Below are 72,089 nucleotides of genomic sequence, written 5' to 3' on the forward strand. Positions count from 1 at the left end.
CCAATCCTCCATTAATTGTAAATAAAATAAATATGTCACCGCAGTATACGAGACAGCTCACCAGGGCAATTGGTCAAGTGCTGCAAACTTTCTTTAAATATATGATTTTATTTGTAACGCATAGATATATAATTTATTTTACAGGACCAGAAAGGTCAGAAGTCTTGTCATTCTTCCACACCTTTTCAGGTTGCGACACTGTTTCTTTTCTGTATGGACAGGGAAAAAAGCGTATTTCAAGCTTGGAGCGCATATCCTGCCGTAACGGAGGGGTTTAAATACGGCAAACAAGGCAATATTGAGCAGGCATTGCCAATATTGATAAAAATTGTTATTGTCTTGTATGGCAAGTAAGAGTCTTACAATAGTAAGTATGGACAGATTTGAATTACGAGGTGTGAATTGGCCCCTAGACGTTATTTTAACAAAATGCATAGTATTTTGTTACTGATTTTACGAGTACATCAGGTACAAGTACGAGTGCAAAAGAGTGCCGAAAAGTACTTTTTACAAAAAAAAATCTTCAGTTAGAGAATCTGCATCCAATGGAAGATGCCCTACCCACGTAAACATATTTCTCCGTGCAGTTTACCAAGGAGGCTATGTTTGGGGACAGATTATAGCCCCTCAGCAACAGCTTCCATGTCCTGCTGACTGGAGCTGGTCCAAACAAAATGGTTATTGGGAGCCCATATGTACAAGCCTACCTGCGGCGGCTGCTGCTTGTTTAGAGCTTATTCGTTGCCGCTGCAAAACAAAATGGGCAGGGAGGTGCAACTGCGTTAAGAAAAAACTAAAATGCACGGACCCATGGGCATGTAGTGGCAATTGCGAACAATATATATCTTACTCGTATTTTAACCCGCATTTTAATCAAACATCTGCTTTGTTAATTTTATCACATTTATAATAACTCTATTGGCGAAAGTTTTCCCAACATCTATATTTATACGTTTAATTTATATTTGTATATATATCACGTCCAGAAGTAATTTTCTACAACCAGAAGAATAACAACTTATCAGAAACCATCGAAACATACTTAAAAATCCTAAACGCTGCATACCGCTCTTACAATGCAGGTACGCCGCGCGACACAAAACTTTTTTTTTATCAGAGTTATGAAAAAAAAATGTTTAACAAGTTTACTATTCTATATAGTAGGATAACTGGGCTATTCACAGGTATTTTTTTTCTAGAGCAAATCCTCATAGTTTTAATTTTGTAGAGGATTTTCGAAATAAAAAGTGAAAAGATTTTTTTGGAATTTTTAATTTCTCGATTTTTTTGTATGGAAGAGTGAAAATTTAGTCACAGAAATGAATTCTTCATCCTCGAATTACACGAAAAAGACACCAAACTTGATATAGTTGCTAGATGTATGCAGATATATAGCTTAGAGTGAGGCGCGCCGGAGCCACATTTGCCCCCCCTCCCCTGCCCACCTGCTGGGTGGAACCTCTTGGCAACCGGGCTTAATCGGCTCAGATCACCCCCAGAAACACCTGTTCCAAGCGGTTTGCTTTGTCTCCAAAATGCAAGGTCCCCTTAGAAAACAGGACCTTAGAACTTCTGCTATGCCTGCGGCCGGCAAACAAACGATCTTTTTATTGCATTGCTTTTACACTTCTACTACATTTGATACTTGATAAACATAAATAACAATTACATTAAATAAATATAGACCTATCTAAAAGAAGACTACCCTCTAACCCTAGGTCCCGCACTGTATCGCGATAGCAAGTCTTTGCGCTAGAAAGCTGCCAGCGAGAGGGTGTCCTGTTGCCTTAATAGTAATTATCTAGTAAATTAATTAGGTATGTACCTATTGTATGTTGATATTCTCAAACTTAATCGCAAAGAGAAATTTAAATAAGTAACAGAGAATTGCAAGTACTGTCAGCATTAGTAGCGAATTTAACAACAAGCCAAATGTGTCTGCCATCCCGGATATAGATAAATCTCAAATATTCGCGTTCAAAAGTATATCTTTTACAGTTCTACATATAGAGACGTCACTTTTTCTTAAGCTGTTACAGAATACTTTATACTTTATAATACCTTTGACGCTGTTTAGACGACAACGGTTTCACTTACTTGAATTTTTAGTCGCTATTGGCGACATGTTCACGAAAGTTTAATATCGACCTTTGACGCTTTGTTAAATCCGCTACATTTCATGCTGACTGTACAACAGCCGCGGCCTTTCGATTTTACTCATTGTAAAATACATGATAACAATACCATCGCATTGTACACACAACTTAAGGAATTAGGACGGTGAGCTTCAGATCAGAACTATGTCGGAACGTAGTATGAACTTTTTGCCAGACTTTCTACGAAGTATTCTTGTTTTTATTAATTCCTATCGTGTTATTCTGCTGAAGGCGGCCGAGTTTACTTTCTAGAGTGTATTAGCACCTTCATCGCAATGTTTATAATGGATCTTATCAATCGATAGATTCTTTTCATTAATACATTGCCCTTGATACTTATACAGCTTATGTTAAAGGTAGTTTCCATAATAATTGTTTCTCGTTACTATAATTTTTACTCCGTTTTAGATTACTTAACATAGTTATATTAAATGCATTGTATTGTTCCCAGGCGTTGACTCGGCAGCATGAAGGGCGGAGCGCTGCGGCTGCCGCAGCTGGTGCTGTTAGCCCTGCAGGTTTCCTTCGTGCTTAGTGAGTACCGATTATATTTACAAAATACTTCCGTAAACACAAGCAGGCGTTGGTCACTCCGCGATTTCGTCGCTTTGCTACAGGTAGCTAAAAGTACATCCGTTCGACCCCAATTTTGGGGTTTGCCATAAGCCGCGCGTGGCGCTGTCGCCACCTAGCGGCCATATCTGTGCTGATCGTAACAGACGCGTTTTGTTAGAGAGTGAGTCTTCTGTACCTTATTATTTATTCTGTGACACAAGTTCAATTATTATTGGCAAAATGTGATGGGGTAAATAAGTAACACTTGGTGTAATTAACGAGAATAACTGTTACTAAAGAAGGTAACACAATCATATAAGGTTGAGCATATCCAACCCTAGGTGCACACTCGACACTGCTACTTTAAGGCGATTGTTTTTAGTTAAATCATGATAAGTTCCATATAAGCGTTACTTATACAGTCTTAGTTCACCATTGTAGATAGTTTTTGTTGTTATCGTCGTCTTTCTTTTATCTAGTTTTACTCGCTACGCTGATTAACTTTATCCCTCTCCCCTTTAAAGACATTCGTTTTCTTTTTATCTACTTAAATGTATTAGATTTCTGTATGTACGTAGAATTGCCTGACATACTGGTGGTAAGTAACCAGAATTTGGTTAAATCAGTGCGGATATGATGGTCGTTCTTGTCTACGTGACAGCGTGATAAAACGGTGTCCGTCACTTTCTATCCCATGATGTTAAAAAGTGACAGTTGTTTTATCACGTGGATAAAGATGGATAAAGCCATCCATAATACGCCGGCAGATTATTATATCGTTAGTATTTGGTTTTCGAAGTGTGAACTTGGGATTTTTAATTGCATTACACATTATACATCAAAGGCATCACAGGAAAGTTTCATTTTGGTAATGAAAAATTTGGATTCTTATACTGTTCATAGCCTATCGCCAATAAACAATGGATGACAGTGACGCACTTTGTGTAACATTTTAGAATCATTTGTAATACTCACTTTACAATAAACTAGGTACAATAAATTATAATATTTGTAAGTATGTATATATTCACAAAATATGAAAAATTCAAAATTAGGCAAGTGGACCTTTCGCAATTTTGGAAACTTTCCTGTAATTATGGTACAACTAAATCCTTATTATGTATTTCTTATCCGTCGAAGGTTTTTAGGCTAATTGATAATAATCGTTTGTTAACAGGCCGAATCGCGTTCGAGAAACTTACGGACGTTGACTTCACGGGCACGGCGTATTACACGGTGCGCAACCTGTCCCTGTACGAGTGCCAAGGCTGGTGTCGCGAGGAGCCCGACTGTCTCGCCGCTTCCTTCAGGTCAGTACCTACTATCGCTAACGCCTATAGATAACACTAGCGACCCGCCCTCACAAGTTACACAAAACCAGGCGTGACTCCGCGATTTCGTCGCTTTGCAACAGGTAGCTACAAGTACATCTGTTCCACACCAATTTTGGTGGCTACCCATTAGCCGCACGTGGCGCTGTCGCCGCCTAGCGGCCATATCTATTCTGTCCTGATCGTAACATAGGTACATACAAATAGACACGGCGGGGATTATGTTTTATAGGCTACATTCCTACTAGTCAAATCAGCTTCTTTTTTAGAACTGTCAAAACGATTTTCTAATATGGAATTTATATGAAAACTAATGTAGTGACGTCACGGTAAACTCACCTACTTTTTATATTTCAATCCGATTTATTAAATACAAATTGTGTTTGAAAATAGCTGCTATCTATGTTTTTCTAATAATTATCTGATGCTCTATTTCGTGCACGGTTTGAAATAATTTATTTTAAGTACAGGAAACATCCCTATTTAAGGTATAGTGATTGTACACGATGTTCACTGACAATTTGTAAACTTGATTAACTAAAAAGACATACTTAAGTCTTTATTATAGTTCAGAATATAGCCAGTAACAGAAGTGACTAGGCATAGTAGCGGCAACAACAACGGCTTCGGACTTTTTTGCTAATTGTATTGTACTGCAAGTTCATGGGACACGGTGGAAAACAATCGAAATGGATGTTCCGCATTCGATAAAAGGAAAAGCCGTCAGTCGCGTTCTTTTGCTTATGATAGGAGGTAAAAAAACAGACTTTACGACTATATGCTTATCGTATAACTAAGAAGCAAAGAGTATTCAAGTAAATAAAAAAAGGTTGAATATTTTCATATTTCTCAGTAAGAGCCATGGTAAGAGCAGCTAGAGTCAGACCAAAATAACTCCGCAGCGATTTTTATAGCACCTAGACGTGCAATGGATACACGTCATATTCTCATAGAAGTATGACGTTTAAGATTGCAAGCATACTTATTGCAAGCAAAAGTGATCTCAAAACCTGTCTGAAAATTCACCCTGAAAAATCGACTTTAGCCCGTGTCTAATTTACTAGCATGTTACAATCTTCATTTCACTTTGTGTAACCGTGCCAGATGCACTATTTACGAGTAGATTTTCATTTAGCTCTTAATGTAAATTAACCATCATTTCAGGAATTTAATCGAATCTTACCGTTAAATGCGCTTATTCTGAGCTCGCATGCCGATTGCTACAAAATACTAATTCTATTAAACCTCCCATCGACCGTGACCTTATTAAAACAAGTATGCAAGTAAATTTCAATTACTTAAAACATAATTTAATATATGTGACTTTCTAACATATACAAAGTATAACATATATACCTACAGTTTTTTTATCTCCCAGTGAGTTAATTTAAAATGTTGATGCAATTAATAAAAAACAATCTTAATACTGCCGCCATCGGCTTAGAGAGTAAAGCAATATTAAACGGTTCTTAATTTATCGATCGTCATTATTATGATGTTTATAATTGTTACTTTCATTTTGTTTTAAAGATTTGACGTTATGATATTCAATTAAATAATTGAACCATCAGCATCAGAACGTCGAACTCTTGATCTGACCCAGTGAGACTAATCTTTAATCGAACAAAACGCATCACATCTGATCAAAGCCATGACTCGTCATTCCTTAACTGCCGATCACGAAAATGTATAAACTGACGTGTCAGTGATTCGGACACGACCCTAACCCAAATGTCTCAGATAACAGATCGGACGAACATGAATGTTCACTAATTCACTGAGCTTCGGTAACAGTAAGCTCAGATCTAAAACCAAGCAATCCTAGATAACTATAATAATCGCATTTGACGACTAAAGCAGTATAACAGCATTTATTTATCTCAAGGTAACTTGGTTGCATTTCTGATAAATGAACGGAGAAATCATAATCAACAACGAAAATAATGCACTCGCTACTACTACTTAAGTGAAGTCTATACTTAAGTTTATATTAATAAGTGCACGTTTCTCATGTAGGTAAGTGAATTGCTGTTATACTTTTTGAGAAAATAAAATATTTTTAAAACCGAATAAACGTTTGAGCCACAGAAGTTATGTTTGCGCTGTGTATGTACAAAATTACTTTTAAATTAATTTTGGCACTTCCAACTGTCAGTCCCACTCGAACTTGATATTTTGGCTTAAGTATCGCTCATTTTAATTATGTTAAGTGGTATGTATCTAGAATTGATAAAAATACGTATAAACATATGAGTCAATTAGTTGCGGTCATTGGTTGGTCACAGCTAAGGTCGGAGCTCGGAATGTGTGTCACTCTGCCGCACGTCCTCCGCGGTTCAGGCATTCCAATGACACGCTCTTGGCTAATAACAATGTGCCTCGAGAACCGTTGGCAACAAACCGTGTAAAAGCGGAAACCAACCTCGCCGCGCTCCAAATTGGATAACAGTAAAAGTGATCGCATACGTTTTCAATAGATTATTGCAGCTCTCTTCAGTTTCCATTACTATAAAACCTATTATTATCCAATGTAATGATAACCGCATAAGGCACTACTTATTAGTTATTGTAATCATTTACGGACGGACGGAGTTGCTGAGCGCTTGGTTGATATGGCACTGTTCTTGGTAACTCTTTGAATACCGTTTTTAACATATTGGTAATAAGTTTAACATTAATCATATTTTTTTACCAAAATCAATAAGTATAAACAATATGCATACAGTAACTTGCGGTGAACAGTTTCCTTTTTTGAAATCGGTTAAAAAATAAATTGCATTAGTCTTAATTAATTAACGCGAACCGTGTAACAGTATAACAGCGCTCGTTAGATTACTCGAAATCCATTTAAACCAGATCGATTGAAAATCAATTCGGTATCCTATTAACTGTGTGAAATTTCTCGAGCTAATATATTTATCATTGTTACTAGCTGCCTACCCAAAGAAAAGCCCTAAAGAAACACTGAGAATAAAATTGGGTTACCAGCAACCGTTGTACATTTATGTCTATGTGAAAATTACAGTTTCTTAACAAACAATATGATGCTTATATAAGTAACATATATGATACAAAATACAAGCTCTGAAGTATCGAAAAGTACAGGTATAACCTTTTCAGATGGGGGTGGGCCTGTAGCGATAAATGTATTGTTCCTGCTACGTTTGTATACCTGAGACAACATTTTTATTGGGATCATGACCTCGTATCTCGACTGATCATCTGATGCTGTCAGGAAACAGATTATATCTTTTCTTTATGACCGCTGTTCCTAACTGTTGCAAATGTTTCGTCGTAGTCTCTAAAGATAGCATTAGCCTTCACTGTGGAATCCTACTAATTGATATTTTTTGACGATTATGGAATTGTGATTGTTGACGTCTAAGAATACTAATATTAAACCTATTAAACCGTCCAAAAGCATTTCGGGTCGAGTTCTCTTTTTGCATTGTAGGCGCTAAGTGTTTTTTTAGAATAACTAATTAAAGACTAAGTAATGACTTGAATAATCTAGCATTACAATGAAAGGTGTTACTCCTTGTTGGCGGCATAACGTGTAGGTATGAAACAACTTAGTAAGTGAGGTTGTACAGTATACGACTCCGTCGCGACTTGTTTGAGACAATTTCACCATAATCATAAAAGATAGGTACATACAATGTAATGAGATCAGTATTAAAGTTAATGAATAATAAGTTTATATTTTTACAAGCTTCCTGTCTACGACTTTTTGCACATCTCAATATTTTTCATACCTATTACCTGTACTGGTGATGTGAATAATCCCAAAACATGCCTAGCAACAGAGATGCAGTATAATTTTAGCCACCGTGTATATATGCTACGAATGACAATACAATAATTTGGTACCAGTGTGCTGATCTGATGATGGATCCAGAACACAGATAAGTGGAAGTGGCGAACTCTTCGGTTGCTACAATTAAACCCTTCGAGATCGGGCTCATATATATGATTAAAATTAATATTTTAGCTGAATCTTATTGAAACTAAGTAAGTAAAGAGACGCTACGCGAAAATTTTGGATAACAAGGCGAGGTGGATTGGCAGCTATCATAGTTAATAGATAAGGATGACAAATGTTTACAAAGCTGGAGGCTCTTAACAAGAAATCGAGTGTAATAAACGAATCGGCAGCCACCGCGGGGCCGCCCGCGGCGTTATCGGCTGCGGATCAATATTCAACTCACCGTCCACTGCACTTTACGAGTATTATAATTCAGTCCATTTACTATAGCGGTAATCCAGAGCTGCTAAGCGAGATGCACAGGAAGCCTGCAGTCCGCAAACAGTACCAAGCAAAATATACATAGGTATATCGTCGTTCCACGCTATTAGACATCATTTTAAAGTAGGTGTTCCTAAATGCAGTATTATCTACCCAGTTTTTTGAGTTGGCCTGGCCAAAAATTTATTGGATGGCAAATATACACGATGTAACATGAGGAAACCGAATAATTTTAACAGCGTATTCCTGATCATATTTAGAGACAAAAATGTCCTATAAACTTTATTGAAATTCACCTAGTTTCAGAGATAATATTAATAAAAAAAAAACAAGTTTTTGTTGTTACATAGTATAAAAGGCCCTATTGATGGTGATGTTGCTGCAATGGGACGTAGTCTAAATATCCTTATCGATAGATGTCTAAAAGTGACAAGTAACCAGTGCAAGTAACACTTTGCAAAAAGTAGGTTTTACGAAAAAAATATGTAAAAATCAATTTTAAGTGACAAGTTTACCAATAACATTCATTTTTTATGTACAAATACATTCAAAAAATTGAAAAAAAAACAAAACAAAATAAATTTTTTTTTGGCGAAATTGACGTAACTCATATTACATTTATTCCTTCTTTTGACCTCAGAAATGCGTGGTTAAAATTATTCGGTTTTCTCATGTTACACCGTGTATTTAGAATGCTTAATAAACTGGCGCTTTTAGCCTTGTAGTATTTTTACTAGGTACCTACAATTCCAAAAAAACCTAAACATGACAAATTAGTACGACGATAGCTTTTAATAAATAAATTCCGTAAATCATCATCATGCTTGACTTGTTGCTGAGAGTAGGCCTGCTAAAATATTCTTATAAGTATTGGGCAGCTCGCTTAAGTAATTACTCACAGATATCATTCTTAATGAATAGTGTTTGAAGGAAACGGATACGCACCATTTACCGTTGAAGTGTTTGGCTCCATTGAAATCAAAAGTATAAATAAGTGATCTACCAGGAACCCAAGTACGTCCCTAGAATACATCCAAATATAACAAAAACATAGACATATTTATGAATTACATTATTGAGGAGTAAATTATATTTGACACAAAAATTACATTTAAGAGCAATACAATTCGAATGAGATAGCGTATTGGGATAAAGTCATCACGGGCAAGGCAATCGAAATTGGACGCGTCATCCATCATTAACTAACCATATATCAAACCTGCGCGCCAACCATTCTTACGAGTATAGTATTAATGCAAGACAGTTGGGTGCTTATTGCATCTTCCCTATCATTATTATTTTACCTGCAGCAAAACATGGCATGTAAGATTTATTACGGTTGTTGTGAAATGTGAAATCAAAGAAACTCAACGTTTCTAGTGTTCCTACATCATTACTCATTAGTTGATGCATGTACCTATTTACATACATACTTATCGCCTCACCACAAATTTGCCAATACAAATAAGGGAGTGAACATTTTTGTAGCTATAGCGCTATTATTATTATTCTTGTGTGTTCCCATTTATCCACGCCCCACGTGACCCCATAGGTAGAGTGAGACCAAGAAAAGTCTGCAGAGATTTTGAACGCACACGCAGTGCCAGTGTTATTTAAATACGCCATAATTTTTATAGAAGTTTGACGTTCAAAATACTTAACACCTGCACTGCGTGTGCTGTCAAAAACTTTGCAGACTTTTCTTGGTCTAACCCTACCTATGGCGGCGGTCACGTGGGGCATAAATGGAAATAGAAGTTAGCCCGAGACAAGTAATTATTTACGTTTAGAACATTTTTTTCCGGGAAGCCAAAGTAGCCGGTTCAAGATATGCTTAGAGCCGTATAGTTTTTCAAGGCATATTATTCGCTTTATTAACTCACATTATAGACTGGTCTAACGCGAATTATATTCAAAGAAAATCAAATAATGTTCAAATAAATAATGTTTGTTTAAAATAGCTTTAGTTTTCTCGTAGTTACTTAAACATGGAGAGTTAAACGTGGGTTAAAAGTGCGGTCTAGCGGTAGGGCTAATTAAAAGTACGGTAGTGGCAGGTAGGTATTTGCCTCTATAGGTACTTAGGAATATGCGATGCTAATCAAATGTTTCATCGCTCTGATCAGGTCCTGTGAAGCTAAATTAAATACAAATTGTCGAGACAAACGGTAAACCGCTCCGTTATCCGACAGCAACTGTGTAACGCGCTGCGTACCATTTTAATGTCGTTTAATTCCTAAGAAACATGCAGTCGCTACGCCGTTGCTGACTACGTCGCGTCGGTTGTCGCCGATATTGCTAGTTATATTTTATCCTTGATCGCAGACTGTCCGAAGAGAACACTGCAAAGCCTGTTTTAGACTTAGAGCAAAGTGACCTATAGGGGGATTACTAGTTATGTACAAGTATTAGGGAGTATAGGTACCTCTGGTACCTACAGGCCGTACAGGGCAAAGAATTTACAGTACAAAATGCTGAGGTAGATCACTTGGATACCTTAAATATAATTCATACCAAAAACAGATACTTAATTTCTCATTCAACACGCCATTTGGGTTAACGCCGTTAATATTATTCAGGTAACGCAGAAAATATTATTCAGGCAGTGTTGACAACCCTCACTTTGATATAACTTTGCATTTAGATGTAAGTGTCCGTATGCAGAGCTATTGATTTGCGAAGTTGCGGTTATTCGATCGAGTTTCGCTCCACTGTGAGTCCGGTAGCAGGCACTTCCCGGGGCAACGCTCGGCGGTCCATTCCCGGCATTCGTCAGCCTGCGCCACGTGTCCTAGCTAAATTCCGCGGAACACAATTTCATGTGCACTCATCCTTCGTAAGTAAGAGTATCCTCATATGAAAAGCAATCATCACATGATCACTTCCTACAGCTGGTCGAGAGGGTTTTTTGAATTATATTGTACGGTTTTCCACTTTTTTCAGATGTTTGTTGTGCAAGAAAATATCTGTACCTTATTAAAGGGTAATAATAACTCAGAGCTTAAAGATGGTCAATATATGCTAGAACAGATGCTTACATCAATAATAATACTCTCCTGTATCTGTGTTTCTTCATCCCATACTTGCATACGTTTGGCTTTACATTATTAATACGGCGAAAAACTTTCATGTCTATACAATATAACTATGTATGCTATCATGCCGATCATGTATGCAAATCCTAAAACGGCAAGAAATAAAGTGGAACGAAGTGAAATTGTTAATATATGCCAAATTGTCGCTATTATATTCTATAAATTCTAGGACATGTGACTAAGATTCTCTTCCTTGGAAATCTTACCGGTTGGCAAATATAATAAAGCTATTTATATTCCGAATACAAATTGATGACACGCTTTTACGACTGTTCGCGCAAAAATTTAGAACTGTATGTATAATTGAACTGAAATTAAATAAGACAAACAAACAAATGAAAAATTTCCATTCGATTTAATTCTTAGATGTAGGTAACTTTTAAGGATTTTATTTGTTAAAAAACTTTTGGGTTTATTATGAGTAGTTAACCTTATATTAGGCGTGAATTATGTTATTGTTGATATAGTCTATTTGTTACAATAATATGATTATGTTTGTTTCAGCTTCGTTCTAAACCCCCTGACGCCTGTACAAGAGACTCGTTGCTTGCTGCAGAATGACACTCAAGCAAATAACCCAATGGCCACTCCGCAGGTTTGTTACCATTACATTTTGATCCTTCAAAAAGCGACCATAACTAATTTTAAATTGACTTAGATTGAAAAGGATTTGGGTTGGATTGAATATTCGAATCAAATTGTCAACAGTTTTTTATTTACCTAATTACATAGGATCATTAGAAAAAAACATGACAAAATAACAAAACCGTAAATCAATTCAAATATTTATACTAAAAACACATGTTCTGAATATGTAATTGGCTAAGCTTGATATATATGAATTGCTTACAAATAAGTTATAGCATTATCCGTTGTGAAGAGGTCACCATTAAGCGAATGCTCCGTTACAAATACTGTAGTATTATACCGGTGACTATATTAGACTAAAGCGAACTAACCCAACAAACTCGTCGTTTCGTATAAGGCATTGAGGAAGAATTTACAAATGAGACGCTTTCTGAGGCCACCGGTATGGTAAACAACGAGCGAGTTAAAATATTGTTGGTGTACTTATCGGTACCGTGGTCCGTTTCTATTACACGGGCACGGTATATCTACCGCCTATTTATAGCCGAGCACAGAACTAGTTAGTACCTAGTCATTGCGCATTTACATACGCTAGACTAAAGCTTATATTAAACTTTGCACAACATAATACGTAGCTGAATAAATAATGATATTAGTGATATTAGTGAGAACTGAAACTATCCAACTTTTGCTAACATCTAATTCACTTTTATTGTTAGTCAGGTAGTACCGTTGGTATTATACGCAATAATATTGAATGTGCTCTGTTACGGGGTTAGATATGCATTGATAAAGGGCTAGGTAATAGTCAAATAAATCTTTAGTTAGATAGTAACCGGAATTCCAGGCGCTGCCAATTAGCCCGGCGATGCTGCGATCGGATTAACAATTCAGATTAAATCGGTCAGCCAGCCTTAGGAAAATCTAAGCTCGGTAGCATTGTAACGGTTCAAGCAATACCCGAGAAAGTTTAAACGTTTTCAGGACTAATGAACAGACCTAAGTAAGTACTTATTAATAAAATGCGGTAAGCGATGATGCGGCGCGCTTCGTTTGATATCGAGATTCTCTTTATTGAGCTCAGTGAACATAAAGTTTATGTGATACTTGCAATGTGCAATCATAGTTATCCTCATTTACTTTTTAACGAAATGTAATATAATTTAGTATTACAAATTAAATAAATATACTTACTCCACAAACTATTTAAAGTAATTAACATATTTCTGATAGCGTTCGGTGAACACGTACTACATGGTGAAGCTGCAAGTCCGAACAGAGAGCGTGTGCCTGCGCCCCTGGGCCTTCGAACGAGTGCCGGGCAAGTCGCTGCGGGGTCTCGACAACACTATCATCTACACCTCCACCAAGGAGGCCTGCCTCGCGGCTTGTCTCAACGAGGTACTGTATCATTTACTGTAAAGTTCATTTTGCTTCCTTTACTGGCGCCATCAGCGTCTTTGTAACTCCGCAATGCAATTTTAACGCTTATCTATTCAATTTATATTTTATGGTTTCGCCCTACTTGCTGTTCAAGATATAGACAAAGTACACTCAATATATATTGTATCCAGGCGAGTTATGGGGGTTGTGGTTTGCGATTGCTTCTAGCTATTTCGCGGAGATATCTATGTGCCACAACAAGTATGTATATACAAGTGCACCCGTGTGTGTGTGTACCGAGCAAAATTAACTACTGTTTTTAAATATGTATTACATACTATTTTTTATGGCTACGGTTATGTCTAAAGTATTCTAACTAACGCCACGCCTGTCGTCACCATAAAGGATAATATCATAATGACGGGGACCTAACTATCTAAGGATCAGAGTAATTTTCTTCCCACGCTGTATCCCTTATCCGTAGCTGATGTGGGCAGGGGTTCAATTCAGAGCCACGTTCGCTACGGTGATGATATGGCATTGTCTTTTAACATTATGTGTATGTATTAAGGATTTAAATGTAACTGGCTAAATTGTATCAGAAACGGTTCCCGTGCCGATCGGCGGAGTACGAGTACGGAAGCATGCGGTGTGCTCTGAGCGACTCGGACCGACGCACAGCACAGCACTTCGTTCAGTTAGTCGACACCCCTGGGACGGATTATTTTGAGGTAACTAATTAATACTTATAATACATAATATTTTTATTTCATTAATTAAAGTAGCCGTCTTTTGGTTACCTATATATATATATACTTGTACCTATGTATTCTTTTATTTTACCGTGTAATCATTTTATAATGTCACTGTATGAAATACCGAAGTAGCAACGAAAGACTTATGAGAAGATTGCTTATCAGCAAATTCAACTGAAAATACAACAAATCGGTCTTGGTACACTCCGTCTTAATTTCATTTACTTGACTTTAATAGACAATTGAAAACAGTGCAGCAAAAGTATTTCTATGTAACAAATCGCTGTGTAAATAAGCTCTGTGGGTTATTCGAAGTACTCTTATTGTACGCAATTTGTATGATTGCACGTTGTGTATGTGTGGCGTGTTCGTGCAGAACCTGTGCCTGAAGGCGTCGCAGGCGTGCAAGGGACAGCGGGTGTTCACCGCGCCGCGCGTGGGCGTGGCCGAGGACAAGGTGGCGCAGTATGCCGGCCTGCACTATTACACTGACAAGGAATTGCAGGTAACAATGCCTAGATAGGTACCATTCTAACTATAGAATTCACATTTTCAATCACGACCTGGCCGCGAGCTGAGTTTTTGCATGACCGAGAAGCAGTTTAAACTTTTAAAGCTAAATTGCTGTGTGCGATTCTTTCACTTGCACTCGAGTTTAATGCTCGAGATGCACTCGGCAATCCAGTCACGATCGTGTTTGTGATAGTTGATTACGTTCTTAGTTCTAAAAAATGTCTTGGAATGAAATAATAAAGTTTATTTGTGCTTTTAATATGATATATGTAGTATTTCGTACTAAGTCTGTATACCTATACCTATTTGTCAAGTTTCATTGCGCTAGAAATAAAATTACACTTTTAAGCCAAGAATTGCATTTTAGTAATCTGGCTCTCGTTAATTAAGAGTGCTATTACATTTCGGGGTTGAGCGAGTTTAGGTATTTTACGCGCTGCGGCAGGCCGTGCGAGCTCAGTATTCCGATCCCTTCTACCACACTCGCACTACAATGATGGATTAAACATTCTTGATCCTTCGCGAAGCATATTGAAATCAACCATAACAACACTAACTGTACTTAACTTATAAAGTCCTAAAACTGTTATTTGGTAAGTACGAAAATACTAAATGCAGTGCAAATGTACATAGGGGCTGTTCATAAATTACGTCATCTATTTTTGACCCCCCCATCCCTCAAATCATCCAAAAATCATGCTTCGGATGACTCTGTTTCCTCCTACGTCATGCTACCATCATCCGATGTCCAGACCCCCCCCCCTCCTCCCATTTGAAACGACGTAATTTATGAATGGCCCCATACTCGTACTTATGAACGTATATTACTCGAAAGAAATTATAGGTACTCGCTTATTTACAAGAAACAAGTTACAAGAAACTGAAGATACACAGGGTCTGATGATGGAGCTGGAAGGTGGCCACGGGTACCAGTCTATCATGTAACTAAACCACTTCGTGTTTGGGCTCGTTTGATTCGTCTCAACAAGATCTTTGACACTGAAGATACACAGGGTCTGATGATGGAGCTGGAAGGAGGCCACGGGTACCAGTCTCTCATGTAACTAAACAATTTCGTGTTTGGGCTCGTTTGATTCGTCTCAACAAGATCTTTGACACAAGACAGTACTCAGGGTCTGATGATGGAGCTGGAAGGTGGTCACCATTACCAATCAACCATACAACTAAACCACATCGTGTTTAGGCTCGTTGTATTCATCTCAACAAGATCTTTGACACTAGGTGATACTCAGAGTCTGATGATGGAGCTGGAAGTTGGTTACCGGTACCAATCAACCATGCAACTAAACCACTTCATGTTTAGGCTCGTTTGACTAGTCCCAACAAGATCTTTGACACTAGGTGATACTCAGAGTCTGATGATGGAGCTGGAAGGTGGTCACCGGTACCAATCAACCATGCAACTAAACCACTTCGTGTTTAGGCTCGTTTGATTCGTCTCAACAAGATCTTTGACACTAGGTGATAAACCAAACACGAAGCCCAAACACGAAGCCCAAACACGAAGCCCAAACACGAAGTGGTTCAGTTATGTGATAGACTGGTACCCGTCGCCACCTTCGAGCTCCATCATCAGACCCTGAGTACTATCTTGTGTCAAAGATCTTGTTGCGACGAATCAAACGAGCCCAAACACGAAGTGGTTCAGTTACATGGTAGACCGGTACCCGTGGCCACAGTCCAGCTCCATCATCAGACCCTGAGTACTATCTTGTGTCAAAGATCTTGTTGAGACGAATAAAACGAGCCTAAACACGAAGTGGTTTAGTTGCATGGTTGATTGGTACCGGTGACCACCTTCCAGCTCCATCATCAGACCCTGAGTACTATCTTGTGTCAAAGATCTTGTTGAGACGAATCAAACGAGCCCAAACACGAAATGGTTTAGTTGCATGGTTGATTAGTACCGGTGACCACATTCCGGCTCCATCATCAGACCCTGAGTACGTAACGTACGTAGCGTACGTAATAAAACGAGCCTAAACACGAAGTGGTTTAGTTGCATGGTTGATTGGTACCGGTGACCACCTTCCAGCTCCATCATCAGACCCTGAGTACTATCTTGTGTCAAAGATCTTGTTGAGACGAATAAAACGAGCCTAAACACGAAGTGGTTTAGTTGCATGGTTGATTGGTACTGGTGACCACCTTCCGGCTCCATCATCAGACCCTGAGTACTATCTTAAGTCAAAGATCTTGTTGAGCCGAATCAAACGAGCCCAAACACGAAGTGTTTTAGTTGCATGGTTGATTGGTACTGGTGACCACCTTCCGGCTCTATCATCAGACCCTGAGTACTATCTTAAGTCAAAGATCTTGTTGAGCCGAATCAAACGAGCCCAAACACGAAGTGTTTTAGTTGCATGGTTGATTGGTACCGGTGACCACCTTCCGGCTCCATCATCAGACCCTGAGTACTATCTTGTGTCAAAGATCTTGTTGAGACGAATCAAACGAGCCCAAACACGAAGTAGTTTAGTTGCATGGTTGCTTGGTACTGGTGACCACCTTCCGGCTCCATCATCAGACCCTGAGTACTATCTTAAGTCAAAGATCTTGTTGAGCCGAATCAAACGTGCCCAAACACGAAGTGGTTTAGTTGCATGGTTGATTGGTACCGGTGACCACCTTCCGGCTCCATCATCAGACCCTGAGTACAGTCTTGTGTCAAAGATCTTGTTGAGATGAATAAAACGAGCCTAAACACAAAGTGGTTTAGTTGCATGGTTGATTGGTACCGGTGACCACCTTCCGGCTCCATCATCAGACCCCGAGTACTATCTTGAGTCAAATAAATACATATAGAATGTCAGGTCGTTTCAAATATTTTTAATACTGTCCGGTAGTTTATTAAACTGTACCATTATAAATTATAATACTATAAAAACAGTGCTAGGATCAAAGTCTCTCGTTGCGGTTTACACGCACACAGTATAGCGTTTTACACGGCGCCCGCCGCACACAATGATAAAAAACCTCGTCGTCGCCGTTGAAAATGTGCGGAGCCGACCGACACACGTCCTACCTGTACAAGCTCTGCCGCGGCACTGAGCTGGCGAGCGCGCGTCATCGGTAATATAGAGTAGTTTTCAAAAAATTGCCAAAAAATTATAGTAGAATTTCATAAACACTAATGTATACCAATAGTATAAGCAAACGTTGCAGATTGCTTGAGTATGAAAATGACTTCGATTTTAGTAGATTTTCGTAGAAATTGACACTTGTTTCGGAGAGAAAATTGAGTTCGTTTTACTTTGATTTTCTCTTTCTCAAAGGTATGTAGGAAAAATATCGTTTGATATGCCTAAAGTACAGGGTATTAGTAATACAAAATAGCCAGGTTTAGCAGAGTAAACTTCTCAACATTTCCAAATAAGAGCTTGCCGTTCAGTGCTACACGGGGTTTTTCGGAAACGACCATCAGAAAAAAATTCATTACTAATTTAATAAGTCCTTTTTCTAATATTTACAACGATATTTAAAAAGATAAGAAGACGCTTTTACTGGAACACGTACTCATTGTTTCTAATAATGAGCACAAAGTGCTGAATTTCGTCGACTAGTATCATCAATTTTGCATTTTTTCGACTTTTCTTGTAAGAGCGCTCTTAAATAACAATCAAAGCAATATAAATGTCAGACCCTAATATTATTCTGCGCAAGAACACGGGATGTTTTAGGCAAAGGAAGCAGAAGGCCGTGTGACACGCCGATCATGAGTGTGAGACACACATATATGGCTCCCCTATAAAATTACTTTAGATGCAATTATTAGAATCCGTGAGTTTAGTGTTTCAACAATACAACAAAACAATAAGTGTTTCAAGGCTCTTTTGTGCTTAGGTTACGTCGGAGGCCGCGTGCCGGCTGGCGTGCGACATCGAGTCGGAGTTTCTGTGCCGCTCGTTCCTGTACCTGGGCGCGCCGCACTCGGCCGCCTACAACTGCCGCCTGTACCACCTGGACCACCACACGCTGCCCGACGGCCCCTCAGCTTACCTAAACGCCGAGCGACCACTCATTGACGACGGCGAGCCCATCGGGAAATACTTCGAAAACTTCTGTGAAAGTAAGTCTTAGTATTTAACTTAATTTCTATGACCGTGATTATTAGTTTAGACAGTTTACTTACTACAACATTGAAACGACGCAAAAAATTGTTTAGATTATAAGTATATTTTCTTTAAATATTTACGGTTTGACCGATTTGGGAAATTATTTTTATCTTTGTTTGAAAGGGCGTAGAAAGGTCCCACTATCAACGGGTCAAAATTTGATTATTGGATCCCGGAGAAATCAAGGGATCTTTGATACTTTTTACCATTTGATAGTCGAACTGTTTTGTTTGTTAGGTAAGTAGGTAAGAGGGCTAATAAATAGCGACGAAATAATAAGATGGTTATAAAACAAAATGTTAGCGAAGTAATAGAGACAACGGCTGAGAAGTGTCCACCTTGCTAATGATGTGTCTCGTTACCAGACCACAATTTACTCATGCGACCAGTTCTTAAATCACACGTTATAGACCGTAGTCCGAACACGTTCACCTCACACCGCTAACTGCAAACTGAAAATGCAAAAATACTATTGGATTCTCGTCATTACAATTTAAAATTCTAATGGACGCATGGAAGAGGTATTGTGCTGTCCGCATAATCGTCATAAAGATATCAAACACTTCCTTGAAAGACTGAATAATATAATAGACGCCTACTAAAGTGCTAATGCGGATACCATTAGTATTTTTTACAAGCTGGTCCCGGATGACATATTAGCGAGGCGCGAAAGTAATTTGTATGTCACGATATCTTTCTGGCTTGCTGTACGGACTCGTGATTGAACTACTCCTATTAGGCAGTTAACTCTGTATGGCTAGATGGCTACCGACGCTTCATATGAAATGCAGTTTAAAAGATCGTGAGAAACAGATATAACTAGTTGGAGAGAGCATCACGTACGTTTACGTCATTTCAACGATGCTACTTAGGTACATTCCTGTAATAGGGCACGGAATGGGTAGTTTTAAGAACTGGCCGACTAGAGGCTTTGAAGTAAGTGAAAGAAGGAATACCAGCTCTTACTTAATGGGAAATAAAATTGTGTCGAGTGGCCGTGAAGGCATTAGTTGTGAGTGGAATGCTACTCTCGTGTGGCAGTGCACAGAAGCCAGATAACGTGCGCTGTCGTGCAGTTTTTGTCGCCGATGCAAAATTCTAGGTAATAGGCTACGCTTTAAATATTTAAGTATAAATAAAACGATTCCAAAATACATATTTTATGCGTTCGATATAATGAATGTTGTCAAAGCAAATACCACAAAATATGATATAGCGCCGTACCTACAGCTCCATCTACTTCTGCCGTAAAACTCAGGGGCACGATTTTTTTCCTCTCTACTACAGTCGGCACCTCTTTAATGTTTATAAGTAAACCACGTGCTCTAAGCAAATTTTATAGCATTCCTAAAAGACTTACTTGATTTTATTTTATGCTCAGCTAAGCATGATTTCTAAGGTAAAATGCCACGTATTGAATAACAAAGTCATGTAGATGTTTACATTATTAAGGGCAATTCAATTTACAATCCCTTTTATACATATGTATATAAATTTATAAATTGCACCTAATTCGCAGCGCTGAGAATTGTAAAAGAAGTCGGTTTTACGGTTCCTTATTTTAATGTGGATTCCGTTACTAACTGTACCAAGATGGTACATTGTGTTATGGAATCAGGATCAAGGAATACTAATTGCACTGACAAATATACCTAACTACCCTTTTGTGACCAGAAATGAAATAAATCAACTTATTTACGGGATGTAATGTATCAGGTAAAAGGTTTTTTGAAATAACGTAGATATATCTACTCATTTGATGTTGTTTACAATGCGCTTTAAAGTAAACATGCAAGAGGTGTGCTACGAACCTACTATATATGTACCGGCGGGTCCGGCCTTAATAAACGCGTAATGATTGATGAATGTTGTTCTTGCTCATCAAATTGTTGATGGAACCGGCAAAAACCAATTTATTTTTGACTTCTGCAGGTTAATAATACGATACTTTTTCATCATACAGTATTTATTAGTGAATACAAATACAAACGAATCAAAATGACTTAGTCATAATCATAATGCATAATATTCACCATGATTAAGTTAAAAGCCAATTACTTGCTAGTTAAAACAATATGCGATATAAATCTTGATAATTATTATGCCATTAGCGCACGGTATTCTCAACGGAAGTTAATTGTTAGAGGTTCTTCTGTGGTGCGAACATGAATAAAGTCTCCGGCGCACTGTCGAGTCGTGAGAAATGCTTACAATACATCGCAGTTTTTACGCTCTTATAATCATCAGATTAAATATTGAAACGGAATTGTGTGAGCTAGACAGCCGCACCGATTTAGGCCGTGCAGTTAGCTGAGCTAGGTAAGAAACCCGATATTGAAAGTGTCATCCAACTGTTCATATTCTTACGAACTTAGCTATAATAATGGAAGGAAGTGGTAGTAAATAGCGGAGCCTAAGCTAAGATCCGTAATATTCATAAAAGTTTTTTACCATACCTATAGGTACACAAAATATTATGTAGATACGTTCCCCTATATTCAAACGTACCCAATAAATACTATGTTTTGTCGTCGTATTCTTTTAAATAGCTAGATTAGTCAGGCCGCAATTGATTGCCGCCTGCCAGTATTGTCGAGCAGTTTTTGTCAAAGTGGACACTTGAATATTCTCACGATGCCAGGGCCTGGGTCAATGGCAGTGATGGCAGATACCGCGGCTGTTCGCGAGCCGGGCCGCGGTTAACTCTCGCCTGTGGAATATCTAACGCTACGATCGATTTGTACGGGTTTAAGGCTATTATACTACTCCAAGTCGATGAAATTGAGCTATGTGCCTAAGTTGCCGTAACACTTGTTGTGCGTTAAAATAACAATAAACATTTTTTTTTATAAGTTAACTGAGAAGGTATGAATTAGACAAAAAGTAATGAGCAAGCATAAAAGTTAATACCTATACTCATTTGAGTTACATACTTATTTGTTTAGTTTTTTTTTATAGATGAAAGTTACTTAGTATTAATAATAGGTTTATCTTTTCTACCGCTATGCGATTTCAAAATCAACGCTGTGTATCGGTGCAATGCGAAAGTCTTAACCTAGTAAAATCAGTAATTATGTGTCGGGGCCGTCCATTTATGCCCATAGCCTGTAAGATTTGTGTGAGCGTTATTTTTTATCTTCATGTGTCAAAAAGGACCTACCATGCATTTCACGAAAGCTGGCTCGGATTTTCTATGAAAACGTTGATAGTTTAGTACAAATCTCGCGCCAGCTATTATTTATTCACTTTATTACTATTAGATTGGTTTACTAACAATGTTTTCCTGCACCGAAAGGGGATGAGTAAATAGGAGAAGATATTTATTATATAAGCTCCAAGAAATGAAATATGAACGAGCCGGATGCTCGACTCAGCGAATTTTTTGATGATGAATCATCAGAAAAGAAGAAACGAGAAGTTACAGCAGGTGCGGTCACATGTTGATTTTCTTTTCTTTTCTGATGTTTACTTCGTTTCGCTTTTACCCACGCTACGTTCGTTAGAGATGCGTATGCGAGCTAATTAACGCCGTCCGTGACTGGAGACTTCTAGTTCTGCCCGTAATAGCATAATTTACATGCGAAGTAAGACTGGCAGTACACGGTACGGTTTAAATTTTGTTTACATGTCTAATATTTCATAGTTTTTTGTATATTGTCATAAGGTATTATAAATTTCATACGTAGGTCGTTATGAATGTCAGAGCATAATTCTTAATTCATAGTGTCGCGACACAATGGATCAAAGTATGTAATTAAGGAGTAGAAAATTATAGAGGTGGTCATTCAGGACGTTTAATAACATATTTATCGCTGAATAGAACAATAGAAATATGCTGAATAAATAAAATAAGTACCTACTGTAGCAAACGGTTTATTAAATTGACAATTGACACAATGATAACCGTTTCATTGTAGACAAATGGTAAAGGTATTACACACATATTTATTTTGAAAAGCATTACAATACTCAAGTTACAAAGGCATCCACTTATGTACATGAAAAGATAAAAATAGTATAACTTATGTAAATCTTAGATCATGGGCTAGATTTCAGCGATATTGTTTTGATATAATTTGATCCATAAGTCTTATTATTTAGAATGTTGACTCTTAAAAAAATAACTCGGTGGCAATGTGTATTCGTCAGCGAGCGCTAAAAGCTATTATAACGCAGAAGGGCAATATACTGTTTCATAATTTATGTACAGTCAGCTACATAAATAGTTGCGCCCCCTGGATGCATCAACTTCTCTGTTTTATATGCAGAGAGGTAATTTATGCCCCCCCCCCACATCTAGCGTCTTTCGAGCGTCGGCGTCTGGTCAGCGCTATGGAAAATGACGTCGCTGCGCAGTTGCGTCGACGTTGCGTCGAGCAGCGGCCATAGAGTTATAGACGGCGACGCTCGAAAGACGCTAGATGTGGGGGGTCCCTATATCTGCAGCTGATAGTACCTACTGTTGAACCCATCATTTCTTTATTTCAAAATAGAGAAATTGTCCGACATCTCCGGTTAATGCTTTCAAATAGTACGTTAGGCGAGCGGTAAGCACACAACGAGCTACCTACCCCATTACGAGAACCGCAGTTATGGCATTAATATTGCCATCCATCCTCCAGCCTACTTCATTATAACGCAAAGTACACAATATAATGAACTATTCAGAAATTCTCCCACTCCGATAGGTATCATAATTATCATCCTTTACCTATCTACGAAACCAGGAATTAAGGTACGCACAAATTCAATATCCTCCTTTAAAATGGAAAACGTAAATTATCTGGGGGCATGGCAGTGCCCCCGCCAAGTCGAGCAAAACGAAAAGGCACGGCCGTACCATCCTTTTCCCGAAGCGATTCAGGCGATTTTCGACGTCCTGTAATTTTGTGCTGGCTAAAGCTAGAACCCTGAATTTTCAGTGACATATAGGGCTTAATATGCTTTAGATATATTCTCAAAAACATACAATTTGAACTTGTAGTTTAAGAATTATTGTACGTCAAAGTTCCTTAGTTTCGACACTGACACTCACTCACGATCATCATAATTCTAAGGTACTTCTAGCATACCCACAAGCTTCAAATTTTAAACATTTAAGTAGTTTTCAGCTTATCAAGCCATAGAAAACCTAAATATATTGCAATATCAGTCACGTTTTAAATTTGCGATTGCCAAGTCATTATACGTATTAAAAATTAAAGATATCTTATTGATACGGTTTAACAGCCTAGGGGCTGTGCTAGGGCACTGACTAAAATAACCGACTTGGTAACACATAACATCTCAAAACTTTTTTGTAGTAGAAGAATTGCATTGCGAGACTATGCATCTTTTTACATGTAATGTTTTTGATGGGATCTCTATTACCAGCGTAGTCAAACTTAATCAAAACTGTAAAGAAACGGTTTCAACAAAATTGAATCTGCACTGTATATATACATACAGTAGGTTCCTACATAAGTTTACGTACCAACTATAATTTCAGGCATTTACATAAACTTTAAAATTCAATTGTAACGGTAAGGTAGTATGCCACATGCAATTACACTCACCAGCAAATATATACCCGTAGGCTTTTATAATTGGAACCTATTCTTTAACTTGCAATGTCATTAAGATAAATGATATGAAAGCGAGTGTCTGACAAAAGAGACAAAAAGACTTATGCATGTGGAGCATGACCGCAGTCTATTTAAATTCAATCAGTAGGCGCAGTGATATCGGCTCGGTTTTGTCTGTATAATTCCATCAGCCAGGTCGGGTCGGAATGTGCCGTATCACGCCCTCGACGTTGCATTCGGATATTTGATGCAAAAAGCGACAAAACAAGTACGGATGTAGCTTAGCGCCGGCGCGGCGGTGGCGCCCGTTTCGGTAGCCCATAACGGTGGTCATACTCGACTTTAATAGGATTTTTTGCATCGCCCGTGAGGTCGATTTCGTCTTGGTTTAATAGACCAAAAAACATCATAGAAATAGCCCTAAATTGATTATAATTGAATCACGTCACGCGTAAATAGAACGGTGTCTTAATCAAAGTTTCCTTATATGTATGTATACATATATCTGAAAATGAGTCCTTATGAACCCAAAAATTGGATTCCTTGGTTGAAAACTAACAAGACGGTAAAGAAATGAAAACTCATTTATAACAGAGCTTTTAAAGAAATATATAGATATCTTACGCATTTGCGTGAATATGCTAGTAAATTAAATATTAATAGACATATGCGGCGATAATCTACTCGCGATAATATAACGGCCTTGGCCGGCCTTGCTATGCCATCACTAAGTTATAGGTCATTGGCCGCGACTAGTACGCGGCCATTGCAAATGCAACTTGGCTTCGAGCGTAGTTGTAGAAACGACTTTTGACATTTCCACTTAGGCAATTGTCCACTTGGCATGTGAATATGTGGTATAATGGGACATACATATGTCTACTAGATATGTAAGCTATACCTATCAATCTAGGCGATTATTTATTTACTTTAATTAATTATAATAATAGGTACAAGGATTATGTAAATGAACTTAATATTTTAAGACATTATCTACCAGTCAAGTAATGCTTATTGAATAATAACACTGTGCATCAAAAGGGAATGCAAGTGTAACGGTGTCCCGGTACTCCCGGTAATAGGTAACATTGCCTTCACAAACCCTATCCGAATAGGACCGTTATCGCCTTACAGACACTTCCGACCGCGATACTGACGGCTTTTTACACAGGTCTTTCCAGTAAATTAAATGAAATACCTGTCTTTCGGAATGTTCCAATCGTAATCGGCATTCATCATTGAAGACGCTCTTATTAGGTAAGGATAATTATGTTATTTATGGATCCCACTTAGCGAAACATGATGACTGCCAGTGCCATCGCATGAAAGGTTAATTTTCTAAATGGAATCAGTTACAGTGGTGATATGGTACAATACAATTCTTTAAAATCAATTCATAGAGTCAGAATGCGGAATAAGTATGATTTAAAGAAGCTTTAAGTTGAATTGAATCTTAGAGTATTAGAGTTTCGCGGTATTTTTAATAGGTAGTTCCAATAGCGCACTCAGACGAGCACTAATAGATGCACCGGTAAATAGACAAGTAGCCAGTAAAAATGGCCTTTTTAAAAAACAGGTAAATCATATATTTTACTAAAAGAGTATAATACTCTGAAAAGTCTAAAATAGAAAACTTTTAAACAAAATAAATAAATTCAAGTGCTGTTTAGTCAAATTCTCATCTACTCATGTATGTGGCACATACTACCTAGGTTAATAGTTTAGAAAAATAATTAAGTTGGCGTGAGAAATTGTTGTTCGTTTCTTGTAAGTCATTGAGGCGTTGCGAATGAGCAGCCCGGTGTTGCCGCGTGTCACCGACTCGGATGAACTCCGCTGGAAGCTTAACGCGATCTTTGAAATTCGTAGTCCGTGCATCTCCATCTATGTCACATCAACTGAACAAGAGTGATAGAGATGGAAATACAAGATTTGCAAATTCCGATTTTCACGGTAGCCCCTAGATGACCGGGCTCTGAGCTGTACTTTTTCCACGAATTTCCTCATCTTTATAATAACACTAGCGACCCGCCCCAGCTTAGCACAAAACCTTAACAAATTATACATCTAAACCTTCCTCACGAATCACTCTATTGATACATATATGAAAACCGCATGAAAATCCGTTCAGTACCTAGTTTTTGAGTTTATCGCGAACATACATACACACAAACAGGCAGACGCGGCGGGAGACTTTCGGCTCGATTCTGAAAATGAATTAGATCTCTACTAGACCTCATCAAGTTACGATATGGATAATTTAAAGATATTTGTAAGATAGATATGTCAAATTTGACGTTTTCGCGATTCTGGAGGTCCTCTTGAACGATTTCGACAAGTTATGACTTAGATATCCAAGTCACATCTAGTCGATATCTAATGTAAATCTAGTTGATCTCTATATCGTCTCTAGATCTTGTGATTATCTCGTTTCCCGAATACGCGTGTTTGTTTTATAAGGCGTAGTGATATTTTTTTTACCGTTACAGTCACGAGAGCAGCTTTACTCGTATTGTAAGCGCGGCGATGTAAACCAACAGTTCTGAAGTCATTTGTTGTTATCTTGTTTAATTATGGTTATGGCCGACAGTCATCTTAAGTTAAGTGTTTTTTTTATTAGTTTTGTATCTTTTATTTCTGTCTTATCTCTAGAAGCACTGATTCTGTAGAGAAAAATATGATGAAAAAGGAAATTAAAATAGACACGTTAATTAAAGCATTACTAATGCGACTGCGCGCTCCAGTGCATCCGTCAAAGGAACGTGTTATTTTATTTTATGTTACGACTAAAAGCAATAAAGTTCAAAATAAAAAAGCCTTAATAGTTAAGTGTAGCCTTATAAGAGTACCTAATAAGTAATAAGAAATCCGCATTTTTAGTTTTGTTGAGAAGACGAAGGTTTAGTGAACAATGCAGCTAGGATGACCAGAAAGAGTAAGTAAATACCTATTATTGAAACGCTTTTAATCAGTAGGTCGGCTAAATGTCAGTTTTTAAAGATTATCGTCATTAAGGATACGAAGGCGAGTTCGACCGTTACCGTAATTTCCTAATTCTAAAACTAGGTATATTAGGTAGGTACCTACTGTTCTAACGATATAGAGGTTTATCTGTATATGATAACGAATTAGGAAAGCAAACTGCCTAGGCACCTGAAAAGGGTACATGATTTGTAATTGGTTTATAGACGGACTTTTTTTACCCAACTTATGCATTGTTTTAAAGTTAACAACGCAGATTACATAATTGTATAATATATTTACTTCGAAAAGTTGTTTATAAGCTTTATAAAAACGATAGCATTAATTTATTATCCAAAGCAAGGTTACGAGTTCACTGGCCACTTCTCTGTTGCATTTTTATTGGTCTTTTTGATGAAGTGTCGATGACAGCTGATTACTGTTTTCTGGTTAAGCTTTGTAACGGCTTCTGTGTGCCTTTTTCGACACCTAAATTATAAACAAGTAGGTAATTTCGGCTCCTTTATTAAGCGAAAATAATGGGATCTATTTAATTATCTTTGATTTCACGGAGCCAATGTGCGCTATTGTATCTGGAAATTTATGTTTAAGTAAGCGTTTTGATATTATTTGGTCTAAAATTGGCGATAAATTTTGGTGTCCAATCCCATAATGTAACTTGGAAACGAATGTCAGCTTATGTCGGACTTGAAACCAAATATACCACCTACCTACAGGTACCTACATCAAAAAATAGATTTAAAATCTCTAATATTGAATAGTGATAATTCGGTTTCGTAGGTTGTTAATGAGATAAACTTGTTCTATGACAATATGATTGTCTCACCATTTTGTGAAAAAATGTGGCCATTGTTTGATCATGTGCAGTGTTTGTTCATACATAAAATGACATGCACCGTCATAATAGACTCATCTGCCTGCTAATTGCGCTGACAAAACAGTATAATAATGCGCGGCGGCGGCTGTAGGTACCTCGCATAACGACACGTTATGTTGTAACTCATGAGGTTTTAACAACGAGCATTCGCTCTGGGGATTAGCAGGCAAGGCTCGATGGGACCAAGTAGTTTCCAATTGCGTGTGAAAATCTAGAATAGCCCTTGGTTGTCAGGTTCGCGCTGCGCGGTAATTGCAGTCGGCGTGTTACCGCCGCGCAGCGGAGCTGCGGTCACAGTACACTTATCATTAGCAGTGCGGCTTGTGTTATGAGTGCTTTCGACAGGTTTACGTGTTAGTCGCGTTAACGTCTTGTGGAATTGCAACATTGACTATATTTATTAGAGTTACCGAGTACTTTTCTGGTCGCTTTGGAATCGACGCACGTCTGTGTACTATTGATTTAAAAGCAAGTTGGCAGTTCGGTTGCTGATTAGGATACTCCTACTGCGGCTCGGTGCTGCAATCTTGTTCGATTATGATGATACGCGAGGCGCGCACTTACAACAAGCCTAATCAAAGGTTCGGATGGTCGGGTACGTGCGCTTTATACATTTGTTCGGCGTTATTAGAGAGCAATTGTTATTACAGTAGAGCCCTCATTAGCTGGAATTCGAGCCAGACCCTACAACCTTTTCTTCTCTATTTGTTTTAGAGCCACCCAGCAACACTAATGGAGAGCTGCCGGTAACAATCGACCACCAGCAGGACACTAACCCTTCCAGCAACTTGACACGAAACGACGCTAACTGTGACAAGACTGGCACTTGTTACGATGGTAAATATATGCACTTAACTTGTCAACCGTATCTAATATCGCGGAGAAATAAAAAAAAATGCCTCATTCGACCATAAAAGTAAAACTAGTTCTACCCGACTAAGGCAGATGGAAGGAAATTGTAAATTAAATAGTAAACTCTGCTATAGTTCTCGAGTTGATGTTACATTATCTATTTTTAGGACGCCCTTCAGCTTAAACGGTTTTTAATGTGTGTATATTAGTGTAATTACCTAATCATGGGAGAGACTCGACTACAATATGTACCTATTACAGTTTGTAAAATGTTCAAAATAAATGTGAGCTTACCCGGTGTTTCCCCAGTGTCGGTACTGTGCAAGGACACTCGAATCGCGGTGCAGGTCAGAACGAACAAGCCCTTCAACGGGCGCATCTACGCGCTGGGCCGCTCCGAGACGTGCAACATCGACGTGGTCAACAGCGACCTCTTCCGCCTCGACCTCACCATGGCCGGCCAGGACTGCAACACGCAGAGCGTCGTGAGTAATCATAGACTAGGAATCCTCTATACCGAGTTTAGAGCAATTATTTCATGCAACCGATGATGCCAAAAATGCGGGGGACGAGGTGAGCGAAGTCCCGTGCCGTGATTGGTCCGTTCAAAGACACGGACGTCACACAAAGACACTTTCCATTTAACATGGAGTAAAATTACCGTATGCGTGGCAGAGAGGGTAGCGCGACTATGCTCAGTCTGGAGGATGTCTTGTCTGTGTGAGTAATACACACTACACTATTTTTAACGCTGCTGTAAAATATGTATGCAAATGACCCACAAACTTAGCTGAACTAGGCGACCGTTAGGTAAACTCAGTTTATATTAGCTATACCTACTTTGAGGCAATCGGTCACATGCTACAGCTCGGACGAAGCTTTTTTTCTAAAATGCCTACTTATATGTATGTTTAGCTTGTGGCACTGAAGGTGCATGAGGTTACGCGACAAGTCTATGGGTCGCAGGCACATGCGCGTTGCCGACCTAATTAAGGATCCATTGTAAGGTAAATTATGTAGGTAAGGTTTTCGCGGTTAATATTGTAAACTCCCGGCCCCCGGTAAGCCTCGTAACCTAGTCAACATAAACACAACCTTTACACTACTGAGTATGTAATACAGTCAGCAGCAGATATACCTGAGCGGGCAAGGTGTCCAAGAAAACATATACACTTCAATCGTCACAAAAATAAGGACATCTAAGATGTCATTTTCACGTAGGCTTTCAGTTCGTCACAAATACCTTAACTTCTGAGTTTTTCTTTAACACATACACCCTTATTTAATCACAATGACAATAACGTAGGGCATGCAGTACCGGTCCCGGTACCAAGAATTTCATTTCCCGGTTCTGGGTGTGGCCGGAACCGGGATTCCCGGTTCTTCCCGGTTCTCAAGGCATCTTTTGATTACTTTTAAGAAATTGTTTTTGTTAGCGTACAATCTTTATGAATAACTTATTTTCATAAAAATTATTGCATAAGAATTAATAAATGACTTATTTTATTATAAACAAACACTTAATTGGCGTTCCAACCTAATTTACGAAATTAACCGGCACACATTGCCTCCGCCTGAGCCGAGCCACACGGCCGTAGCGTAGTCCATGCACTCAGCACTATATGACGGCACGGCCTGCCTGCACGAATGCCTACTTTACTAGGTTAGTTTGTCGGGTTATTTGGGTCCCCCGTTTCATAGCACCATTATTAAATGTTATATAATGTCCCGAGCTAAAGTACTAAAACATTACTACTATTGAAATGGGAATATTTATTCCATTAATATAGTCATATGATGAGAACCGGGAAGTACCGGTACCGAGTCTTCAGTACCGGTTCTTAAAACACCATAAAATTCCCGGGAATTCCCGGGAATATAAGAACCGGGAATTCCCGGGAGCATGCCCTACAATAACGGTTAAAAAGTCAGTGGTAACTAAGCAATCAAATTCAAGCTGCTGTCATTAATACCTACACGCACTGCCAATCACGTACGTCAGCAGCCAGGGTGCCACCAGTTGCTAAGCAGTTGTTATTTCAATGGTAACTAAGCATCAACATTTTATCTGTTTAACTTTAAAATAAATACTGTAGCACTACGAATTGACACCTCCTTTCTTAAAGAAGTATTTTATCGTTAAGTGTCAAACTTATTCAATAAATAAGTAGGTTCTACTAGAATGATCGGTTTTTTTATTTTAACTGTCATATGCGGCTGTTCTTCCAAACCGTTGATCATATTATATACCTATGTTAATATATTTATTTAGCCTACTTATTGTACTAAAATATACTATACAGGGTGGCCCATTTAGATCGGCCAGTATGGGAAAATCTGATACTATAAGATATACACCGGTCTCTTATTAGGAATCATGTCATCGATTTTAGTAACACGAAAAACTGCATTCATACATTAAAAAAAATGTGTACTCAGCTCGGGAATCGAACCCCGAACGTTTTGAAAAATAAAACTAAGACTATTTCTATTTAGATATCGATTGTGTAGGTCCTAAGCAATAAATGTTACTATGAAACATGATGTCTGAAATTAATAAAATGCATTGTTTTCATATCCTTTAATTTAATTTAGTCAGTTTTCGAAGAGACCAGCATTTTTAGGGCTCCGTACCCAAAGGGTAAAACGGGACCCTATTACTAAGACTCTGCTGTCCGTCCGTCTGTCAATCCATCCGTCCGTCCGTCCGTCTGTCACCAGGCTGTATCTCAGGAACCGTGATAGCTAGACAGTTGAAATTCTCACAAATTATGTATTTCTGTTGCCGCTATAATAAGTAACAAGAAATACTGAAAACAGAATAAAATAAAGATTTAAGTGGGGCTCCCATACAACAAACGTGATTTTTGAGTAGTAAATATCAAATGGCATTCCGCACAGGAGTAATCTAAGTAACGCCCACTGCGGGTTCAAACCTACAACGTCCTGATAGAAAGTCGTACATACCTACACTACATGTGACATTATCTTCAAAAATTATATAAACTAATGCGAAATTAACATAAAACCAGAAGACACAAATTAATAATAGAAATGAAACCCAAAAAAAAAACCAAAAAGCTGTATAATCTCTAGGTGCGTACGACTGAGATTGGAACCCGCGGTCTCCGCTTTGAAAAGCAAACGCCTGTTACTGAGACCACGACGTGCCTTGACAATTGGCTCTAAATTCGGCTTCAGTTAGCTTTTGCTATGTGTCATTCGTCTTGACGATTCTGTTAAAAGAAATAGTTTAGCGGAAGCAGTTATAAAGTTGACCCAAAAATTTTTTATTAAGCTATGAGCTTCATCACATATGTTCCTTGAGTAATTCTAAGCATTTCAAGCCTGGGAGCCAATAAGAAATGTGTGTCTACTCGGATTTGTAATGGATTCAAACTTTCAACCCCTTTTTAACCCTGTTAGGGGATGAATTTTACAAAACGCTGAAATTACTTTTCCTGTCTTTTAATAATATCCCCAAATACAAAGATTCAAGTCCCGCGTTCAAAAATTTTTTTGATATCCATACAAACTTTCAACTCCTTTTTCACCACCTTAGGGGATGAATTTTCAAAAACGCTGAAATTAGTTTTCTTGTATTTTAATAATATATCGTTTTACGAAGTTTCAAATTCCTAGCTTAAAATAAAACTTGAACCCCATACAAACTTTCATCCCCTTTTTAACCCCCTTAGGGGTTGAATTTCTCAAAATCGCTTCTTATCTCTTGTACACTTTATAAATGTAATCTAGTGTGCAAATTTCAACTTTCTATCTTTTGTAGTTTCGGCTCCGCGTAGCAAAAATCTCCAACCAAATTTTTCACCTTTTTACGTTTTTCTTGTAAAATTACTATGAAATTGAAAAAACAAATATCAGCAATGAATTCTACGTCTTTGGTTTATACGAAAATGATACCAAACTTGCCCTAGTACCCACCAGGATCAGAGTAGATTTTTTTTAAAGATGACGGATGGCGGCCGTCTTTGTACCCCACCCTCCCCCCACTTCACGCTAGAAATGCTTAGAATTACTCAAATATCAGATGTGATGAAGCTCATAGCTTAATAAAATTTTTTTGGGTCATGTATGGCAGCGTTACATAACTGACTCCAGTAGTTTGCAGTAAGTTGACCGAGAGGCTCCTGTCAAATGGTTGAAGGGCAAAACGTGAGATAGATGTATGTGATGACAAGACTGTACTGCTTTCGATGATTGTCAAAACGCAAACCTGAAATTAGCATGGCTATCTTTTATTCAATATTCGACCATACTTGTATGCTTTAAAGTCTATTTTTCCATATTGTTCAGATATATTTGACACGTTGACCGCTTAGATACCATTGGTTTTTTGACAGCTAAGGTATCAATGACTTGTTGTAAGTGTGGAAATTAATGAATAGCGACTGTTAACATATTTGTGACACGTTGAGCGCTCACAAGTAAATACTACCATGACAGTCAACAACTTTTTGACAGTTTAAACGTTTACCTCTCTTTGAGCACCTGGAGTGTATAGCGACTTCTGCTGCTGACTGTACATATTATAATTGTTATTAATTAGTAGTAACTTAGTACATACTAGGCGGGCCCGCGGCTCCGCTCGCGTAAATGAAATAAAGAGTTTGTCTTATGTTTAGTTAAATATCGACATTTAATATTATGTATTCAACCCTGCCAGGGTTCATAACTCTGTAATAGGGACTTCTTATTTGTAACCGTTATTTCGATAACTTAATTCGCATATTTCTCAATAAATAATGTCATTTGAAAAACGGCAAGATTGTATTTTTTTAAATTATTATTTATTTTTATAAGCTCATATCAGTCCAGTCAGCAAAAACGTTCATTAGATTAATTTCCGCCTTAAGATGAATGTGGACGACCACCGCCCATAATTCGCCTTTTCATACAAACGTAGGTAGTCCCCATTTTCCTTTCCGGATATTAATAATACTACGGTGACGCAACGACCCAAAAAGAGTCCTGGCCTCTGACACCAGATCACGCCATGTTTCTCGGTCTTGCAATAGCTCTCGCCAGTCGCTATGGCCGAGGTTGAGCAGGTCTTGAGCAACGACGTCGTTTCTGCGGTACCTAGGACGTCCAATCGGGTGTCTCTCATTTCGTTATCCCAAGTACGCTCTCTTCACGGCACGATCCTCTCCCATTCTCTCTGTGTCCGAGCCACGGAAGCTCAGCCGCTTTGGTCTCTTCAATACCCAAATATATCGCCAAATAGTTATATCGGAACACATCCTTATTTCTATGGCAACAAAGTTATATTACGATATATTTGGCTACTTTAGCCGTCACTATCTATTTCATACTGACTGTACATTTGCTTTATGAATGTGTAGTCGCCATTAGATATATATCGTAGCCAGCAAGGTCGCTCAAAAATATCTGAACATACACTTTAATTACATTATACATAATTTACATGGTTCAGATATTTGTGAATACCTCATCCGCTCCGATATATCTGATGGTGACTTTCAGCAAGAAGAAAAATCTTACCTGGTCGAGTCGTCTCGTATTACGCGAGAAAACAGTTCCCGAATTGATTATATCTCTAAAGTCATCCCTTGAACTTACTTGACTTCATATTAACGTATCAACTTTTTATTTTTTGGGCTTTCTCGGCAGCCCGTTCCCCGGACGAATGGCAATGGTTGCCGAAGCCGTAAAAGTCAATCTGGATAATATAACTCGAAAAGAAATTTAAAACAATGAAATGCAAATTATTAGTAATATATTAATACAAAATATGATAAGTCATAAATATGACAGAAATCACTCATATACCAAGGTTGACATTGACAGCACTTTTTATTTTACTTGGAGTAAAAAAGGCCGAAATCACTGCATACCAACATAACAAACATAATTTTGGTTATTTGAAGTTCAAAACGAAATCAACCGAGAGTTTCCGAAAATGGACGATAGTCGTAAAATGAAGAATGTTATGAAAATTTCATTTGCTTATTGTAAACTAAATACGCATCGAAAGCGATAAATTTTATATTCTAGTTCTATTTTCATATTTAGATAATAGATTGGAACAGTTTTTTCTTATCATACGTGCGTCGTATTCGAGAAACGTGTCAAAAACTTTTTTAGAAATTTGTAAGGCGCCATCTCGCTTCTTCTCTCGTTTTTTATCCCGTTCTGGTTTTTCAATTTTATATATATGATGATGATGATGATGATAGTGTTAGTTTGTACAGAGAAACTAACAGCAATAACACTATGTCTAAGAAGGAATACGGCACAGGCGTAGGCCGTAGGGCCTTCTCCTTCATATAGATTTAAACTCTGAATGCAGGTGAATGAAACAAATGAGCGCGAAGAACTCCGCACTCAATACATTGCAACTTTTGTGCGAAAGAAGGTATTCAGCGTGAGAACTTATTCTCTTCTATATATTGCTTACCGTTTACAGGGTAATTAATATATTAAATATGTATATGATATTGTGGAACTATTTATACGTTCATATCTAATGATGGTTAGTAAACAATTCGTTTTAATTTTAGACCGGTGTGTACTCCAACACGGTCGTCCTTCAGCATCACAGTGTCGTAATGACCAAGGCGGATAAGATCTACAAAGTCAAGTGCACGTACGACATGAGCTCCAAGAATATTACCTTTGGAATGGTGCCCATCAGGTTAGTAACACGATCCTTTCACCGCGAGAACTTTATATGTACGTATTAATACGGAACTTAAGATACTGTTCAGTTTTGTATAGGTACACGAACTAATTCCCATGCGAATAGAATTTTAAAATTCCACTGAGCTTCTGTATTGTAAACGCATAACAATTAGGTTTATACATATATTATTATGTTTAAGCGAGAAACGGTGTGTGGACGTGTGCGGCAACGTTAAACGCAATTTCACCAGACTTTGTATGTATTTTAATGAGGTTACTCGAAGCACGATAAAGATCGTGATTACTGTCAATGAGGTACCTTAACTGCAGCCGGGCCGGCCCACATTGCCGCTACTTAGTATAATGGCCTGGCTACTTTGTAATGTAAACATATATTCCCGTGATTTAAGTTAAATATTATATGGCGTTTCATCCTTACGTGATGGAATTTTTATTGGTATAATTTGAGGCGCGAAGGCGAGTTAGTTATGTTATGACTGTCTGATGTGTTTTACAACTATGTGTATTTGTAGGGATCCGGAGATGATCTCCATCACCGCGGCGCCCGAGGCCCCGCCGCCGCGTATCCGCATCCTGGACGCGCGCCAGCGCGAGGTCGAGACCGTCCGCATTGGGGACCGCCTCACCTTCCGCATCGAGATTCCCGAAGACAGTGAGACACGCATTTTCGTCTTTAGTCAATCATGTAAATAGAGATTAAGATGGTCCTAATATCTTCGTGTTTTTTTCAGCTCCGTATGGCATCTTCGCCCGCAGCTGTGTGGCGATGGCCAAGGACTCGAAGAGCACTTTCCAGATTATTGACGATGAAGGGTAAGTGACTCAATGGTATGCTTTTGCGTGATTTTTATTTTACATCACGGTCGATAAAGAGATAATGTGAATAGGTAATCAGAAAATGTTCCTTTTTAGTTGCCCCGTGGACCCTGGCATCTTCCCGGCTTTCACTCCCGATGGCAACGCTCTTCAGTCCGTGTACGAAGCGTTCCGGTTCACAGAGTCTTATGGAGTCATCTTCCAGTGCAATGTTAAATACTGTCTTGGACCTTGCGAACCAGTGAGTCTACGAATTATTTGACTTTCATGTAGTTACCCACTTAGTCATAACTATAATTCGGTAATTCAATACCTAACATGAAACAATTATATAATTTCAGGCGGTGTGCGAATGGGGCAGAGAATCTTTGGAATCATGGGGCAGGAAGAAACGTTCGTTGCCTCACAATGAAACCGGAGAGGCCCGCAGCCAGGAAGAAGATATGAACATTTCCCAGGAAATCCTTGTACTTGATTTCGGAGATGAAAGACAGAGCACAGACTTCCTGCGTTCCGACAAGCCCGGCGGCACTGCGTCGGAGACCAGTTTTGGTGGTACGTACACATACACATCTTTGGCATAGTGTAACTATACTTATAGAGTAGCAATTTTCTTCTAGGCACATAACATAATGCGGCGACATCGGTATCGCTACGTACCGCAGCTAATTGTAGCTCGATTTTGTTTTCCGCGTTCTTGAGTACGTTAATTTACAAGCATCGTTTATTTACAGAAAAAACTGTGACGATAGTGGAGCCGTGCCCTAGCAAGGGCTCGGTGCTGCTGCTGGGCGTGGCGTGCGCGCTGCTAGTGCTGCTGTACATCGCCACCGTCTTCTGCTACTACATGCGCAAGTGGCTCGCGCCGCCCAAGCACCTCTCGTAGGCTCGCGCAACAGCCTCCATATGCGACCCGACATCCGTTTGCTTCATCGAGGCACATGTGATACAAATGACTGACAAAATCGACATAAATTATTAAGACTAAATAACTGTAATCAGGTCGTAACTCCGTCCACCTCGATGCGCACCGTTGTACGCAGTATTTTGTACTTAACCACCGCGCCTTTTGCATTTACCTTAGCGGTAACTTATTGCATTTATAAGCATTTATTAAATAATAAGTAGTTTAACGAGTAGTTATACAATGAAGTACCTATTATGGGTGGTTACACCGACAAATTATAGAGGCAGCAATTTCATGCTACACTTAGATTAAGGTCTATGCCTATACATATAATTAGTGATTTTAGCAATGCATTTATTAATTTAAGTATTTGATACTTTTTTTAACGATTGACCAGTGTTTGTACAATTTTGAATATTAAGGCGGAAACAAAGTTTTAAATTATAGACCTTTGGAATAATCCCTGAGAATAATAGAAATAAATAAGTCTAGTATTTAGTTTATTTTATTACATTCAAGGGGACTATTCTGAATTCGAGTAACTCTTAGTAGATTGTTGTAACCTTTACATTTTAGCATAATTCTTTACTAGAATTTATCGATTAGGTTTATTTATATAAAAGTAGTCTAAAGTATGATAACAAATAGCAAATTTCCCTGGGGGTGTCCGGTGTTGGAGATGGGCGTCATCCGGAACCTCTCAGCAGCGGGCCACCGGGGTGCGGCCGCGGCCGTGTCGTGTAGCTACGCGTTGTATGTAAATACGCCGCTGCCGCGGAGGCAGCGGGTTACTATCCACGAACTTTCAGTTGGGTTTCGATGAAATGAGCTACGACGCAACAGTTGTACGAGTACATGCCTTCCAGAAATCGTCGACTTGTCGTTTCTCCTAACCCAACTTGAGACTTCATCTTTTATTTATTTAGGTTAAATCAATTGACTTATTTATTTTTTCATTATTTAACAAATGAAATAAACTTGTAGAAAATTATTTCTTTTTTATTTAACTCAATAATTTCATTAATAAATACCTGCTCATTCTAACAGTCAATTTAAGTACTATTTTATTAGCTGCCGTTTTTCGTCAGATATTGATAAAATTTGGAAGTTAAAAAATGTACATACCTATTTATATTTTCCGTTGAGTTACAAAAATACCATACGTTTACGTAATTTCGTAAAACAAAATAGGATACTACATATCCACCAAATTTTATCAAAACCTGACAAAAAATCGACAACACAAACGGACAAGGACAGTAGCCTAGATACTAGTTCAATTGCATCCATTTATCAGATAAATGTGTTAACTGTTAATAAATACAAATTAGGAAGGAACAAAACTAGGTAGTAAATTAGCTCGAACTATTATTTTTGTATCTGGACTACTAAGATTATGGCAGCACGACAAGGCAAAACGCATGTACCTAACATGTGCGTAAAAAACACAAATATTGTAAAAATATCCATATAAACAATAAATACCATTCGCGAGCACTCATTGCGTAGCAACTATCTTATTATAAATACTATCTAAAATTTCAGTCTGCGCGTCTACTTCAAGATTTTCACTTTTACAGTCGAACACCTTGTCAAAACTCTTTATAAACATGGGGGTAATTTTGTCTATAGTGCAAGGTAGGCCAGTGGATTTAGACAAGGAGGTGACGCCATTGTCGTCGATGCCGCAGGGGTCGATGTGGTCGAACCAGGACAGGTCGTTGTCGCAGTTGACCGCGACGCCGTGCGACGTGACGTACCGCGTGGCGCGCACGCCGATCGCGGCGACCTTGTTGTCGTCGATCCACACGCCTGTGTGCGGCGACCTATTACCTTTCAGCCCTGAAATGAAAAAACACACGCTCTGTCGCAGTAAAGCTGCAATTACTCTTACAGTACATTACATATGGTGTTACTCTACCGCACAAAAATTAAATTTAACTATGACGAAAATTTAATGGATCGAAAATTAAGGTCGACTGGTAAAGAATGCCTCATGGCATTAAGTTCGCCTTTTGTACAATGAGTTTTTCTTTTGTGCAAGAAAGTATAAATAAAATTTTAAGGGCCGTATGGCCTTGACGACCGGTCTGGCCTAGTGGGTAGTGACCCTGCCTGCGAAGCCGTGGTCCTGGGTTCGAATCCCAGTAAGGGCATTTATTTGTGTGATGACACAGATATTTGTTCCTGAGTCATGGTTGTTTTCTAAATGTATTTAAGTATTTATGTATTATAATATATATCGTTGTCTGAGTACCCACAACACAAGCCTTCTTGAACTTAGGTACTGTGGGACTTGGGAATCTGTGTAAGAATGTCCTATAATATTTATTTATTTTAAAATATTTAAAAAAAAATGGCCCTGTTGTTATGTATTGTAATTCGCACTTTATCAAGCATCATTGTTGTTGAAAGTACAGTAAAGTCCGGTTAGTACCTAATACGTCTTCGCCTATAACAACCAACCGCTTATAGCGACGTAAGTATAGGCACTTGTTTGGTTTTAGTACAACCTACTATGAAAGTACAACCGTTTATCACGACTCCGTTTATAACGACCAACCGCTTTTAACGACGGATATTGACACAAAATCCGTCCGTCAAGTCCAGTTACAACGACGAGCGACATATTTTTTCAATTACTACAATTATTAAAGTAAATATATCAAATTAGGTAATAGTTGACCAGCTGCAAGAATTCGCATTACAGTGACAAAGACAATTGACATTGCATAGCAGTCGCAATAGAACTCACGTCCCAGTAGCTTTTGGATCAAGATCTTAGAGTGTATTATACTATGTGAAAATAAGTACAAGCCATTTTCCTTCAGTTCCATTGCTGTTGATAGTTCCTCTTCTTTTAATATACTAGCTTTGCAGCATGGCATAATAAAAAAGTGCAATTCCCAACATATCATGCATCAAAGTATGTATAGGATTAGGATGTAATAATACTCATAATACATGTGACTATGATTTGTATAGTTCTGCGTATAACTATACCTACAGATTTATCAGACCTTCGCATGGCAGCACTAAATGATATTACTTAAACACAACATTGAGACAGATTAAGGTTGAACAAATCATGGCTCTCTTGCTTTGGAAATCACAATAGTCCCTTATTTTATCTGAACTATTTATAGTGCCCGGGCCACTCTAAAGGGAAACACCATTGGTTATCGCAATAATGGACGCTCTTCATATGGCCACACTGATATACAACGGCGTTTCCCGTTAGTGGGGCCCACGCAGTACAAAGAAACACATATTAAAAATAAACACACCAAAACTTACCTAATTCAGATAAAAGGTCTATGACAGTCTCCTCCAAGCTGTTGACATACCACTTGACACTAGGTTTGAAGTGTCTCAGGTTAATGATTGGGTAGGCTATTAGCTGGCCGGGGCCATAGAAAGTAATCTGACCACCTCTGTCTGTTTTCCTAAATGCTGCTCCCAAGGAACTCAGTCTTTGTACTTCTTCTTTACATGTCTCGTCTCTGATTCCTAAAATTATACTTCAATCTTAGCTTATAACTTTTCCACCAGAGAATTGTAAAGCTTATTTTTAAGGTAAAATAAGCTACAAAATTAAACAACTTATGATATGTTGTTGAAATATGCATATCCTAGCCTAGCAGCTAAGCATCTCTTGTGGGAAAGTAGTCTGAGGATTAAATCAACTTATTTGTACCCGTCAGCCAATATAAGTAGGTAACTAAGTAAATATTCTTTATTGCACCAATATCAATACATCTTACATGAAAAACTAACAATGAAAATTTAGAAGAAATGTATTCTCAAATTTAAAGGAATGCAAAATTCACCTTCAGCACCTAGATTCATAATTTGTCCATGAGTATATATATATTATTTATATTATAAATGCCCTAGAGCACATTGTAAGATTAAGTTATATTGTGCAAGCAGTGAAATTTTTGTTCAAAGAGAAGTTGTGGAATGTATTGGGGCCCATACATTCCACGATTCTTCTCTATCCGCACAAACTCTAGAGCAGCGGTCGGCAACAAGCGGCCCGCGAACCTGTCACTTGCGGCCCGCGATCCCCCCTGGCTATTTTGTATATAATTTGTTATAACAACAATGTCGAATAAAGTCGCACATATTAACAAAAATGCGGCTCGCGTCAACTTCCTTAACTATTATGTGGCCCTTGGCTGCTAAATGGTTGCCGACCACTGCTCTAGAGGTTGCTTTTTTTCTGACAAGATAGACCCTTTTGTATTAAAGCTCTACAGCTACACACTGCTAGTGCAGTTCCTCAGGTTACATTATAAATTTGTCTACTAACCGACAGTGTATACAGGCCTGTGCTCCAGTAATAGGAGAGTATCCCAATTGCCTGTGCCGTCCGTCATGGATTCCAGTTGTTTACGAACTATAGCCCTTTGAATCTTTAGGGCCGTGTCGTAGCTCATCAGACCCAGCTTCCAGATTTTCACCATTTTGCTTTAAAATATAATGTATAAATCCCTGCTAACTATTAGTTACAATAATTTGTTTATGCTGTTTTTATTTTACTTTATCAATTTTATCATAATTGTTTTATTGGTATTTTTTTTACTTAGTCATAATTTAAATATTGTAAAAACAAATGAAGCACTTGCGATTTTGACAGTTCGATCTCAATATTGCCATGTATCCCAATAAAATAAATTAGTATGTGGCGAACAATTAATTTACCTATATGTTTAGTCGTACATTGATTTTAAAAATGTGGGTTAATGTTGTTTTAGTCATATTATTAAATGTTTGTTAATGCTTTATTTCTCAGGGCAACAAAATATCCATGTGCTATCTATAAAAATACATAGATGCCGCTAACATCGCACAAGTTCAACTACTCCACGCTAAGTGGCGCTGTTATCAAAATTCTCTTTTCTTCGTCCGCAGCGAGAGTGTGGTGCTTTCATCTTTTCAGTCAATTCAGTTTCCCGTGTTCTCTGGTCGTAGGGCGGTGTTTCGTACGTTACGTAAACCAGCTGTCAGTATAAACAATACTATTTTTAAGTTACACAGTACACAAACTTTAGTTTTTGGGTTTGACATAGATTCACTATTATTAAGTTTGTTTGAAATTAATACTGACAAGGATTATGTTGCCGCTTGTATCGTGTAACTTAATTAATGTCAACGGCCATCCAACTTGAGTTTTGATGAAAAATAACTCTTATGACATCGTTGCTTAATGTATATCCTGTATGTAATAAGTGTCAGTGAAGATAAAGATGTGGAGTTCTCTCAGGCGATGACAACAGGGGTAAGGTTTAATTTAAAGCATTCCAATTAATGTAAATAATTACATTGTACCTCAAACATATACATATAAGCTTTTGCCGGAGGCCGGTTAAGAAGACTCGAGCGCAAATCATATTCATATTCATATCCAATCATTTAAACTTGTAACTTGAATGAAAACCAATCAAATGTAGGTTGGTGTACGAAAATTATGAACTACTTAGGTATTTTCTTCAGTAACATTCGAACACCAAAGTCTAACTACCTACGTTTTGGTACGGAAATCATTATTAGTAGATCAGCTTTTGCTGAAGTACGTAGGTACATGGTAGGCACTATGGACCAGCACTAGTCAGTAGTACCTCGTTATTAGTTACCTACTAGCTCTGTGCTACTAGTTAAACGAATGTAACCCATGTGAACCTACCTACTTTTTTCATTAAACTACTGCTTTTAAGTCCAAATAATTTTTGGCAAAAAATTAATTTTTGGTACAAGCTTTTATCGCTGACTGTACTTTTCTTCACACAGGCAACTAATACTCATCGAGACAATTCTAAAAACCCCAAATACAATTAGGTTTCATTGTTTTATCACAGAGTTCCTATGGCCACCTCCGGTCTCCATCATGAGATCAGCTCGATGACACCATAATATTGTATTGTCACCCGACTTACGTATGTATGCAAAATTTCAGCTCAATCGGAAACCGGGAAGTGGAGTGGACAAGATTTGATTACAGACCGACAAACAGACAGACAACGGTCAGGTGAAACTAAATAAAAGCTTGTAAAAAGTCAAAATATTAACATAGCAACAATCATTTTTAAAATATGTTGTTAAACAATTATCATCTTAGTTTAATTATCTGAGCAATGCATTGATGCAAATTATTAATGTTCTAAAATATACATATATTCATTAGGTACATAGGGTAGAGTGCGTTAGTTTTCTTCCAATTATAGGAGTTACCAACCTAGAAATGCGGCAAAAATTGTAGAAGTCCCTACCCTTAAGCCTCTTGTCTTTTTAAAGTGGAGTCCATGGGATGATCAAATCGACCGATGTGATCAGAAATGACAATGGCGTCAATCTCCAGTTAATCTGCAATTTTAGATTTATGGTGATATTCGAGCCCACAAAATTAGAAAAATGCCCTTAAATAAAAATACTAGCGTGTCAAAATGGTATTCTTGCGTCCGCACCTCCATTTTATCTGTATTATCGGTCGAAATCGGCGAGCCAAATTGACGTGTGCGTCCGGATGGCTAGTTTGATAGGACAATTTAATAGATTGGCGATAAATTGTCCCGTAGGTTAATACCTGTTAGGTAAGTACTCGAGCAATAAATATATTTTGGAAAAGTAGGTAGTGTTAGGTATTTTGGTTTTCGCTAACGAAGGTTTAATTTCCGTCCTATGGGCTAGTTTTCGTCCACTGCGTTATTGAGTTGAAAATCAAGTATAGAAATAGGTATATATATAAATCAATTATAAAAAATAGTACCTACCTTTGATTTATCTCTGAAGCCCTAGTTTGCCTATGGTAAAATACCTTGGCCGAATCGCCGCTAATGGTAACTCGGTCGGTAGACTGAGGGCCTAAGTATTTACCTACCGTGAAAATAGAAAATCGTAATTTTATCTCTATCACTTTTTCACATTCGAGCGTTAGAGAAGCAGGTTTTTAATTATTTTCGCGGTCGCCCTCTGTTTTACCTGTTGGCGGTTTTTTGAGGTGAACATGAACATGGTGAACACAGTCTAGATAAACGAAGGAACAGGACGATGTGTTTCCGGGCAGGCGAGCTATTTATAACTTGCGCCGTAGTCGGGGTGGCGACGAAAAAACACGCCACGAACGCTTTGTGAAACTATAGGTAACACCCTGAACGACTATGGGACATTCGGTCAGCCACTATATTATAACAAATAAAATTATTTTCACACAAAACTGCAATCTTCTAAAAATAAAGGTATAGGAGCGTTTAAACATAATATTTAGGATATATCTTATTTTATTTAAATTGGATGATTTTACTCATTGAGTACACTAACGTGTTTTTGATACTAATGAAAGGTTTTATATTAACAGAAAAATCGTCCATAAACACTTAAATGCTACATCCTGTATACACCGTGTTTTTATTGAATTCCGTTAACTTCGGGGTATGGTTAAGTACGTTTAAGAGAACTAAATGGCATAGTTAATTTAAAAAATAATAATTAAATGTAGCATATGGCGTTGTTGTAACACGGGCATTACATTTAACTCAACCAAACAATTGAAATCTGTGAATGTCGTAACTTAAGTTTAGTAGCAAATGTATGAACTCATTCTAAACACTAATCAATATGTAAACCGGCCCTAAGTCAAGTGTACCTACACGCTTGTAGAGGCCTTATATGGAAAAAAAAAATATTGATTATCTCCGAAATGGAGTTAATTAGAATATAGTAGTGGACCCTATAATGGACGTGGAACCAGTAATGGGACAAAAAAACATAATTCCTCTAAAATAAAAAAGTATCTAAAAGTAGTTTATAAACACTGGCTGTATATTATCATAAATAAGAGTCCTAGAGCTGTTTCAGTTTGAAGTTTTATTAAATTTGGTTATTTTTTAAGAAATTGGCGTCAACCTAAAAGTTGTCGTGTCACTGAAAAAAAATACCACTACGAATTCTTAACAACTTCGCTAAGAGAGGTGAGTTAATTTATTAAATATTAATTAATTAATACTTGATGAAAACTAGAATGTGTTTTGTTAATTGCATTTACCATGAGATAAGGTATACAACACACTATGTTGTGACTCCACAGATGTAAAAGAATAGTGGTATTTGGCCCAATCCCATTATAGGAGCTGTAAAACTGCGTACCTCCTATGATGGGACAAATGACAGAATGCCCAGCAAACATTTTAAGTATTTTTTCCTAGGCTCGAAGAAGATTTTACCAATTTAAGTGAAAATGACGTCCTAAGTCACCAATTATTTTACGTATTGTACACTTTTACTTCCAAGTCAAAATATAGGGATAATAAAACGTAAATTTCACTTCATAAATACACCATGAAGTCAGGGACTTAGGGGTTGAAAATAAGGCAAAATATTAGGTAAAATTAACCTTAAACCCTGACCAATAGGTCAAATCTACTAATAAGGTATTTTAGGTGTATTTGCGACGTAATTTATACTTATACGGTGACTATGAAGTCACGGACTTAATGGTTGAAAATAAGTCGCATTAATAGGTAAAATTAACTTCGTACCCTGACCAATAGGTCAAATATACTAATAAGGCCTTTTAGGTGTATATGCGACGTAATTATTTCTTATACGGGGACCATGAAGTCAGGGACTTAATGGTTGAAAATCTGTCGAAATATTAGGTAATATTAACTTCGAACCCTGACCAATAGGTCAAATGTATTAATAAGGCATTTTAGGTGTATATGCGACGTAATTATTTCTTATACGGGGACCATGAAGTCAGGGACTTAATGGTTGAAAATAAGTCGAAATATTAGGTAAAATTAACTGAAAAGTCTGACCAATAGGTCAAATGTACTAATAAGACATTTTAGGTGTATTTGCGACGTAATTATTTCTTATACGGAGACCTTTAGGTCGTCGATTTTATGTCGATTTAGCTACTAATTTTAGGTAAATGTTACTTAAAATAGATACCAAATTGCGACCATATAGTTAAAATCACTTGTAAAGTACTATCAATACTATAAGGTTGTGCCGCCATTTTCTTTCATTATAACGAGATGCTAAATATGAAATTGCATAATTTAAGTTGTTATATCTTGAATGGTGCCATCGCACGGTACTTCATTGTACTAATATTCAAAATAAAACAATATTTTTGATCAAGTCAATACACTCACACACACAAATATTCAATTACAACACTCAATTACAAGCAAATATATGCATTTTGATTTTATAAAATGTTGAAAACTTAAATATTTCAAAAGCCCATCGATAGTTTTGTATGTAAACCTAACATACTGCACGAAAAAAATTTCTGCGCACTAGATTTCATCGTTCTTCATCAGCGTAATCGGCCTAAATTATTTTACATGACTTAGTGGCCGCCATTATCATTGCACAACTTAAAGTTGTTTTCTTGTTAGACATTTTGTTTCTGAGTGAAAAGAATATATAAGCGTAATGTTTGTGTCTCTTTTTCTCTTCATCGCGTCTCATCTAAATATTGCCTCGCAGAGTAATTATATGGATAAAAATATGTCGCCATCACGTCTAAAGGTGGTAAAGAATACCAAATTAGTACATTTTCACTACGCGGCACGTCGTGGCGACGTCGAATCCACGTCGGAAACACGACCTAGTGTTGACCTAATGGTTGTAATCACTAATTTACCGTCAATAAATACGTCGCCGGCACGTGCGTTTTTTCCCCATTTATGTCGACTCGACGTGCCCACGACGTCGATTCGACGTGCCTCATTTTGGTCCCCTAAATTGTGCGACCTAAAATAGGTGCCTTTTTCGGAATATCGACCAAAAATGTTTGCTGGGTGATGCTTGCTATGCCATAATTTCATGTTTAAACAATACAGAAATAAAATATAGTTAAGAAATATGTCAATCAGGAGGTATTCTCGGACTTCGGATAAATTAATATCGTTTTTCCTAACTTTTATTTCACTTGCCCTGTTAGTTAGTGTGGGTCCAATCTTGGTGGCTGAATTTGAGCCACTTTTCGATTTCCGATTCAGTTGAAATTTTGTGTAAGTACGTAATTAAGTATGCAAATCGGATGATAATGCAATATTATGATAACATGGACCTGATCTGATGATGGAGACAGGAGGTGGCCATGGGAACTTTATCGCAATAAACCCTCACTAATTGTGTTTGGGTATATTAGAATTGTCTCGATGGATCTAATACAATAATAATTGGCTGTGGAAAGAAAAATACATTCAGCGATAAAAGCTTACACCAAAAATTGTTTTATTTTGCCGTAATTTATTCCCCATTTCAATATTTTATACTGATAGAGCAATGTCCATTATAGGGGGCCCATTACTGGATCCACGTCCATTACCGGGGGCCCATTACTGGAACTTTGGTGTCCATGACTGGAGAAAAAACGCATAGTTTTAATTTGTTAAATATGTGGAAACTAATTGCAGTATCTTTGATACAACACGCCTAAAACATGAAAGACGGATAGGACTTTCATCTTTTAACACGCTAAGCGGTAGACCATTTACATGTATAAGGGAAATATCATAAATACTCCAAATTTCCTCTTAAATGTCCCATGACTGGTGCTGTTACTATATTGGTATCTTTGAGAAAGTTACTTGATTTGAACTCAGGAATGCACCCTTGAAATTAACGGAAATCAAAAAAACACGGATGGCTAGGGTAAAACGTAGTGATTATAAGCTCTTTGGCTAGGGCCGGCCAAGTCAAACAAATAAAGAACAATAAAATTTCAATGACCTACACGAACTCTTTAGTGACCCGCCATTTCTCACCTTCCAACCTTCATACACTAAGTTTCACGAAATAAATAAATGTCAAAACTGACTTCTGGAGATTTCTACCCTGTGTTTCTACCATATTTCTATTTTAGTAAATAGTAATATGTTGTTAAATGATAGGTAATTTTGTGAAAATGTCAGCTTACGTTAAATTTATGTAGGTACAACCATTAAATAGTTGCCTTAATACTACCTATTAAACACCAAACTACTTGTGAAAAGCGACTTATCCATGCACATTAAATGGGACGTCGCGGGAAGAGGCAGTACCTACAGGTAAGGATTTGAAAAAAAAAATCAACACTTCGACTTCCACACAACAGATCCACTTCGACTCAATAAGGTGAATAAGGCGATTATGTGAAACCCAAAAATCAATGAGGTTGTGTTGTTTTATTACCGAACTCGTAAGACCACCGTGTCTCCATCATCCGGTTAACGGTACAAAGGTATTATGCTATATTCCAGCTCGATTGTCCGTCGGGGGCTGGCTTAAATTGTAATTACAAGGTTTGATCTGAAACAAATTACATAATGAACTGATAAATGAGACTAATAAAGAGGGATTCCTTTCCATAAAGCATGTAGGTAAGACCTTGGGCCAAGTACCTACCTAGAAATAGCGTCCATCATTTCCTTCTCGGTGATATCTGGCAACTTGTTAAGAGAGATGTATCATGAACGGCATCCAACCAAACGCTTTGAAAAAAGGGTACCTAATTTCGGCCCTTTTCTCCATAGTCGTCGACAAAATAAAACAGATCAATTCCTTGATTTTCGTAAATTCATAAATTTTCATCATAGTCATGCAACTTATAATGAAAGTGTAGGTAAAAAAATACGCGCAAACTTATTACTTCAACATTTCCAACAACACAGCCCCAATTACCGAACATAAAGACACAACCTAATCGCGAAGCTTAATTTTTACATGCGTGAAATCAAATTTAAGCAGACTGAAGAAGAAGTTAGTTAAGGTAAGGTAAAAAGTTTATTGAGGGAATTTAATAGTTTGAGTCGACACGGCGCGGCGGCCATCTGCATACCGCAGTGAGATAAGCTGACTGCGCGTCCCGCGCTTTTGCAACGTGTATAAAGCCGCCTTAATCAAATTCCTTGCCAGATTGAATACTGCAGTTAATGCAGTGTTAAGGTAAGGTAAAAAGTTTGTTGAGGGAATTTAATAGTTTGAGTCGACACGGCGCGGCGGCCATCTGCATACCGCAGTGAGATAAGCTGACTGCGCGTCCCGCGCTTTTGCAACGTGTATATAGCCGCCTTAATCAAATTCCTTGCCAGATTGAATACTGCAGTTAATGCAGTGTTTTTCGAAAATTATTCGAGTTATGATTAAAATCAAAACACAAAGCTGTGTTATATATAACTTTATTCTAAGTGAATACACGTGTAAAGTCTATCGATGCAATTAAAAATAGATATTAGGTGCGCAATCGACCTAATTTTTTATTCTATTGCTATGACGAATACTGAAACAAACGGTAATATACCGCAGTTCTCAAATATGCACGTGCTTTTTTACTTACTATTTTGTCACTGTTAGGAATTTTATTTATTTTTTATTATATATTATAGTTTTGCTTTGCGTCATTTTTACGTAGTACCACAGAATAAATAATAGTACTAGGTACAGAAGACTCACTCTCTAAAGCCCCCTCCAGACTATGCGCGTGAATCGCGGGCGAAGCCGCGAACGCGAGTGTGGAGTCGATTTCGCTGTCTGGCTTCGCCCGCGATTCGCACACGAGTGTGGCGCGTCTGTCACTATCAGCACAGACATGGCTGCTAGGTGGCGACAGCGCCACGCGCGGCTTATGGCAAGCCCCAAAATTGGGGTCGAACGGATGGACTTTTAACTACCTGTAGCAAAGCGACGAAATTGCGGAGTGAGCCACGCCTGGTAGTGCTGTACCTCTCTGAGTATATAAATTAATTACAATCTGAAATATATATATAAGGACTGTTCATTTTATTAAGCGGACACACAAAAAAGTATAAATTACATTTTTCTAATTCTGGAATCGCTTTATTTAGATAAATATAATAAAAACGGAAACCAACGCAAAACATTTTAATGTAAATATAGTATAATATAATAACATCGGTAAGATTTTCGTACTTTTACACGGTTGCGCCGTTCAAGTGCCTGCACATAAATTTTTGACACTTTTTGACAAGTTGTAAACAACATTCGTTTGAATTCTTTCAATGTTTTAGCTTCTCATCTACCCTTTTTTAAGTGCATCTTCACATTGGTCAAGTGCCACTCGATGGAGTGGAGCTCCGGGCAATTAGATGAGTTGACTTGTTTTTGAACGAAATCAATGTTTTTCAAATTCAGTAGCTTTACTTTCTGACCAGCATAGTGGGCACTTGCCAAATCAGGCCGAAATGAAGAGGTGACATTATGCGTCTGATAGACGGAAAGTACTCGTTATTAGATGCATTATTTTCTGTAAATGTCGCAACCAAAGTTCATGTCGCAAAATAGAACAAACTTTTTAAGGCCACAGGAACCAATTGCCTGCCAGACAAGGACTTTCTTCATGAATTGGTCAATTTTGATGTTACTCTCCTCGTCGAATATATGATCTTCTACAACGGCATGGTAGCATCAGGGCCATTGGTAACGTACTACAGCAACATTTTACGCATTTTCCGTTGTCCATTAAAATGCTACGAAATTTATCTTAATGTAAAATGTAGTACAGTTTGACGCTTCTTTTTTTCGATTGCTTTCGCTGCTCTGTAATTCTTTTGTCCATTTTTTTCTTTCTATGGGTCCATTTATTGTACATACTTCTTATATTTTAATCTGTGCCTACTCTAACGCCTGCTGTCTTAGGAATTTCGCGAACCGATAAGTAATTTATTGATTTTAACAGCCGCATGACAATACTTTTGTTTCTGGATTGGCCGGGCCGCTTCTGTGCCGGGATTTTGTAAAATCTTCAAGCATATGATGCTCTGCAAATGTTTTAATAATTTTATTCACGTTTAACTTGGAAAATGTGTACATATTTACGATTTTTCGCAGTGAATACTAGCCTGTGCATTCTTATTGCAGAACTAACTTGCTATGTTCCAAATTTGTTCGGTCCTTCGGGAAAAATATTTGACTATTATGGGAATAAATATGTAGCAATTGATAAATAAGGGATTGTTAATTATATTGTTATGAGCTGTACGTCAATTGATTTTAAATTCGCCGATTAAAAGAGGTGTAAGAGTGTCCGCTTAGTAAACTGAACAGTCCTTATATATATATATATATAATAGAGCCGTTCCGAAGACGCAGCAGTAATCTGCATATCGCAGCGATAAGCTCGCCGAGGGCTCTGTCACGTGCCATAACACTTCTACCTACATTCAACTTGCTTAGACTTCTGTAAGTTATTTTTATTATTTTAAATATTACCTCTAGTTAACTTTAAGTTGTGTCGGTAAATCATACAATATACGAAAGTGTGTCTCTTATAAACAGTTTATAGTATAAAAAATTAAGTCCAACATTCATAAAAAAAACTGTAAAGAGCCTTTCAACGCGCACACTAGCGCCACAGCTAAATAATCGTGATTATTTCAATTTAACGAAAGATATAGACTAGTTTTTATGTTGCTGGATTCGTCAATCTATGCGTCCAAAGATAAAACGGCCGTTTTTGTTTTGAGGTCCCAGATCGACGAAACCAGCAACATAAAAACTAGTTTGATGTATTCAAAAGGTACTTAAATACACAATACGGTACGTAGCGGCCCCCTTTTTCAATATATTTCGTTAAATTTAAATAATCACGATTATTTAGCTGTGGCGCTAGTGTGCATGTTGAAGGGCTCTTAAGACTGCATCGACCATCCAAATTTTTCCAATTACATAATTACAATTCCCACAATGAGGGCGCCACTGGTTGTCCAGTCTTGAGTAGGTTAAATAAAATAAATGTATGTAAACAATAACCTATACTTGGTTTGATATAGTAATTCCCTTATAGAATGTCGAGCAAGGTCAATAAGAGGGTATTTCATTACAATTCTTTATTGTATAACCTTTCCTTGTACAGTAGTACGATTTCGTATTTTGATACGAATAAATTTATAGAAGATTTTGTTATGCCCCATAAGAGGACCTACCTACCGAGAAGATGTCTTGTAGAGTGTGCTAACCTGTTAGCATATAATATTGAAGACCCCGTCGTGGCTAGCACGGCGTCTAATAGCCTTAAGTCGCGTAGTATTTTACGCCTTGGTAGCGTAGGGTTTGAGATGGAGCCGCCTGGTGATTTGAATTTAAACTAATCGCTACGACAACGTGTGCACCAGCCGGCTCCGTTCATATTGATCACTGTGATGCTAGTATGTTTGGTAAAACCAATTTTTTGAACTTAGTTCATCAAAATATCCAAGGATTTACCTGTAAGGAACACGAAATTGATTTGTTTATACAGTACTCGAATATTGACATTCTCTGTATAACTGAGCACTGGCTTAAAGGTCATGAATTTATGTTTAATTTCAATAATCATAGTATAGTAAGTTCATTTTTTAGGAGATCTTGCAATCGCGGCGGGTCATTGATAATGGTAAAACATAATTTAAAAAGTAAGGAGCGTAAAGACATTGTTGACATGTCTGTGGAACGCCTTATAGAACTTTCTTGTGTTGAATTGGAACAATTTATAATTATATGCGTGTACAGGCCCCCATCGGCAGACTATAACTTATTCGAATCGGTCATAGATGAAGTACTTAGTAGTGTTTTTGGAAGTCATAAAAATATAATTGTATGTGGTGATTTCAATATTAATTTGCTAGAAAATTCGCCATTATGTGGAAGGTTACTAAATACTTTTAAATCCTTCAATTTAGTCAATTTATTTTGTGAACCCACTCGAGTCACAGCAACCAGTGCTACATGTATAGATAACATCTTTAGTAATAATGACGCGATTAGTAAATCTGTTATTAACAACCTAAGTTCTGACCACTGTGGACTAAAAGCTTCTTTCAGCGGGAAAACTGAAGAAATTCCTCAAGACACTTTGTGCAGGCCGATTTCCGAAAGTCGCCTAGGTTTATTCAATCGTAATATTACTAAACAATTATGTTGTCTTTCATGTACCCAGGAAAACCCTGACTGTTTGAGTTCCGAGTTGTTTAATTGTATTAAAAAGGAATTTGATGCCTGTTTCATTCAGAAAAAGGTGCAAGGCAAGGCTAAGACTAAATTTAGCGACTGGGCTACACCGGATATTCACGAGAAAAGACGCCGGCTCTACGACTTATATGATTTAAAGGCAATTGATAAAAGACCGGAATTTCTGGAGTACGTCAAAAATTATTCTAAATCTTTTAAAATGTTGTGTGTCGCCGCTAAAGCCGATTATTTGTCGAAAAAGATCCTAAATTCCAGCGATAAAGTCAAAACTGTATGGCAAGTTATCAGTAATGAAACTGGAAAACGTAAACTGAAGGATCCGCACTACAACCTACGAATTGCTGACACTTTAGTAAGTTCCGACCGTGAAGTGGCAGATCATTTTGAGCGGTTTTTCTCGAATATCCCGGTAGAAACAACAAGATCCCTTAATTCATCGCCAGACGTCGCTGAAGAAATTTTGAAGACAAATGTGGCAGAATGTACAGAAATCTTCAAATTTTCGTATGTCTCATCGAATATAGTTCTTAAGACTTTTAGGTCTTTAAATTTAAAGAAAACAGAAGATCTTTGGGGCCTGTCTGTCAAAGTATTAGATTCCATCATTGAGTCAATTACACCATACTTAGCTGAGATTTTCAACAGATGCATTGATGCTGGAATTTTTCCAGATATTATGAAACATAGCAAAATTATCCCTCTGTTTAAATCAGGAACGAGAACAGATCCCACGAACTTTAGACCGATTTCAATACTACCGGCATTAAGCAAAGTGTTCGAGAAACTTATTCTGAATCAACTATTGTCACATTTCAACAGAAACAAACTGCTTGATAGCAATCAATTTGGTTTCACCAAAGGTCGATCGACTACTGACGCCGGTGCGGTACTTCTAAAACACATCTTTGATGCTTGGGAAAAAGCTCAAGATGCTGTTGGAATTTTCTGTGATCTGTCAAAGGCATTTGATTGCGTTGATCACGAAAATTTAAAGAGAAAATTAAGCCGCTATGGTATAAAAGCTAGTGCCCTAGACCTGGTCTCATCGTACCTTTCGTATAGAACTCAGCGAGTAGTTATTAATGGAACTCAATCGGCGGGGTCCCCGGTAGCCCTCGGAGTGCCTCAAGGTTCAATTCTTGGTCCCTTCCTGTTTTTGGTATACATTAATGACTTACCAAAAGTTGTGCAAGATAGACATGATATAGTGTTATTTGCAGATGACACTTCCCTTATATTTAAAGTGGACAGAAAGGAAAATAGCTTCGAGAGCATTAATGACGCGCTATCTACCATTGTAAACTGGTTTACGGCAAACAATTTGCTTTTGAACGCCAAGAAAACCAAATGCATCAAGTTTACGCTACCTAACGTCAAGCAGGTAAATAACAGCAAGATTAAAATAAAAGGTGATACGCTGGAATTTGAGGACCGAACTGTTTTCCTGGGAGTCACTCTAGACTCCAAACTGCAATGGCATGCACATATAGGCACTCTAGCCGGAAAACTTAGTTCAGCAGCCTATGCAGTGAGGAGAATCAAACAGCTGACAAACGTAGAGACGGCCAGGCTGGTATACTTTAGTTACTTCCATAGTGTTATGTCTTATGGAATTCTGTTGTGGGGAAAAGCGGCAGATATTCAGACAATATTTGTGCTGCAAAAACGAGCTGTACGTTCCATCTATGGACTGGGCGCTCGAGTATCCCTAAGAGAGAAATTCAAAGAAGTTAACGTTCTTACCGTTGCATCTCAATACATACTAGAGAATATTATGTATGTTCGGAAAAACATCCACGAATTCAAGGTTAACAGTGATATCCATAACTATAACACTAGAAACAAACATAAACTTGCTGTGCCCGCCCACCGCCTCCGTAAGGTTAGTACGTCTTTCGTCGGGAACTGTACACGTTTTTATAACAAAGTCCCCACTGATGTAGCGAATTTACCACTTCACAAATTTAAGTCGCACATTAAGCACTCCTTGTTACGTAAGGCGTACTACACTGTAAATGATTTTATAAACGATAGAGATGCTTTTAAGCCGGTAGCTTGATTTCATTAGTATAATAAGAATTAAATAAATATTGTTTTTTTTTTTTACATTGTGAATTAAATATGCTAGTGTCCAGTAGAATTGACACATGAGACAATGATGTTCTCGCTTGATTATATTGTTTAATTTAATTTTAGTTTTGGACACTTGGAGACCTTATACATCTCTAAGTACATATTTATTTATTTGATTATTATTTTTGATTGTACATACTTACCTATATTTTTAATGTTTCTGACACTTAGAGACCTTTACATCTCTAAGTCAACTTAGGCTAGTAATTATGTGAAGCTATATTACTGTCTTTTTATGTAACATATGAGCACAAAATGCCGTGTCTTACAGCTACATGTTATTACTATTTTAATATTAATATAGGCCGGTAGCTTGAACATGTCATGCTCGCTTAAAAGTCTTTGCTTACGGTGGCGTTGTTGATCGGGTCGCCACTTTCCCGAATGAAGGTTGAGGGAGGCGATGGCTGAGATACGCGTCATACTCGTGAACGGGTGCTGTTTGTGGAGACTGGTCTGTTAAGCTAACACGAGCTATTATACTTAGTAACTTTTATTAATTAATTACAGTGAGACGCCTCATTCTGTTCTCGTATGTTTCTTTTCTTTTAATGAATGTATTAATTATACAGGATATTGACTCTTGGAGACCCTATACATCTCTAAGGATAACTTGATAAACTATATAATCTTATAGTTCTGACACCTAGAGACATTTACACCTCTAAATATTATAGATTTTTTTTGTGTGTGTTTTTTTTATCTGTATTTTGTATGTAATTCGACATTAAGAGACCATATACATCTCTTAGTAATTGTAATACGTTAGATTGAATTGTTAGTTTTATTTTATAAAATTGTTGATGTTATTATTTTTGCTTTTATGTAAATTCAATGTTGACGTGTAAAAGTGCCCTTGTGGCCTATTTGCTGAATAAATGTTGATGTTGATGTTGATGTTGATGTAATAAAATAAAAGGTAAGTGCCCGTGTTATTGTGAAAAACGATCTTAAAATTAAAGAATGTTAAATTTTAAGTAGTTTCTACGTTTCAGATCGCATTACCCATCCAAATCCATTATTGGCGGTAGGATCCACTGACGGCGGTGCGTTGGTAGCCATGGCGACGGCGCACTAGGCCTCCGCTCCGTGATAGGAATGCCAAGTTCCCGATCGATTCGCCCGCTGCTTTTTTGCACCCAGGCTTTGATCCGTTGTGATACAGCCTTATCCCGTGTGTCAAATTTGTACGACCTACTTTGCGACACTTAATTTTATGATTATGACATGTCATTTGCTCACATGTGACCAGCTAAGAAAATATAAATGTAAAAAGCCTAATGCTTCTATTATACGAATTGCTTGGCCAAAAAAGCCAAGTACTTGCTTTCAAAGAGTGAAACTTGAAAGAGAGAGAGAGAGAGAGAGAGAGAGACTTGAAACGTGAAAGTGTATTTTGGGAAACAATTTTTTTATTTTTTATATTTCTATAAGTGAGAACTGATGAATATATGTATTAGTGATTTTGGCTTTTCTTGTGCCAATAAAAATAAAATAAGTAATACATAATCTATTTTAAATATTGATTAGGAAGAAGATTGTTTTTTGTTTCTTTTTTTATAGAATCTATAGGAGACAAATGAGCAGAAGATCGCCTGATAGCAATTACCGTTGCCCATGGACGCCCGCATCAACAGAGGTGTTGTAAGTGCGTTGCCGGCATTTAAGATGGGCCGGCATTTATTCAAAGTTTCAATGTCGTAACGGTCCGGAATTACCGCAGGCGACAGTTCACTCGACAGCTTATGGCTCCTCTACACAATGGGCCAGCGACGGACAGTCCAAGGGACGCAGCCATGCGGTAGAATGAGATAGCAATATCACTTGCTCCCTCTAACGCATAAATGCGTCCCTTGGAGTGGCCGGCGCTGGGCCATCTTGTAGAGGAGCAATTAGCTAAGGCCACCGGGTACGGGTATAACGGGGGTTATCATTCAAAACAAGGGATTTTTCTATGTTTTAAAAGAGTAGCAGAATGCAGATCTGCGATCATATATAACCATGGATACCGCCTTTAGGAACATTACCGTTCAAATTCTCGGGCCAAATTAGCACACATACACAATTACGCCTACATTCAAATAAGACGACGCGTTTACAGAGCCTGTAATCAAAGCTGGTAAACGAAATAATAGTCATCTTTATTACACTAATGGTACATAGCTAAGTGTAGATGAAATGCATATAATGTCAATAACTACCAATCAGCGACATTAATCCGCTAATAACCTTCTTGCTGTACGTACTGGCCGCTGAGAGTTCGCGGTTCATATTTGATTAGAATATGACTTGGACAGGGACAGGTTTATGCCATACATTGAAGAAACAGTCAAATAATTCACGTATAATAATTTAATGCAGATTAAAAGATAACTAGTTAAAATATTGTTATGAAATGACAGACGAACTCAACATATTTAAATATATCATTGTTGTATAAATGTATTTCGCTATAATAAGTATTTTGTATATTTTATTATCAATCTGTATGGCAGTGCAATTTCACGTTCAGGTATAGTCTGTCCGTTTTTCAAAGATCAAGTACGCCATAGTAAATGTATGGCGAACTTGATCTTAGAATTCGGACTGGCTATACAGTCTGCAAAATTTACACGGGTACACGAATCGGGTCAAAAATATTTGAATAGGCGGAGTCACAATAAATCCCAACTTTCAGTTCCAATGGAAATATTTTATATGTATATAGCCGGTCAAGTAAGTTTGTCAGTAGAAATAGGTGCAAAATTAAAATTTTGTTTGGGACCACACCCGTTCGCGCGCTTACATTTTCTAAATTTGCCGCTCTTTTCTACTGACGGAAATGGCTTGAGAGAGAACCTACATGTATGTGACGGTAGAGGGTGGATTCGAATGATCAACATTTTCAGATGTGTGTATTTGTTAAATTAATTCAGTAGAAGTATATCTACATATAGGAGACCGGGTATGATTATCTCACGAGTTATATCTCATGAATAGAACATATTCTAGATATCTTTCCAGGCATCCACTTAATTTCATGTCTCTCTAATTGGACAGCTTTTTTCCATAGTTCTCTGCGAATAGTATCTTGTGGGAATCTGAATGGAAAGTAATGTAAAATGATAATATCAAATTTGATTATTAATTTGGAATAATTAGGTAGTTTTTTTTACAGCTCCATCTCATGAAATAAAAAAGGAAAATACAAATTTGTAAGAAAGAATTCATTACTACATTTATAATTATATACCTAGAAAAAACCTAAACCAAGCACAAGTTAATAAAATAGTCTACTTCATTTGGCATAACACCATCCCTATTATCCTCGCAATTTAAAAAGTCGTATGTTGTTATGAAAGTCGTATGCAGTTGTTACGTTTTAGCTTAGCACGGTAGTATTGAAAACAAATCGTCATGTTTATTCAAAATTTTACTGAAGTTATCTGTTTACTACAAGTGAAAAGTGATTCCACTATCCTTGGTATGAACTAAAATAACTTCTGCACCACTTCACGACACATGAAGACATTTTTAATTACAAAAAAACGTTGTTTTTATAAATCAATTTAGTCATCCGTCACTGACTGTCATCTCGGACGAACTGAAGTTGCGAATCGAATAGTTTGTAAGCACCGCCTACAATCGAATAGTTTACGTTGGGTCATAACTGAGCGGACAGAATACTTCCATGTATATCAGTTCGCTGATGCAGATACTTGGAAATTAAACGAACTTACCTGTAAGTGAAGTTCTATTTCAATTATATTAGCTGCACAAACTTCGAAATGATAATTATTTACTTGTAGTAGGCGTAATATCATTCAGCCTCTGGCCATGTGAAGTATTCAGAGTACCTAAAATTTTAAAATTTCTCAACGAGAATTCAAAATTTTGTATCAGATTTCTGAACGCATAGTCGCGCCCCCGCGCGCGCGCCGCTTCTGTCGCCCTCATTTAGTTTAGAGTAACAAGCCAAGACATAATACTTTCACTGCCAGTGACCCGCTACCTAGGCAGGTTCTCTAGTCTTAGGCGCTTGTCGCTACAAAGCGGAAAACGCATATTATCAGCTTCGCTCGTAGCTCGCGCTGGCAGTGAATATGCCAACTGATATGACAGCTTGGCCCGCAACTCAGCAAAGCCAATATTATCTTAAACTTTGACAGGGATTTTTCACTATTAAAATCCCTGGTTGTCTCAGGACAACGCGGGTACTGGGCGGGAGGGATTATCATTTCGAAGTTTGTGCAGCTAATATAATTGAAATAGAACTTCACTTACAGGTAAGTTCGTTTAATTTCCAATTATTATTACGCTGCACAAACTTCTTCATGATAATTATTTACTTGTAGATGTTTAGAGATAAGTATTCAAAGTTTGTTTTGGCTTTGTATTACTTACAATAATGAAATCAATGATTTATGATTTCATTTTTAAAGTAGGTACCTTTTTAGTTATCATCAACTATTTTCAGTATATATGTATATTTAGTTATGAACATTATTTAGAGATCTAGTGATCATTATAGATATAGAGATCATTATTTCATCAAACTGCCTGTCATATGATAATTGAAACAAAATTAATTTGTTTCTTATTAATAGGTATTTCATTAATAGCACCAAGTACCACTTAAAACTCAATTATTATAGGACTATCAAAGAAATCAAATGTTAGCATGAGATGCAATTTTTAACGAATTCAACAACTATAAGCAACTCTTGATAGTGTGTTGCTGCTTACAACCTTTGGTAACACTTATTTTCTCATTAACTAGATAGTAAGGATATATCTTTATATAATTATTAGAATTAGATGGAACTATGATTATGAAATTGAGCAAAATTATAAGAAGTGTAATGTTTTTGTAACTCCTAAACGATTTTGCTGCTTGTCAGCCTGAGCAGCCTTGTCAGGCTGCGCATAATGGGTTAAATGAGTGGTGGGATTAAAAAATATCAACACCACTATTTTTTAAGAGTAGGACTTAGTCCATCTACAAATCGTTTAGGAAGAGATTTTTTCTTTGAAATAGACATAGAATTTTATTGCTTGAGATGTAGTAGGTACTTATAGAAATTAGGAGTTAACATGCAATTTTGCATGAGGTTTTTGAAGGCAATAATATATAATCACTAACAATTTTATAATCTACCATCACGAATATTATCATTCATTTATATATAGCTAACCAATGTTTAGCTTAAGCAACCTTACTCAATTTCAATTTAGTTTTATCTTGAAAAATTAATTTTGAAGGTAGCAAAGGTTACTGTAATTTATAAAGCCCATAAAGGTCTTTATCAAAAATCAGAATAAAGTTTCATATTTTATCAATTTGAGGGTTTGCACGTTGCGTATAATCACAATGGCTAATAAAAGAAATAAAGTAATTTTTTACTTTTTCTGTCTGTACCTAATGAAATATTTTCATTAGTTGGTGACATTGTTGATAAGTAATTTAAGACTGATTAAGGTATCAGCTCACACTTTAATGTTGAGGTGGGTGTAATCTAAAAAAAGTTCTTCCTAAAATGTTCAATTGTATCATTTGAGGAGAGCCTATTCCCCAATAAAAACCCAAGAACAGATTTACAGAAAATTACACTTCTATACCTAGCATAAGTAATGCTATTAAAACGGCAAGCACTTCTGGAACAGATACCATAAAATAATGTAATTATTTTCACAAAATATACACCAGTATTTCAAGTGTTTAGGCATCATGTTGCTTGACGGTGTTGGGCGCAAGGGATTACACCATACTGTTGGCCTCACCAATCAGAAGTTCCTCCTGTCTCCTCCTCCTCTTCCCTGCTCGTTCAGAGATGGCTGATGACACTTCCCGGATAACACTGGGATAACCATGTTGAAACTTGAAATCGGTTAATAGAATAAGTTTATTTAATTGAGAGCTGGGGCTCTACTCTTTACAATTATATGTAACATATACTCATAAATATTTTGTTAAACTGAGTAGTTTCAGTGACCGTGCCTTCTGGTTTTCCTATAACTTTAATACCTTAGATTTCATTTCAAATTAAAGAAAAGCATAGATAAAATAATTTTTATATGCATGAAAACGTGAAAGCATCTACTTATGTAGAAAAAACATCTGGGTTACTTCACCAGGATATATGTATAGCGTTCACATATTTCATCTGCACGGCTACCAATAACTCGATAGGTATATGAAGTTGCAAAATGTTGCAAGACATTTCAAATTTGTATTAAAACTTTGTATTAACTCTAAAATCCCCAGTTATCACTTAATAGCTTTATAGCACAAATATATCATTTAGAGTCTGTGCGGAAAGAGAAGAGTCGTGGCAGAAACGGGAACTAACATTTTAAATTTTATATGGCAATCAAACCTTTGACACCTGTCTTGTAAAAAGTAAACAAACTTCTGTCAATGTATATTTTTATTAACAAAAACCGCAAGTTTTATGTATAAAATATTTTCAAAACACGATAAAACCGTACATAAAACCACAAGGAAAATTATATTTAACATTGTTCGGTTTTGTCAGCGGGAAGAAAACGGCTAAGAGCCGACTATCGACTTACAAAAAGTCGCGGAACGTGTTTCCGCTATTCGCGGGTATTGATGTTGTATTTAATATTAAATAATTACCTATTTAATAAGCCCCTTAAGTAACTTGTCTCCGGTACATAATCGGTAAGTATATTCATTCAAAATATATTCATTTTCATAAATATGCAGGTCATTCATGATCTTTAAAATAACTGACAAATAGTCTTGATACTTGCCATTTTATGCATATTTATATGTAATTTCTTTTTCAGGATTGTGTAAAAGTACCTACGGTATCTCGAATAAAAGACCGCTAAGTAGGTGATATACAAGAATTCGTAATCTACGTGCCGGATTCAAGCACATCCAGTTCAGATGAAGATAGTTCTATGAGTGTCCCTGGTTGTTTTGAAGCTAGCTCTAACATAAGTGACATTGAATATTTTAATACAGACTTCGATTACAAAGAATAAAACTTTTTCTAACAATATATTTCTTTATTTGTAGGTTCTGTTAGTTACGAAATTATATTTCATATTTAGTAGTGACTTTTCGGCGAAGTAAAATATCGTGAGATGAGAGAACCGGACATATCCCCAATAAGGCCTACCTACTTATGCACTATTTTTATTCATATTCATATTCATATTTATTATTAATAATGTATACATACATTACAAGTCAAGTTTACAATGGGTGAAATATATCCCAGATAAAATTACAGTTCTATTGCCCAATTTCTACCCGATCTACCCGGTTTTAATAACTGTTGGACTGCACAGATTAGGCAGTACATAAATGAGACTCGTATCTTGTTTGGTACTAAAATTACAGTTGTATTGGGCAGATTCTTAAATAGTTTTAGCAGTTTTGTCAATCGCAGTCACTTTTTAGTATCTGAGATATAAAAACAAGTGTATTTTAAAAAGAAAACTAGTGCTTGCGCTAAATCAGAGGATTGAGTTGACGAGCCGACACCACCACCAGGCTCCGTTTCGTAAGCCGTGGTAAAAAACCGGAACAAAAGGGATTCAAGTATCATGACCTTTAGTGTCGTACTATAATCACGTGACCAGTGTTGTCAGCATAGCAAAAACCATAAAATAGCACTGGCGCGCCCTCAAATCCCACGACTCTTCTCTTTCCGCACAGACTCTAAGTAGAATATTGTAATGTCTTTTTTCGCACCACTGCAAAATGTTCCTAGCCATAAAAATACAGGATTTAATTTCACCTATTCGGTTTATAAATAATTGCGATAGCTGTGTTGTCAAGCTGTGCTCTCAGAAGCATCTCACAATCTGTTAAACCGGAAAGAAAGTCTTTAAACATAAAAGACCACCATAAGCTGAACAAATTTAATGTAATATATATTCTTTTTGACTCCTTCCATAATCCAACAGCTAACTCATTCTAATCTGCCGCCCCAGCGTGTCAATAAACTATTACTGTAAGTAAGTAAATATCTGCAGAAAGTATATTTATAAATCTTTATTTTAATGAGCCACCAAAAAATGTCACACTAGGTTTCCTTAAAATATATTGAATTTAGTATACTTAAGTATGTATTTTTGTCTTTTCAGCTCTTTAACCCTTAAAGCGTTTGTGTAAACATACAGATAGCCAAACTTATCCTATAACTATACAAACAACCAATTTATATTAGCAATGTACCAATTTATAAAGGGCTTTATCTTTTGATTAACTTTGAATTTTTTCCCTAGTAGGTAAAGAAATAAATCTATATAGTAGCCAGCTTTCTGAGGTACTAAGAAGCTAGTTCCATTTGATTATAACTCCACATAGGTAATGGTACCAAGACTAAAATTAAGTGTGTCCTGTATAAGTACCTACATAGTATAACATTTGTTATAAGGAGTATCAACAATAGATATATCTATCATCTAAACAGTCTGTGTGTGTATGTGATCTTAAACACTTCATAAAAGGTCTGGCACATATATCTAGCTAGAGAGATATCTAGTTTAATAGTCTAGGTATGTTAAGACTAAAAACTGAAATCTCATCTTTCCACATGAAACAGATATGTTTTCTACATTCAAGAAATCAAGTAAAACATCTTGGAGCTAGTGCTCATTTAACAATTTTGTGTTCTTAGTTTCTGGCAATTCTAATATCTTGTTAACTTAAAACCGCTCAGTTGCACTACCTAAATGTGCTTATATATTAATATATGGATCTTGCCTATAGGTACCTATAAAGTGAACATGATTTTATAAGGTCATCATAGGCATATATTTGTACACACAGTACACCTCAGTCACATATTTTTCTAGTATTCGACTATAAATTTCACAGAAGTGATCATATTTCGGAATACTTGTAGGTGTTGGCACAGATAAAAAAGGAACTTTGTATGAGATAGACCGGACAAAATCCTTATATGTGAAAAAAGGTAGGTTAGGTACATACAATTAAGTAAACCACAGCTTTTAAGAATTTGTTCTAAATGAACACAGGCTGTTGTGATGTCGCTGTGTGCGACCACTGTGGCGACCACATTGTGACTGCAGAGAGGAAAGTCTTGCTCTGCTTCCTCTTCCTTGCTTTTGACCAGGGGTTTTTGTATATTGTTATGTTTAATAAATACTTTATTGTATGAAACAAATACAACAGCAAATCATACGTTAGAAAATATGATTGGTATTTGAGCCTTTGAAGTTTAAAGTGCCAGGCTTACGGGCTGGGCTGCCGGAGTTTAAACTTCTTCTGCTAGATTTTCTTAAAACATCACTTGTCAACAGCATGTTTAAAAGATTTAATAAACCTCTTATGCCATTTATTATGATTCAGTATTTAATTTCAAAAAATGGACAGAATCACTTAGAAGTGACAATACCTTCTTATAGCTGGTACAGTACACAATTTTTGAGAGCTAAATCATCACAGTCAGAGAACAGGAAACTTTATTTTTTACCATTTCAATACTTAGCCTCGTTCCCCACTGGCAAGAATCTCGCCAGCTGCAGGTTAAGTCTGTGGGTTCATCTTTGGAGGACCAATAATTTCTTACAGCGCAGAGTAGTTTTTTGTAATCTTGTCCGGGTCATACTTCTTTTATAATGTTCTTAATTATTTATCTGTAATCAAACAACAACACTATCCTATAAGGATTTTTCCTATAATATCCAAAATTCTGGTGCATCCCTCCGACAATGTCAAGGTTTGCTCGCTTAATTCTTCGCTTGCTGACATTAGAATAAGTAAGTACCTTCTTAATTTCACCTACTTGAAGATGAGTATATATCAAGAGACGGCCTAATCTGGCATACGAGTACCACATGATTAACTCATTAGGTTAAGAGCGGTGTCTAGTCTAACACGCCACAAAACCCAGTAGGTAAGTTTATCTAGCAAGACTTGTAGGTGGCTTATAATGCACCCTATTGTCAGGTAGGAAATGAGCAATGTCTCAGTGTTGTTGGCAAGGAATATGTGACAATATCCCCTGGCTATTGGCAGTGAACGCACCTAGTGTAGTACGCCAAAGTTGCCAAGTGCGAATATCAAACAGAGATGTCTAGATTAACACTCCAAAATGATTAGCACAGCCATTTTATGCAGTTAGAAACAGAGAATAGCGCTACAGAATGCATATGCACATCATAACCAAGTACAGTCAGCAACCAGTTGGCTAGTTATAACACTCCAACGCACAGCACTAACACCAGATAAAAATAACTTAAACAAATCATATTTTTTACCTGATTATAATTAATGTTCCTTTTCGGAATATTATGTGTATTAAATAATTAACCGAATGCTGGCACTATTGGAGAGCGAGGCTTACATCTGGATACCGAGCGATATCTACTTCTCTACGCCGCTGGCGGAGATAGGGATCTAGATGATGCAGAATTGCAGACCTAGAATAGGTTGAAGACCATGATCCATCGATCGGTATGTAACGCGTCTGGGCCTTTTCCAACGAAAGGACGCCGTATTTGGATTTGAACGCGTATGCTCTTGAATCTTCTCCAATCTTCTATTCCGCAATATTGGTAAATAAGATATACTATTTTATTTTCTTCTTTACATATTTCGTCCTTTATTTGATATAAATACTTTTTTATTTTAATAGGACGTAATGGCCGCGGCTGCATGAAAAACGTCAATGAGGGCGACAGAAGCGGCACGCGCGCGGGGGCGCGACTATGCGTTCAGAAATCTGATACAAAATTTTGAATTCTCGTTGAGAAATTTTAAAATTTTAGGTACTCTGAATACTTAACATGGCCAGAGGCTGAATGATATTACGCCTACTACAAGTAAATAATTATCATGAAGAAGTTTGTGCAGCGTAATAATAATTACAATTTTATAAGTCATAAAGCCCTTGTTAACCCAATTCCTTGTTGAACATTAAAGTATGCATGCTTCCTTACGGCCGTTGCTGCGGGACCCTTGCCCTGAGATGTAGCTAATTAAGTCATAAAAAAGTGGCGTTTCCTCAAAAGCAGAATAAGGAGAGGTTTAAGAAAAGAGCTGATAGCGAGTTTTCATAGAATACCAATCAACTTTTGTCATGTTGTACTTTCGGTGCAACACGCGAGTATTTGTATTGTATCTATGTACGTAATAAGGAGATAAATATTTGCTATCACTGTGTTACTACTCTGGGTTACCTACTTAAATCTGTGATCAAGAAACGTGGACCGAGAGCACTCAGTTACTTGGGTGAGTTAGTAGTAGAGTAGATAAAATTACAGCACAAAGCCTATAGTGTTTGCCAAACCTGCTCTTATAAAATACAATGGTATTGGGTATATATTTATACTTACACAAGAGGAAGTATCCTACTCTTTAGACAGTATCCGGCAGTTATTTTAAAAAATATGTCTGTGATGATACCTACCTAATAAGATTTTTTAATGTTACTTAAGAGCTCTTCTTACAAATCGGATATCTTAAAAAAATCTGACTTTACTGTCCAAACCTATTCTTACTTATTTTTTGTTTGTTAAATTTGATATATGATAAAAAAACACGTTTAATTACATTTAACCACAATTATACAACAAACTTAATACAAGTACCTTATAAAGTACCTTTTCTTACTTTGTATGTGCATGCGTAGCTCATAGCTGAGCTGACTAGAAATTGCACCGCTGTTATGAATCATAATCATAATCGCACCAAACAAAGTCTGCAGCGGATTTGACAGTCCACGCAGTGTGAGTGTTATGTATACGTCATAATTTCATAGAATTTGAGGTTTAAAATGACACTTGCACTGCGTGGGCTATCAAAATCGCTGCAGACTTTTTACGGTCTGACTATATCGCCCACTCCTTTGACTTGCTTGGTAGGCGTCACGCGGACGACGGCAGCGGCCAACTGAGTTATCACCGCTATCACCGCTTATAATTATTCATGAGCGACCCGGACAAGTTTCAGCAACTCTCCACCAACATCTGGCGTGCTTCTGTTAAATAATTTGGAGCCGCTTCTTTAGGATTCGCGGATTTAAAGGATTTTCGTGAGGAAAATAAGATCGAACGCTCTAAGTACGAAAACAATATTTAGGAATTGCAATTAATTAAATTACTTGGTCTTAAAAAGTAATTGCTTTTTAAAGATGTTTACCAAACATTCAAGTTTATTGGAACTGTTTGTGTTAGTAAATTAATTATTGAAGAATAATTATTTGTCTGTCTTTGCAATTATTAGGTATATCGATAAATAATGTACTTAGTGAAGACTCTGTGAGTGAATCAGGTGAACTTTTTTCACTCCACCTGCCCCAGCCGATAAGTTCCCGTGATATTAACTGTACTATATACCCTTGTGGGTTTTTCAGATGTGGGCGCCGACGAGCACGCGCAGGTGATATGAGTGCCGCGCCCGCGCCCCGCAACTACTCCTACGATGAGACTATACAGGTAACTTTTTCTCATATCTTCAATAGTATGCTAGCTCTTATGCTGATCACCAATGATCGTACATTTTCCAGCATTTTTGCTGCAGCAGAGTGGTGTTAACGGAATTGGTATAGATAATTTCAACTGAAATGGTAAATTACGGTTAATATTAACATAATTAACGCTAATTAATACCAATTCCGTTAACACTATTCCGCAGCACCAAAAATACTGGAAAATGTACGAAGTCTGCTGATCACACGCCTCGTTACAAACAACAAGAAGATTTGGGCTATATAATTCCCACACTAGCCCAAAACGGATCAAGGACTCCACAGCACACAGCTTTGAGTTTCTTCCCAGAAGTAGAATACCTCACTATGTTTTCTTTTAGTAGGTATCTGACAATAATAATGCTTATTTTTATAAACACTACATTAACAATGAGTTATGAGGCTGGGGTATTAAGTTAACCCTGATTTGATTAAATACTGCGCGATCTTATTTATAGCGCAGTAAGTGCTAGTCACATATTATTCACGGGTTCAAGATACTCGTATTATAGCAGATGACTGTACATAACATGACTTTAATTTACTTGTAATCCCCGTTAATACATACGTTTAATTATTATATTACGGCCTGTCTCGAGTCAAATTATTATTTAAATATTCAAACGTTATTCAATTCGAAGTTACTGTTTCGCCTTTTTAGCACTTTCACCCGAGCCAAGCACTTTCAGTCCCAGACTCACCATACAAATACAATATGTATACGTGTATTGTACACGCCGATCGAAATTTCAACATAAGCAGCACAATGTAAACTCTAAGGCGTGGATAATAAGGCATTATTAGGTGTGTTTCACGCGGGTAAGCGCTAAAACTGCAGGCTCCTCACAGTGGCCCGTAAACGCGATTTGGTACCGCGCGAATTATATTAACGCTTGTTAAAGTTGAGATAGAGACGGTTTTCGTTTGGGGACGCATGTTTCAGGGGAATAGGAGAAGTTTTTCAGGACGGGCCATAACGACACATTAGCCGTCACGGGCGCACTTACCTTTATTAATGTGGTACAGGGCTCAGCGCTTAGCCGCCGCGGCGAACGGTGCTCCCGCGTGGCCAGGTCAAGGGCTAAATTGCGCACATTGTGTTAACCCCGCGCATTAGACGGTGCCCTAGACAATACAGACGTGTCATTTTACTTATATGTATTTCAAAACTTTCTACTTTAGTATACTACAAAGACTGTTGATTATTGACTGCAGGGTTCATCTCATGATATGCACTCACCTGACCTACCTATTACGGAAGTCCTTAAAATGGGTTAAACTCGATATTTCTGTAAATGAGTATGGTACGAGCCGCTCTTAGGTACATGTGTAGGTTTCATTGTTGATCGCAAATATTCTATAGCCGAGATAGCATAAATCGTAAGGCAGGCGTCTCCGGCTGGCCTTATCTCGCAGTGTGGAGCTATTTTGTCCTTCTACTTTCTCAATCGCGAAAACCATAACAGAGCGACTCTAAAAGTAACAGTAATCTAAAGAAATAAAGTTCAAATTTGATTCTAGTGGTACTCGTTACGCGGGAACGGGAATGTAACAGTGGGAAGCTATTTCACAGATACAATATTCCCCCGGGTTCGCGACCATTTATCAGTCCGCGACCCACATTGCCCCGACATCTGCCGGCAAACTTGGCGGGCCCTTTGCAATTATGCGGGGGATATTGAGAGTGGGCCGACGCGTAATGGATAACGAATTAAATAGTCGCTGGGAAGGCATAAAAACTTCGTGCTGTGGTGCTGCTATCTACGTACATTCAGCAAGCCGATGTCTTAATGCACTTGTGATTGTTAGTTGCGCCGTAAGCTTCGTAAGCCGGCTTGTTTGTTAGTCAGACAGATGGTATAAATATACTACATTTATATTGTCACGTCATTGTTTCTGAGCCCTTGGTTACCGGTAAAGCATAATTCTGTAGGAATGTTGTTTTCCGTCATATAAGTTTGCGGATCCCGATAGTTGGAAGGAAATAGCTCTCCCCATAAATTTATTCTCCAAGAATTAATTAGCTGCCGTACAAACATCCGGGCCGTCCTAACTATTTCACCGCTTGTAGGATAATTAAATTGTGTATTGAAAAATATTTGCCTTTCTTTCGTGAAAATGCAGAAGAAAATGCACACTGGCTGAGCAGTTCGTCTTTTTATCACACTGGGCGACTATATATTTTGATTATGGTTATCTAAATTGGCAGGAAATTGGCTCAGTGAATTAGATTAGCTACCTACCAGTATCAGCAAGGGTTGGGCCAGCATGGATATAGACAACAGCGTATTGTAGACATAGGTTCCTATATATACCCTATACCTATGCAGAGTATGGCCCTTTTCCATTAAATACTGCACTGCGATTTATGTCGATAAATTATATAATTGATAACCCTATTTTTGCCATAGCAAGGTAAAATAAAAGTGCGATAAGTCAAAATGAAATGTGCCGCGTTATACCGTAAGGCCGGTTGGAAAGGTCCTTTAGCCATCAGAGGGCCAGAAAATCGAATTTACCGCTTTATAGTTACTTCCGCGTACCCGCGCCTAAACCTTTGTACCTTTGCCGGGTTTTCAGAGCATAACGTATACAACAACTTTGTAACACAATCCCCTAATACAGAGAAATTTCAGGGGAATGGCTTTACCCAAAACATGCTGGCAGTGGCATAAAGAAGTAACGCGTACCTGTCAACGATGGGATGTTAGATATTTTTGTTTACTAAAAATATGGTGGTTGATGTGTGTGTATTATTATAAATAGATCTTGACTTGACTTGACTATTTGTATTATTATTATATTATTGACCTACTTATTTTATTATTTTCTTTGGTGTAGCTAGAGTAGTGGAGTTTCGTAAGCTTTTTATCCATCCTTCATACAAGTACCTACAATTTATATTACATTTTAACTTAATGCCGTTCAGAATACTCGGGTGCCTGGGGACCCTGGGGTGTTGTATTTTTGAAAAATAGAATCGGTGAGTTGTTTTTTTTTATGTTCCATGTTTGTTTTATGTGGCAAGTTGATTAAACAGCAAAGACTAAAAAATACACTTCTTACATTTTTTCAACTGATAGGTACCTACTAATTTTTAAACGATTTCACTACTTTCACATAGGTTTTCCATTTTCACGTTGCAGTAGAGATCTTCCGATATCCGTAGAGTTATGAATTTGACATAATAAAAAACATAATAAAGAAGACTAATAAAGAAAGTTACAAATAAAGTATTATTAATTGAATGACATCGTTATATACGTGCCGGCTTAAGTGGCCGGTACGCTGCCCCTATTAACGCGATAACGCTGGCTACGGCCGGGTAGAACGGCCGTTCAATCCAAATTCAAATTTTCGGACCCCTAGAGCCTTCGCTACGGAATACTGCTTTGTCCTGCTCTATTGCGCCTTTAATGTAGTGTTTCTTTCCTTATTTTTTTTAAAAGAGCTTTTGTTATGTATTTCACAGATTTCACTTTTAAGTCTCTTCTACATATTTTCTTACTAGTTGAAATTAATACTTTCAATGCGAGATGGAGTCGAAAGACCCAGTGCATGTTTAATTACAAGTTACACTATAAGGTGAAATGTCTACAAAATAAGCAATATTTTTACCATATAAGCTATGTTGCCATGTACGAGTATATCCATGTATATCAGACTCGGCCGGTCTAACTCTATTAGAATAAAATATTTGTTGACTAATTTAAATAAGTCTGCCATCTAGTATCCAGTAGCGAAACTGGCAATAAAAATGCTCATTTGCTATTAATGGTGTATTCCCGAACTAGAGGGCGTTCGCAGCCAAACTACATAAAGCCTCCAACCCTGTGGCGGACACTCCACAACAGGGACCGGAGGAGCCGGTTAAAAATATCAGAGTAATCGGCAACTAAAGAACGGCAAGGCAACGAATGTCAAGAGTAACTAAATAAATATAACTAGGGAACACATCAAATTATTCTTTTAATCTTTTTTATTTGTGTTTTTTAGTAGACACACTACTATAATAAATTATAAACTGAAATAATAGCCCATTCATTATTTTAATCCAGCTGAACAGAATTATGATAAACGGTTTACATCAGTCCA

The 72,089-nt window shown here is 37.4% G+C and overlaps 2 protein-coding genes across 2 annotated transcripts; one reads left to right on the forward strand and one right to left on the reverse strand.

Annotated features, from left to right (window-relative positions):
* The first annotated feature begins 2,592 nt into the window (after positions 1-2,592).
* LOC134679132 (uncharacterized) lies at positions 2,593-37,941 on the forward strand. Its single transcript, XM_063537997.1, has 15 exons — positions 2,593-2,690; positions 3,889-4,021; positions 11,888-11,978; positions 13,205-13,372; positions 13,957-14,085; positions 14,486-14,614; positions 18,487-18,712; positions 28,896-29,018; positions 29,343-29,518; positions 35,576-35,709; positions 36,230-36,369; positions 36,449-36,530; positions 36,630-36,774; positions 36,875-37,088; positions 37,268-37,941. The coding sequence occupies exons 1-15, from the start codon at positions 2,624-2,626 to the stop codon at positions 37,417-37,419; spliced, it is 2,109 nt and encodes a 702-aa protein (XP_063394067.1). The 5' UTR covers positions 2,593-2,623; the 3' UTR covers positions 37,420-37,941.
* A 52-nt stretch (positions 37,942-37,993) lies between these two features.
* Positions 37,994-42,004, reverse strand: LOC134679136 (octanoyl-[acyl-carrier-protein]:protein N-octanoyltransferase LIPT2, mitochondrial). Its single transcript, XM_063538004.1, has 3 exons — positions 41,756-42,004; positions 40,738-40,950; positions 37,994-39,282 (listed from the first exon to the last, which is right to left on the reverse strand). Exons 1-3 carry the CDS (start codon positions 41,907-41,909, stop codon positions 38,939-38,941), a joined length of 711 nt encoding a protein of 236 aa, XP_063394074.1. The 5' UTR covers positions 41,910-42,004; the 3' UTR covers positions 37,994-38,938.
* Positions 42,005-72,089: the final 30,085 nt, after the last annotated feature.

The sequence above is a fragment of the Cydia fagiglandana genome, chromosome Z, assembly GCF_963556715.1.
Source record: "Cydia fagiglandana chromosome Z, ilCydFagi1.1, whole genome shotgun sequence".
NCBI lineage: Eukaryota > Metazoa > Arthropoda > Insecta > Lepidoptera > Tortricidae > Cydia > Cydia fagiglandana.

What these genes read in the sequence shown, in the direction of transcription:
- LOC134679136 (XM_063538004.1), bottom strand. Translation starts at nt 41,909, where the DNA reads ATGGTGAAAATCTGGAAGCTGGGTCTGATGAGCTACGACACGGCCCTA. An exon ending in CAGGCCTGTATACACTGTCG is followed by an intron (nt 40,951 to 41,755) that starts GTTAGTAGACAA and finishes GTATAATTTTAG; the next exon opens with GAATCAGAGACGAGACATGT. An exon ending in AGACCTTTTATCTGAATTAG is followed by an intron (nt 39,283 to 40,737) that starts GTAAGTTTTGGT and finishes TTTTCATTTCAG; the next exon opens with GGCTGAAAGGTAATAGGTCG.
- LOC134679132 (XM_063537997.1), top strand. Translation starts at nt 2,624, where the DNA reads ATGAAGGGCGGAGCGCTGCGGCTGCCGCAGCTGGTGCTGTTAGCCCTG. An exon ending in ACACTGACAAGGAATTGCAG is followed by an intron (nt 14,615 to 18,486) that starts GTAACAATGCCT and finishes TTTTGTGCTTAG; the next exon opens with GTTACGTCGGAGGCCGCGTG. An exon ending in CAGATTATTGACGATGAAGG is followed by an intron (nt 36,531 to 36,629) that starts GTAAGTGACTCA and finishes GTTCCTTTTTAG; the next exon opens with TTGCCCCGTGGACCCTGGCA.